The sequence below is a fragment of the Macrotis lagotis genome, chromosome 8 (assembly GCF_037893015.1).
Source record: "Macrotis lagotis isolate mMagLag1 chromosome 8, bilby.v1.9.chrom.fasta, whole genome shotgun sequence".
Classification (NCBI taxonomy): Eukaryota; Metazoa; Chordata; class Mammalia; order Peramelemorphia; family Peramelidae; genus Macrotis; species Macrotis lagotis.
In genome coordinates this window covers 106,861,425-106,933,178 of record NC_133665.1, presented here as the reverse complement: position 1 = coordinate 106,933,178, position 71,754 = coordinate 106,861,425, and the positions used below count along the sequence as shown (strand labels likewise).

Below are 71,754 nucleotides of genomic sequence, written 5' to 3'. Positions count from 1 at the left end.
ACAAGATACCTTAAGCTGGAAATTTGATCCACTCTGTCTCCCTGTAGCTTCTGTCCTTCTAGAATCCATTTAGAGGCTTGATTAATATTGATTCTGAGGGAAGCTAGAAAGAGCTCAGGGAAGTTCCTGGCTTCTCTCCAACATCTCAATTCCGCCAAAAAAGTTAAGCCCCCATTTGGAGGTCTGTATTTGGTTCTGGACATTGTATTTTAGAAAAGATAGAGAAATTAGAGTATGTTTAAAAGAACATGAGCCCAAAGTTTGAAGATCTTGAGATCATGCCATCTGAAGCTATTAGAGTAAGTGGGATTGTTTATCTTTTTTTAATTTAAATTTTATTTTATTTTTCTAATGACATGCAAAGGGGCTGTTTATTCTAATGAAGATAAGTATAAAGGGAAAAAAAGAAGATGGCCTAGAGGACCCAGGATAGATTCTTGGGGAATACCCACAGTTATTGAGCTGTAGATACACAAAGGAAGCTGGGAAGTATCAGTAAGACAGGTAGAAGGAGAGTGGTGTCATAAAAACAAAGAGAATAGATTATCAAGGAGAAGGAGTTATCTGCAAGTCAATCCTATAGAGGTTAAAAAGGATGAGGACGGAGAAAAGGCCACTGGATTTGGCAATTAAGAGATTATTAGTAACTTTGGAGAGAATAGCTGAAGATGAGGTCAGGAGCCAGACTGTAGAGAATTAAAAAGAGATTGAAATGAATTGCTAATTGTAGATGGCCCTCTCCAAGAATTTTTTTTTAGGTGTTTTTTGCAAGGCAAATAGGGTTAAGTGGCTTGCCCAAGGCCACACAGCTAGGTAATTATTAAGTGTCTGAGACTGGATTTGAACCCAGGTCCTCCTGACTCCAAGGTTGGTGCTTTATCCACTATTCCACCTAGCTGCCCCCCTCTCCAAGAATTTAGGCTTGGAAAGGAGACAATATTAGGGACAATAGTAGTTAAGACTGAAAATCAAGTGTGGATTTTTTTTGCAGATGGAGGAGATATGGGCAGCCAGAAGAAAAGATTAGTGAGAGAGTGGGGGTTGTAGAAGGAATAATTTTCTGGAGAAGATGAGATGGAAAGGGTTCACTTGTTCATAAAGAAGGAGGTAAAGGACCGCCTATTCAAGTGTGTATGAAGGAGATAGTTTTTTTTTGGCAAGGCAATGGGGTTAAGTGGCTTGCACAAGGCCACACAACTAGGTAATTGTTGTCTGAGGCTGGATTTGAACTCAGGCACTCCTGACTCCAGGGCTATTACTCTATCCACTGTACCACCTAGCTGCCCCCCAAGTGTGGTATGAATAAAGGAGAAGCTAATGACAGAAGGCATCCGAGTAATACAAGATGAGGAACAGGGGAAAAGAGGGAATTTATGGTGAATACCCTCAGTTTTTTCAGTGAAATATGCATCAAAATTCTCAAATAAAAAGGTGAGTGGGTAGAACCATAGAAGGTTTAAATAGTGATGGAAAAGGTTTGGAAAAGCTGCAGTGGTGACTGGGATAGTGAATTAATTAGGGATGTGTTAAAAGATTGCCTTGTTAATGAAGGCCTAGTTAAGATTATGGATCATAAATGTGTAGTGGACTCAATCAACACAGTTTCATGATTTTATCTAACTTCTTTTAGTATCACATGATTAAATGGATGTTTGGAGCAAACCTAGGCTAGGACTTGGCACAATTCATAATAAAATAATAGGGCAAAGGACTTGAAAGAGGGTAGTATAGAATTGAATTACAATGTAGAAATATAGAAGCATCCTTAACCTGCTTGGACTCTGTTGGTTCAGGCCTTGCAATGTCCCATAACCCTGCAGAGGATTTTTGTAAGTTGGGACTGTTACATCTTCCATAAAAGAATAAAACGAGTAAAACTCTAGGAGCCCTCCTAGAGCTGAAGAAATCTTCATTAGAGACCAAACACCATCTTGTGGGAAGGAAGAGGTATTGCTACCAAGTAGTCATCCTAGCCAGAGGAGAGCTTATACTGCAGCATCCTAGGATTCTGAGAGTTGGAAGGATTCCTAAGAGACCCAAGGAGTTAAGATGGGGAAGGGGAGAGAATGGATCTAGTACAGGAATGACTTACTGGGAAAGAACTGAGGGGTGAGATTGGAGGTCATGTTCCTAAGGACAAAAAAAAAAAGGAAGTTAAAGATTGTAAGGCAAAGGGAGAAATGGAATGACAACAAATTAGAATCAGATAAAGAAATACTGGAAATGGAACACTTGTTACTGGTGGGAAAAATCAAGGATATGGAATGTAGTGAGTAAAATGATCTGGAAAGTGATGGTATCAGCATGTCTATGGGAATCCCCCAGTGTAAGGGCAGGAGCTGTGGAGAAGAGAAAGACTGTGAATCAGGTACTAAACTCATTGAGGGAGGAATGAGAATATTTTGGAGTCCAGTAGCTACTAGCCACCACAATCCTGATTGATGATAAATATAGATTGAATGAATCTTATAGGAGGAGAGATGAAGTGTCCATGTGAGGCAAGTATTCCAACTCTTCCATCAGTAATTTGGAGGGTATGAGTAGAAGCGCAATCGCTGATTTAAAGGAAATTCAGGGAAGCTCTGTACATCAGAAGGAAGTCGGATCTCAGTGAATGGAAGAAGATGGAAGGAATGATAAATGAAAAGGTTTAAGATGCAAAAGGGGGGACATTGAAGAGATCACAGTAGATGTCCATTCTTGCCTCTCTATGGGTCACCATTAGACAGAACTATGAGGACATATGTAACTTATATGGGCAACATCATACACTCTGCTCTTCCCCCAATGTTGAGTGGAATCCTTTGGACTCTACTGGAGATCTTCAGGTAGAGGCTGAGCAACCATTTTCTTTGAAGGCTGCAGAAATTCTTCTCTGTTAAGGGCAGACTGGACCAAATGGTCTCTCAGGGGCCCTTCCAGCTCTCAGAATGCTGGGATTCTGCTGTGCAACTCTCCTCTCTCTAGGATGACTACTTGGTAGCAGTTTCTCTTTATTTCCATAAGATGGTGTTGGTTCTCTAACAACTGAATCAGGGCAGAATTTATTACCATTCCAGTTGCACTTCTCCAGACCCAGGAGGGCTTCTAGAGATTTCCTCTTATTGTTCTTTTATGGAAGGTTATCTTAAAAAATCCTCTGCAGGAGTTTGTGGGGCATGACAAGATTTGGACCCACAGAATCCAAGAAGGCTAAGGATGCTTCTACATTCCCTATCTTAGTCCAGGATTGATTAAGATTTCTTCTGTCTCCAATTCAACTGACTGGTTCTATTATTGATGAAGCAAAGCAAAGAGGTACTATCCTTTGTGCTGATGAACTTTCTGATGATGGTGGTGGTGATGATGATGATAAAATAAAAAGAATAAGAATAAACAACTAAGTCACTCTATTATACATACACAAATTAAAATAAAAGACATATAAAGATGCATTCAGAGAAAGAATTGATAAATAAAATTATGTATATAACAATTCTACATATATGTATTTATGTACTTATATTTCTCTCTATATATGTGTACCTATTTGTGTCTATTGATAGCCATCTTTAGGGTGGGGCAGGGGAAGGAAGAAAAGAAGAAAAAAGGAATATTACATATTTAAGAGGAATACCAAGTTTTACAAAATAGATTTATAGTTTCATGTGCAACGATCTTTTTTTTTTATCATATTAGGTTTGGAAATGTTTGATTTATTCCATAAATTAAAATTAAATAAATTAAAAAAAACTTCAAAAAACTGCATCAGCATTTATATAGCTGTTTAAAATTTTCAAAGCACTTAACAAATTTTATCTCATTTCATCTGTACCTTACTCTCTGGGAGGTAGGTGTTACAGTCATTCCCGTTTTACAGATGGAGAAACTGAGGATAAATGTTTTACCCAGAGTCACATAGCTAGTGAATGTTGGAGGTCAGATCTGATCTGAACTCAGGTCTTTCTAATTAAAATTTCATCATTCTATATCATTCTATTTACTGTACTCTCTAGAACTTCCCCAAGTTTCCTTTCCCCAAGCCCTGGAGAATTGGACCAAAAGGGAGTAATCATTAAAGTGTGTGTGTGTGTGTGTGTGTGTGTGTGTGTGTGTGTGTGTGTGTAAAACCCTAATTTTCAATTGCAAATATGTGAAGTGGAGTGAGCTATGAGATTTTAACCAGAACATGTGGGTTCCTGTACAATTTGGTCATTTCCTTACTCTGATGTAATTTTCTTTTTTTTTCAATTTTCTAATTATTTTTTTTTTTAGATTTTTTACAAGGCAATGGGGTTAAGTGGCTTGCCCACGACCAGACAGCTAGGTAATTATTAAGTGTCTGAGGATGGATTTGAACTCAGGTACTCCTGACTCCATGGCCAGTGCTCTATACACTATGCCACCTAGCCACCCCCTTGCTTTTTTTTCTTTAGAAAGATTTTATTATTTTTGAGTTTTACAATTTTTCCTCCCATTCTTGCTTCCCTCCCCCCACCCCCCACAGAAGGCATTCTATTAGTCTTTACATTGTTTCCATGGTTTACATTGATCTCAGTTGAATGTGATGAGGGAGAAATCATATCCTTAAGGAAGAAAAATAAAGTATAAGAGATAGCAAAATTACATAATAAGATAACGATTTTTTCTAAATTAAAAGTAATAGTCTTTGGTTTTTGTTCAAACTCCACAATTCTTTCTCTAGATACAGATGGTATTCTCCATCACAGATACCCCAAAATTGTCCCTGATTGTAGCACTGAAGAATGATCAAGTCTATTAAGGCTGATCGTCACCCCCATGTTGCTGTGAGGGTCTACAATGCTTTTCTGGTTCTGCTCATCTGATGTAATTTTCTCAACCACAAAGGGTGTTGACCTAGATTATCTCTAAGGCCCCTTATAGGTAAAAATCTTATCATGTTCTCTCTCTTGCCTCTAAAATTCTGTGATTCTATTACCCATAAAGCAAATTTCAAACTTATTTGCTTGGTATTCAAAGTCTACCATAATCTATCAAATGCTTCTTGCCTTGTCTCGTGTGACCTGCTCCTTGCCTCACACACACATGACCCAGGCAAAAGGTGTAACGGTCACCTTAATTACCTTACTTCCTGCCTCCTTTCACCTAGTCCTTTTGTAGGAAAGGGAGACGACTAAGGATTCCTCCTGTCCTCCTGCTCTGGGAACATGAACTTATCTCTTCTGTGAATGTCCCAAGAATGGAAAAAAATGGGTTTAAAATGGTAAATGCAAAGGATGAAATGCAGAATGACAACAAATGACAGGAATGATCTTTGATATCTCTGGTTTAAAAAATGAAGTGAAATTTAAGGGAAGAAATCACAGTGAGATAGGAGAGGGTAAGGGATTGAAGAGGGAAATAGTGATGATCTGAGGGAAGTCAGGGATTGGGAAGAAGAAGAAATTATCTTAGAGGACAAACTGGGGCAGGAAGAACTGAAGGTCAGAGGTAAGAGAGAGTAAGAGTTTGAGAGAAGAGCATAAGGGTCTGAGAGATGAGTGAATAAGGTCTGGTGGAGGAGACAGAATGGGGAACTGAAGGAGGAGGGTTTAAGTGAGTACAGAAGGAAAGTTTGAAGTAAGAAGACATAAGCTGGAAAAACCAAATATCTGAGCAGGAGAGAACAGAAGTGTGAGAGCCAGGGGAGATCCAAGAGAAAATGTTATTGAGGATGTTATCAAAAGGGATTGAAGTGGGAGAATGAGAAAATCAAAGTATAAATGAAGAGAGAGAATGCGAGTCTAAGGGGAGATGAAAGGCATTAAAAGGGAGGAAGGAGCTAGATTTGAGAGAGTAGAGTGTGATTTTGAAGAAGGCAGGCCTCAGGGAGAAAGGGTCGAGGGAAGAATGAATATGAATCTGAGTGAAGAAAAAAGGAGGAAGAGAGAGAGAAGAGAGAGCAGCCTGAGAGAGGCCAGAATAAAAGTCTGAGGCAGGAAGATTCAAGGGAAGTTGAAAACAGGATCTATAACAGCAACATGGGGGTGATGTTCAACCCTGAAGGACACACTCATCCCATCAATGCAACAATCGGGAACAATTTTGGGCTTTCTGCAGAGGAGAGTGCCATCTGTATCCAGATAAGGAGCTGTGGAGTTTGATTTAGGAAAAAAAAAACCAGATATCTTATTGTCTGATCTTGTTACCTCTTAGACTTCTTGTCTCTTCTTTAAGGATATTTCTCTCTCCTCACACTCAGTTTGGATCAATGTACAACATGGAAACAAACTAAAGACTGACAGATTGCTTTCCGTGGGGGGGGGTGGGGGGAGGGAAGTAAGATTGGGGGAAAATTGTAAAACTCAAATAATATCTTTAATAAAAATAAATTTAAAAAAGAAAATAGGATCTAAGTCAGTAAAAAAAGCATTTATTAAGCACTTATTGTATATTAGGCACTGAATTACACACACACACACACACACACACACACACACACCCAAAGACAGTCTCTCAGGGAGCTCACAATTTAATGGATGATATTTAGGTCATAAGAAATGTTCAGGGGCGGCTAGGTGGTGTAGTGGATTAAAGCACTGGCCTTGGAGTCAGGAGTACCTGGGTTCAAATCTGACCTCAGACACTTAATAATTACCTAGCTGTGTGGCCTTGGGCAAGCCCCTTAACCCCGTTTGCCTTGCAAAAAAAAAAAAAAAAGAAAGAAAGAAATGTTCATCATGGAGAGATCTGTTATCTTTCCAGATCAAGTACATGACAGATGACCTTCTATGGCCCATCATCCCTGTGACTCACTTCTGCTGATTCACATGGGCACAAGTTATAATACCAGTTGTCAAGAAAGATTATGAAACCTTGAGCAAAAGACTGAGGGACACAGGGGCACAGATTGTGCTTTTTTTTATTATTGCCAATTGAAAGCAAGGGCTTCAGGAAAGAAGGAATATTTGGGAAGTAGACTCATCTTAAGAAGGGTCTTCTGGATGAGTCAGTGTGTCGATTTGTATTTGTACTGCTTGATTGTGTTGCTCCAAGGGAGAGCTTTTTTTTTTTTTTGGTGGGCTTCACTATCACTGAAAGAGTGATAGTGATTTTCCAACATAGAAGAAAAGAAAAGAGCATTAATGAAATATGTTTTAGGTGCTCTTAATAGAATAGAAAAATGTACAGTGGGAGACATGTAAGACAGCTTTGGAACTTATAAGTTAAATAATACTTATGTATATTTATTATATATTTATGTTAAATGCATGATATATTAAAACCCAACTATAAATGATGATGATGATAATGATTTAACAATAACTAGCCTTTACATAGAACTTTATTAGGTTTGTAGAGTGCTTTATAAATAATATCTTAATTTATCCTTATGACAACCCTGGGAAGGAGGTGCTATTATTATTATTTTCAAATTTTACGTAATTTTTTTACAAATTTTACAAATGAGGAAATTGAAGCAGAGAAGTTATGTGATTCTTGCCTCCAAGCCTGGCACTCATAATCATCAGATGATCAAAGAGGTTTTTGTTTTCAAATATTCTCTTTTTTTCTTCTTAGCCAGGTGGTAGCAAAGTTAGTAATGCTAGACCTGGAGTCACAAAGACCTGGGTTCCAAATTTATCTCAGACACTTAGTAGCTTTGTGAGGCTGGTTAAGGCATTGAACCTTGGTTAAGTGACCACAGCTGGTCCCCTTCTCAGGCACTGTCTTCTCACATCTTCTTACCTTATTTTTGTCTTTTGTATTTTCCAGCCTTGAAAGCTGGTTTCTTACCACTGTTGTTTGTTGTTGAGTCATTTTCATTCTTTTTTTTTCTTTAGGTTTTTTTTTTTTGCAAGGCAAATGGGGTTAAGTGGTTTCCCCAAGGCCACACAGCAATTACTAAGTGTCTGAGACTGGATTTGAACTCAGGTACTCCTGACTCCAGGGCCAGTGCTTTATCCACTGCGCCACCTAGTCACCCCCTAGCCACCCCCTAGTCATTTTTATTCTTGCTGATTCTTTGTGATCCCTTTTGGGGTTTTCTTGACAAAAGACACTGGAGTGGTTTGTCATCTCCTTCTTTTAGCTCATTTTACAGATAAGGAAACTGAGGCAAACATACTGAAGTGACTTACCAAGGATCACACAGGTCAGATTTGAACTCAGATCTTCCTGACTCCAGGCTCAGTCCTCTGTCCCCTATATTACCTTACCACTAGCCTCTGGGACCTTCAAGGGCTTAGCTAGGAACCTGAGGTTTGCCCTACCTTCTTTCTTTCCATCCCACATATAAGTTGGTTCTTACCTGTGCCTGAGTCATAATAGCTGGGGATGAATGGCACTTAGGCAGGTGGGGAGTGACCTCTGTTCTCTGGCTTCATCCTACCACCCTGAGGACTCTGGGGATGGACTTCTCTCTTCTCCACAACTGCACCAGAAGGTAGGATTGACAATGCCTGTACAATGTCACCTTTCCTTCCTCTTTGTATAAGGAGAAGTTTCAGTAAGTTATGACCCTGCTGGAGGCTGCTTCTGGCTAGTCTTGACTTTCCTGGTGAGACCATGACCATCCCCTATTTACTCTCTTTATTCCACCCCATAACTATGCAGCCCCAGGATAGCCTTTGACCTCACTAGGGAACCCATGGCTACCTCAAACTCTTTCTTTTGCTTCCAAATCTCCCCTGTAGGCTCTCCAGTTTGCTGTCATGGCCAGAGTACAGGATTCAGAACAAGTCAGGCAATCTGCTCTAGTATGGTCTGTCACTGAATATTTTTGAATCTCAGTTTACCAATCTGTATATCAAAATGTCTCTAAATTAGTAGCTAAATCTTAAAGAATGGCCAGAGGCTCAGGGAAATGATTGGTTCATGGTGACCAAGTTCTGAGCTCTATCCACTACAGAATTATCTTCTTGTAAAATAGTGATAATAACCCTTGAATTCCCTAGTTTAAGAGTGTTAGGAAGAAAGCACTCTGAAAACCTTTGTTGTATAGTTGATTTCAATTGTGTCTGATTCTCCATGATCCCAGTTTGGTGTTTTCTTGGCATAAATATTGGAGTGATTTGCCATTTCCTTCTCCAGTTCATTTTACAGATGAAGAAACTAAGGCAAGATCAAGTGACTTGCCCAGGGTCATACAATTAGTAAGTGTTTGAGGCCAGATTTGATGTCAGGAATATCGAGCTTTCCTGACTTCAAGCCCGGTGCTCTATCCATGGTACCATCTAGCCACCCCATTGAAAACCTTCTAACCCTATAGAAATATGAATCAATGGTAATATATTTTGTCCTGTTTGCCCTGCTAGAATTCTTATTACCTCTTCAGATCTCTGAAACTCTGGGTTCAAGTCATCCCCCTCACCTCTGTTAGTGCCACCTGCAGGTTGTCTCCCTTCAAGGTTCAGCTGTTCTAATATCTCCTCTTTCAGGAAGCCTTCCAGGACTGTTTCTTCTTGTAGATAAGAACATTCCTCCTTTGGATCTTCCATAGAAATTTGAAATTCATTGTTCATTAGGTTTTTTTGAAGTCATCTGAGCTTTATGGGGACTGGATTTATGTCTCATCTAAACTTTTTTTTTGTTTTTTGTTTTTTAGATTTTTCAAGGCAATGGGGTTAAGTGGCTTGCCCAAGGCCACATGGCTAGGTAATTATTGTTTGAGGTTGGATTTGAACCCAGGTACTCCTGACCCCAAGGCCGGTGCTCTATTCACTGTGCCACATAGCTGCACCCTTCACCTAAACTTTTTAACTGTATATACTCCCCTATTCCCTCCCTTTTTCTTTTCCCTGTCCTGCCCCAGTGCAGAGCTCTGCACACTAGGTTATAATTAGTAAATTGAATTGAACTTGATGTCTCCCTTCTGACCATGCCCTGACCCTATGCTTATTATTCTTAACTTTGTGTGTTATTTAACTTATTCATGTGAGTTTCAGCTCTTTCCCCATATTGACCCTGCTGTATCTCACCAAAGTTGATGACCTTCCTGGGCACAGGCCTCAGGTCTCTTCAGATTGTAAATTGCTTAAAGTGATGGTCTAGGTGAGATGTATTCTCCCCCCCAAATAGCCTGGTCCAGGAGAAAGAACCCTGGATTAGTTATCAGAAGACCTAAATTTTATCCTGGCTTTGCCTCTTACAACTTTGAAAAAGTCATAAAAAAATCCCTTTGGGCCTCAGTTTCCTCATCTGTAAAATGAAGGCCTTTGACTAAATGACTATAGACTCAGTGATTTAGGATGGCAAGTCCAACCCCCTCATTTTAGGGAAGTCTAGAGAGAAAGGTTAAGTATCTCTCCCAAGGTAGATCAGGTAAGGTAGAAGGACTAGGTCCACTGACTCTAAATCCTGGACATTTTGCACAATGGTCTCCATCTCATGATCTTACAAATACTAGAATCATTCAAACTCCAGGAAAGCAGGGTCTGATAATTAGCACTCAAGGTGTTACTTCTCTAGTTTATGGGCAAGCTGAAAAAAAGACATAAAATTGAACACCAGAGGGCATAATGGACCCATTCCAAGACCCAAGCTGGCACTGGTCACTTAAGCAGGTACAAGCTCTGACTGATTCACCAGGGAATGGCAGGAAGAGGGATGATCATGTGCTAAAGAACTAGAGAGATCTCAGACTCAATCTTATAACTGAATCTCTCTAGCTTTGAGTACCCAGCTTTTGATAGACCCTAGAGCTTGTGTAGAATCCTAATGGCTCTCTGGGAAAAATTGCCCTGAATTTGTTTCTTTCTAGAAAGGTTCTAATCTAGGAGTTCTAAACCTGAGACCTACAAACCTGTATTTAAAAATATTTTGATGACATGTCAGTACAGTCAGCCTTCTTTGTAACTTTATTATTATCTATAAGGCATTCTGAGATGGGGATAATAGACTGTCAGACAATCAAGAGTCCATACTCATAAAAGATATAGAATCTCTGATCTAATCCAGCATCTTCATTTTATAAGAGGGGAAATAGGTTGAGAGAGTCCCCTTCTTCTGGGACTTGTCCCAGTGAATAATTGTTTAGTTATAGGTAGAGGATGTCACAAAGAATAAGTGTGAAGGCTGAAAGACAATTGGCATGGAGAGAACATGGGGAGACAGAAAGTCTAATTTTGAGTTGTAATTCTTGTATGAATTTGATGTATGACAGGGAAAGTCACTTCCATTTCTCTAGGTCACAGTTTCCTTGTTTGTAAAATGAAGTACTTAGACAACAAGATCTAATATTACACCCCTTTCCAGCATTGGTATTACATATTTTTAGGGCTTTTAGCTTTCATATTGTGTTTCTAAGATTTCCTCTAGATTGGACATATTTATTTTAAGGTCACTTCTAGCTCTGATGTTCTGAAGTTTGGATGTAATAGAATATGGTGACTTTGGAGTCAGAGGGCTTGACCTGAATCTCAGTCTTGATATTTCATACCAATGAGGCCTTGGGCAAATTATTGAAATTCTTGGCCTTCCATAAAACAAGGGAGCTGAACAGGAATGAATCCTATTTATCTCTTAAAATCAAGTTTATTTTTGCTATTGCTTTATCTGAGATATGGTATTTGTAAGAGCATGAGATGGAGGCCATTGTGCTTTTTTTTTTTTTAACTTCAGCTGACACTGAATAGATTTTGTTCCAGAATCTTATTGGAACTCTACTGTGAATCTTTATGTGTCAAATATGTTTCTTATAACAATACATTATTGGATTCTGCTTTCTAGTTCATTTTACTCTCCCTTTTTGTTTTACAGGTGAATTCATACCATTCACATTCATGATTACAGAAACATTGTGTATGTTCCTTCATCCTATTGTCTTATACTCCTCCCTCTTTCTTTCCAGCTTTGCTTTATAAAGAAGAGGTTAGTGAGAGAGGATGTTCTTAGCAATCACTATTCTAGTTTTGATGCATTCTATTTCTATTCCCAAACCTTCTTCTCTTTCCTTTTTCAAAGCCCAGTCTCAATTTTTACCCTTCTTTCTTTTCCTTTAATCTCCTCTTTGCAATCTATTTTCTAAGGTTAAATTTTTTTTTGTTAAAACTAACCTGTTCCTGAATCTTTCCTCTCTTCTATTCTTTCTTCTCTCCTCTCCCATTTTCCTCTTGAGTGAAATGTATTTCTGCACTCAACTGTGTAAGTATGCTTTCTTCTTTTGACCTATTCAAATGAAAGTGAGGTCCAAGTGTCACTCATCACCACCCCTCTTTCCTTATTTGTATAATCTTCTACTTGAATATCTGATTATGTGAGATAATTTTCCCTACCCTTCCTTTCCCTTTTCTTTTTCCAGCTAATGAATTCCTTTCTCCCTCCCTTTGCTTTCTTTAAAAAAATCATTGAAGTATAACAAAACTACTTCCCGGTCCTCTGTCTTATTTAACTCACTCTATGAACCCTAATTATGGGTTCTGAGGAGACATTTGTATCCTATAGTCTCTACCTGTTAGAGTGTAAATACTTCATTCTTATTTAGTCCCTCATTCATATTTATTTTTCTTTGAGTATTATCTTTATTATATTTCTGTGCTTGTACTTCAAAGTTTCTATTCAGTTCTGTTTCTTTAATCAGAATTCTTGGAAATTTTATATTTCATTAAAGGTTCATTATCCTTCCCCATCTCACTCAGAACAACTGAGAATTATAAGCAGTTTTCCTGAGCAAATTATTCTAGATTGAAAAAGTCTTTTGTCTTTTGTAATATCACGTTCCGAGCTCTCTGCTTCTTTATATTGGTGACTACTAAATCTTGTGTGATCCTAACTGTGGTTTCTTAATATTTTTTTTTAGGTTTTTGCAAGGCAAATGGGGTTAAGTGGCTTGCCCAAGGCCACACAGCTAGGTAATTATTAGGTGTCTGAGGGTGGATTTGAACTCAGGTACTCTTGACTCCAGGGTTGATACTCTATTCACTGCGCCACCTAGCTGCCCCTTGGTTTGGTTTTAATAGTTCTTATAGGGTGCACAGCGTTTTCAGAAAAGACTAATACTTTTGTTGTGAGACATTGCCAAAACTTTTTCAGGGGTGCTAATCTCTCTTTTGTGTTCACCCAACTTTCATCTGTGACTCCAAGAAGCTCTAGTTTGCACAGAAGCCATACTGCAATAAAACTGTCTCCACATATGAGCTGAGCCAAGTTAAGGGTAAATGTTCCTATTGGTGAAGTAGGGGGATGTTTACCCCAAGCAGGTGATTTCCCCTGCCGAGTTCATCCACTGTATCCCCGGTCATCACCAGTTGTCCTGGTTTTTGTCTTGCCCCTGGACTTTGATAACTTAGGAAGAGAAAGTAAGGCAGATGACTGTGCAATTCTGGCTCACTTAAATCCAATTCAAGAGAAATCAAGACTTTGCCCTGTGATGTCATTGGTCTTAGAAAAGGAACACCACCACCAACTATAGTACTTATTTTTCCCATGGAGTTATTAGCTTCTGTTTGATTCATTTAAATTTTAAAGGTTGGGTAAGGTTTCACATCTCTTCTAAGAAGAAAATTCCTAAACTTTTCATTCTTTTCTCATCTTTCTTCTACATCTCATTTTTTCCAATTTTTTCTTCTAATGCTTTAATTTCATTTACAAAATCATTTTATCTTTCTTTTAAAAAAGTTTTTCCTTCATTTCCTCCAGATATTTTAGTTGAGCTTGTCCCCTATTTATGTTTTTGCGGCTTTGCTTGAAGATATTTGGAGTCATCCTTTTTTTCTGGGGATTTTGCTTGAGTATTTCTGTCTCCATAATTGTTTTTTTTTTAATGGAGGGATTTTTGATTGTTGTGATTTACTCATTCTTTCAGTCTTACTCTCCAATTTTAGCCTTTTGTTAGGGCTCTGCTCATTTCTTTACTTGGTCCTATTTTGTGTTTTCTTGAGTCCTGCTGCAGGATTCTCTGGGTATTTAGTGTTATAATTTTAAAAAAAATTTTTTTAAATTTATTTAAGGCAATGGGGTTAAGAGTGACTTACTCAAGATCATACAGCTAGGCAATTATTAAGAACTCAGGCCCTCCTGACTCCAAGGCCGATGCTGTATCCACTATGCCCTTAGTGTTATAACTTTTCAAGGATTTCAAAGACAGTTCATGCTAGCAGTCTTACCCAAGGAAAAGTCTAATTGATACTTTCCCAAGCTGAGTTTTGTAAGCTCCTGAGCTGGGTTGGGGTCTTAGCAATCTAATTGTAGTCTTATCCCTGGCTGAAGCTCCAGTAGATTGTTTCTTGAACCCACAATTATCAACTAACTGGAAGGTTCAGAGAGATATACATGCAGGTTCCCCCTTTTGTCTGAGTTTGCTACTCTGGTTAATCTACTGTTGGCTTCAGACTGGGCTAGGGACCAAATCTAAGACCTTGCCTCATTCCTAGGATCAGAGCCATGTTTTGTTCCTCACTTCTGTTCCCACTTCTTACCTAGAACATAATGTCAAACTATAATTGGTCCTTGCCCAAGTCCACCAATCCTAATATAATCACTTTCTAGGTTTGCACCAGATCTGGAATCTAGCTCTGAGGTGGCAGCAACAGAGTTGCTAGTCAACATCTGTTCCTACTCTCTTTTCAGTGTGATGCCCCTTTGAATCGATCTGTAAAGTCTTTTTTCTCTACAGAATAGTTACAGACCCTTGTTCAGCTCCATGAAGCACCATCCTGGCTAGATCCTATGCCCAATGTCTGCAGATCTTTTTTGTCTCTCTTTGCTGGTTAGTTCTGAAAAATAACTCACCTTAATTTTTTTTTCTTAGATTTCCTGATAAGGATTCAGTCCAATGTGTTTTCTGGACTTTTCTGGAGCAGTTGCAAGGAGGAGCTTGAATGCACTGTATTTTCCTGCTTCACCATTGTAACCGATTTGACTTGCTGGAATCCAGGACAACCCAAGAAGCTTTTTCAACTGTGGAAAAGTCATTACTCTTTGGAGCTTCAGTTTCCTTATCTATAAAATAGGGAGGTTGGTGTGCATGGTCTCTGAAGTCCACTTATTAAACAGCTACAGTGTTCAAGTTACAGTCTAGGCAGTTAGGCAGTGAGGATAGAGTGGTACAGACTGCAGGTATCAAATTCTAGTGGACGACAAGCCTCCTGAGACTGTCCAAATCAGATAAAATATAATTGGAAAATATCTAACAATATAAATTTAAGATAATACAACACAGATAATGATAATTTGTGGTTTTCTAAGTCAAAATGAGACTATCAGAGATCTTTTCTACTTGAGTTTGACACCAGTGGCATAGAAAACTCTCAGATAAAGAAATTCCTTCTGCCAAAGCACACAATCAATATTTGTTATATAGGACTTGAATTCAGGTCTTCCTAACTTCTAAATCAATTCTCTATCCAAGATGGCAAAGTAGATAATGAGTTCTGTCCTGGATATGTTGATCTGGAGATGCCTATGAGATGACTGAAGATGTCCAAAGGAGAGTTGGTGATGCAAATTGGGCTATGAAATTGCCTTATGTCACTTTTATTTGTTTATGCATTTCTGAGTACACTGTGTCCCCCTTGTAGAATGTAAGCGTTCTAAGGACTTCAGAATAGCAGGCACTTAACTGCTGATTGGATTGAATTGAACAGGCAAATCTTGTAGTCATCTGCATGAAGATCATAGGGGCTGGTGAATTCACAGAGAGAGGGCATAGAGAAAGAAAAGAAGAGAACTCAGGACAAAACCTTGGGCGGTGGGACATTTACAATTAGGAGATGACAAATGATGATGCAGCAAAAGACATCAAGGAGTGGTTAAAGAGGTAGGAGGAGAAACAAGGAGAGAGTGGCAGATTTCAGGCAATGGAGTGTTCGCTCACCAGTATCAAATTCTGTAATGAGATCAAGATGAATGTGGTCATCTTTCTACTCTAAGTTCTTTCCCTCTGCCTCAGATTATCCCATATATACTTGTCTATATATAGTTTGGATCTGCAGAAAGTAAGATTCCAAAATTTAGAGGTACTGGCAAAAAAGCAAGATACTGTAAACAAAACCCTACTTTGGGAGCAGGAGAAAAGCTTCATTTAGTATCTATCTTATTGTTGGGTTTTTGCTAGGAGTGACCTGTTTCCCTCTCTCTAAATTGAAGGAAATTTGTATAATAATATGTAATATGTATGGTTATATTTTATATGTGACATACACATATACACAGAAATAATAGAATTATATATTTATATGTAACATTGTAAATATATTTTTATATAATAATACATACTATCTATAGCAACTAATTGCTTTCCAAAAGGCCTGGCTTCTGGTCTGTCTATCAAACAATTGAATCATAGGATGTCTGAGTTGAAAGGACACTTTGAACATGGAACATTGAATATTAGAAGAGACCTCAAAAGTCATTGAATACAGTCTATCTATTTAGGAGCAGGAATAATCTTGTAACATAGAAATAGAATTGTCTGGCCTCTGCTTGAAGACTTTTGGTGATAGAAACCTTCTACCTCTGAGACAGTCCTTTCCTTACCTTAACCTTACTAAACAAAAATACAGTTATTTCCTAACATAGTACCACACTGAAGCCTTCCTAAGAATAAAAGATAAGTAACTGAAACCAATAAGCCAGGAGCAACTATGACTGAAGCCTTCTGTATCTGCAACCTCTCACCTCTCTACTGAAAGAATGCTTCATCATTTGTTCTCAAGGACCTGGACTGTTCTTTAAAATTCAGCAGTATTTTTGTTCTATTTGTTTTCATTTGTATTGTTACAATCTTTGTGTGTTTTCATCTCTTGGTTCTCTTCTCTTCACCCTTCATCAGTTCATAGGCAGGTTGGTCTTCGGTGCTTTTTTGAATCCTTTCTATTCACCAATTCATATAGGTCAAGAATATTTTGTATGTTGTTGTTTTGTTGGTGAGTTGTTTCAGTTGTGTCTGACTCATCCAAAATCCCTTTTGGAATATTCTTGGCAGAGATATTGGAATGGTTTGCCATTTCCTTCTCCAGTTCATTTTACAGATGAGGAAACTGAGGCAAATAGAGTTAAGTGACTTGACTAGCATCACACAGATAATAAATGTTTGAAATCAGATTTGAACCCATTGAATGGGAGCCTTCCTGGCTCCAGGTCCAGTTCTCTAGTTCTCCACTAACTACTCCTATTATATTACATTACTATAACTCATTTTGTTATTCTCCAAATCATTCCCCAATCAATAGACATCCATTTTGTTTTTGTTTTTTTTTTTGCTACCACAAAAATTCTTCCACAAATAGTTTGATAAATATTCATGAATATCTGTGTTTATATGCAAATAACTGCAAATAAATATGTATGTGTACATACATGTACACAGGTATATAGAAATATACACACATATATATAGAAATAATATATATAATAAATAATATATACATTCACATATACATATATACATATATGTATGTATAGTTTTTTGGTCTCTGAACTTTCTGAGGTATACGCCTTACTGTACAATCATTATTCAAAAGGTAAGAAACCATTCCCAAAATAGCTCCCAGTTATTTCCAGAGTAGTTAGGCCAATTCACAGTTCTACAAAAAGTACATTGATGTGCCTCTTTTCTAGCAACACTATTTCAGTCTTTTGTTGACTTGATGGGTGTGAACTGAAATCTCAAGCTTGTTTTAATTTGCATTTCTCTCCTTCATGCTTTAGAGTATGGCTTCATATGGCTGCTGATAGTAGTAATGTTTCCTCTGAAAATTGTCCATAAGATCATAGGTTTAAAGCTACTGGGTGTTGAAAGCTATTTAGTCCCATCTCATTTTGCAACTGCGGAAACTAAGTAGGAGTTTCAATTGCTTGCCTAGGGTCACAGTTTGGGTAAATGTTAGAAGATTTGGCCCAGGTCTTCCTGATATTAAGTCCAACTCTATCAATTATGTTATTCTATCTGGTTTGTTCCTATCTTTTCAAGCACTCACCTGTCAAGGAATGGCTTATTATTTTACATATTTATGTCAATTCCCTTTATACCTTGGCTATCAGTCGCTTTATGGACGATTCTTATTATTAGGAAGTTTTTCCTTTAGTTATATCAAATCTAAAATCTTAATCTACCATTTTTCTCCAAATCTTTCTCTCTCGTTCTTCTCTCTGGAACCAAAGAAAACCAAATGTAATCCTTTTTTGCGTGTGACAGTTTCTCAGATGCTTGAAGACAGAGATTAGGCCTTCCCCTTCCTTTTTAGTGAGGATAAGTTTATTGCTTTCATATAACTGACTTCATTTTGTGAAGTGTTTTGCTATTTGTTTTTCATAACTTGTTTTTCAATACTATGATAAGCACAGCTGTGGAACAGATCGGCAAACAAGTAGGCATTCACAAACGTCTAGTAAACATGTGAGACCCCCAGATAGGGCAGACAACCAGAGGGAAAATTTGGTAAACAACCATCATTAGTTTATGTCAACAGGCATCCATCAAATTAATTGGTGAACAAATTAATCACTGACAACCAATCAGAGCTAGAATGTAACCAGCTGACACCCAAAACTAAAATATAAGCACCACCTCACAATCCCCAGACCCCAAGCTTTGAGTTTGGTCACGGATGTCAGAGATTGCCTCTTGTCCTACTCCCACCCTTCAGACTCAAGTAATCTCCATGTTTGCTTTAGGGCAGGCCTAATGGAAGGAGTGAGACAAATTTCTCAGAGGAAGGCACCAACCTCTGACTGGGCAGAGAGGGAATCTTGTCACTATGTTTTAGTTTGAGACCTGCTTCCTAGGTACTTTAGGAAATCAAATTAGAGATTTGTTCCTCGTGGGGATGATGTTTGTATTATCTAATAAATATTATAGACCAATGTTTGCATGTATTTGATTAATAAAGTTTGATTGCTAGCACTGAGAGGCTTAAGTCTAATTAGTGTTTCTACTGCACAAATTAGCATGAGTAACAGTAAATTGGTTTTGGGCCTGTGTGACACCCTTCCCCTCCCTCATAAATCTCTTCTTCAGGTTGAAGAGCCTCAGGTCCTTCATCTGATGCTTGCAGGGCATTGTCTCCAGATTCCTATATTTGGGTTGCCCTCCTCCATGATTACTCTAGACTATCTAGGCTTCTCCTTTAATTTTACAGTTGAGGAAACGGAGGCTTAGAGGAGATTTGTCCAAGATCATGAAAACATAACTTGCTTCAGATCAGATCTGAGGACCTGTAAGGATCCCAGGATTCATGAGGTGGTAAGGGCAGACCACATTGGTAGCAGCAGTGCCTGGGGAATTCTGTGGCTCTCCCTTACTCTGGAATAAAATACCCTTTGCTCATTTGAAATCTGGATATCCAGAGAGGTTGTGACTTGCCTGTGGTCACACAGCATCAGAGAGGAATTTGAACCCAGGTTTTCTTGACTCTATTATACCATTCCATTTTTGTACTAAAATCCTTTACAACTGGGGCCCTGGGACCTAAATGGGGTTGGGGTAATCTGTGAAGGGATGGATTTACCTGAGTGTCACAGCTGAGAATCATGCTTGCCAGCTTCGGCCCCCCAGGGAAGGCCCTCCCACAAAAAGGGTCCTGTGGCCCTTCCTGCCAGAACTTCCTTGGGGCAAAGCCATCATCAGGGCCCTGAGAAGGCCTTTCTTTTGGGATTTCCCCAGATGGCAGCCACCCAACAAGGCTCAAACTGGATTTTTCCTGTTGCCTTTTCCTCTGGCCCCTTAACTAACTGACAGGTGCCCCAAGGTCTCTTTGTGGCGCCCGGGACCGGGGCTCTAATTAGAGCCTGGTGCCAGCTCCTGGGGTTGTCTTTGCTTCTGAGAGTGGCCCAGGGCCAGACCAAGCAGGGGAGCTGAAAGCTGGGAGCTGGAGAGTCAGGGGCCCCCAGAAATTAAATTACCCGCAGAAGCCTGCTTCTTGGAATTGTGTTTGAGACCTGTATGTGAGCATCCCTGCAATGTGTGACCCTGTTCCCCCTCACCCCCCATATCCATAGTGTGATGGATACATGGGCCTGGCTCCCAGGGCCCCGAGGACTCCTCTCCCACTCGGATCCCCTCAGCACATGAGTTTCTTGCCTCTTTGAAGAACAAGGCCTAGACACCATCCAGGCTGTAAGTGGCACTGCCCCCTCCTCAGACCTGCCAGTTTCCTGCTAGGCCTGGCTTTGCCCCCCCATCCTTGGAGTGGGTGTCAGCCCAGAGTCCACAGAGCAATCTCATTTAACCTCAGTTTTCACTGACTTTTATTGTTCTTAAGAAGGTCTGTAGTATGTCAGTGGGGGCTGGATTTTGGTGTTTCCAAGCTTGGAGTTCACTTGGATGGAGGAATGGCAATGCAACCTGTGAGAGGGCCTTTCTCGGTCCCTCTCATGACCTGCTCAGCAGGGAGCCAAGCTTGCTGAGCCTCAGGCCTTCCGGGGGCCCCGGGGAGTGGTGGCAAGGGAGCTCATTCCCACTTCCCCCTCCCAACATTTCCCACCTCCCTGTTGGGGAGGCTTCTCCATGGCCTGAGCTTCTCAGAAGCCAGAGCTTGGCTCACAAAGCTAGTCCTGAACCCAAGGGAAATGCACCTCACGTCTACTCAGCCCACTCCTCAGGGATTGGGGAGGTGGGAGGGGAGGGGGCTTCCGGCTGAAGGCTGCCAGCTCCCACCCTGAAGGCTATTCCTCTTGCCACACTGCTTCCGATGCCTTTGGAAGGGATTGGCACCAAGCATTTTCTCATCTTCCCACCTCCCTGCTTAAGTCTAGGCAGAGTATTCTCAGCCCCAGGATGGAAGAGACCCAGAATGGGAAGAGTGTGTGTGTGAGGGGGAGGGAGATGGCTTTGAGAATTCAAAACTCTCAAAGTTTCCCAGACTCTACCACCCCTACTGAGGCCTCCAGTACCTGGGCACTAGGACCTGCTCAATTCTGAGAGATGTCTTTTCTCTCTACTCATCTCTTGCCTAGTCTGCTAGGGCTGTGTGGCCCAATCTGTGTGAACCACCAAGAAATACACTCAGGGATGTGTATTGCTTGGATACCTGGCAGCCCAGACACATCCCAAAATATAAACAGAAGGCCATTCTTGGTTGGCATTTCTCAAAGCGTCTTTGTCTCACATGTCACCCCCAGGTACCTTAGCTACCCCCGTCCTCCAAGATTAACCACAGTCAATCTAGCTACAGACCCTCAGCTCAGTATTTCAACTCTCCTCCTACTTCAAATCATAAGATGCCAACCAGTCTAAATTGGGATATTGGCAAGATGGCATAGAAGGGTGACTGGTGGAGGGGTTTCTGCTAGGTCCTAATCTATCCCTGTCCCCTAGACCCAGAAGAGCCAAATGAGGACGGAAGCTTGAGCCTCTGAAACCAGCCATGGTCCTAGTTTACCTAGCCTAGGTTGAGGTACAAGAGACCACAACTGTCCTAAAATGGGGTGGGGAGCCTCTAGCCACCAGTGGAGAGAAGCATTAACTAGGGAGGGAGAAGGAGCATTCATGAGAGTGGGAAGGGGGAACCAGAGAAAGTTCTGGCAGCGTCTCCAGGTCCCACTTTCACGACTTAGGGGATAACTGTGGTGGGCCAAGCCCTCTGCCCCAAGAAGAGCACAGAGGAGCCTTCTTAGGGAGGGGTCTATGTAGTGTAGGAGGCAACCCCGAGAGGAAGAGCTTGCTCTTGCCGGCCTAAAGGGAGTACATCTCCACCAGTTTCCCCATCCCTTGATCCTCCCTTTCCTGGTTGGGAGCAGTAAATCTTTCCCATCCCATGGAATTCCCTCACCAACGGTGACATTGGGGGGGGGTACCAGGGCAGCTCAGGTGAACTTCTAGTCAGCCTCTTACCAGAGGGAATGGAAAATGTCTCCATAGGGTGTTGGTGGGAGATAATTAACCTTTTCCTCGCTCTGTCTACCAAGTGCACAGGATCTTATAAATAAGATTTTCCTCAACCCCAGTGATGAGAAGCAAAGAGGGTCAGGAAAAAAGTCTCTGGACACTAATCATCTCCCTCCTGTTTCCTGCAAATTGGTTTCTAGACCCTACATGGAAGAGGAGACATGGTGACAGGAAGGAAGATGCCTTTGTCCAGCAGATAAGAGAGGAGGCCTGGGGACCCAGGGACTCAGGAGCATGAGGAAGATTTGGCTGATTCTTCCTGAAGAGTCACTGGATCCTCGCAGAGCTCAGAGTCTATTCCCCACTAAACCCCACCTCTCCAAGGGTGCAGTCAGTAGTGGAGATAATCAGGGGATATCCTAAGAGATGTCAACCCTCCCCAGACCCCTGGAGGGAAGATGAAGGATGCCCAAGGCCTGGCCTCTGAGGCCTCTGTGCCCCTTAGGGAGGGAACCCAATGTACTAGCCTTTTCAGTTCTACCCCCCACAAGGCCTAGTCCCCACCCCCTTAAAAAATCCTCAACAGGATAATAATAATTAAAGACAAAAACACACGTCGAGTGAAAAATGTCCTCCCTTCCTCCTCCCCCACCAGCCTAGGGCTCAGGCAGCTTAGCAGTCCTGGCAGGCAATGGCCCAGGTGGGTGGGTGATGGGTGAGTCCAGGTCAGACTGGGTTCTAGTGGTTGCCACCGCTCTTGCTGTTCCCCGAGATCCAGTCAATGATGATAAAACTCAGACTCATAGTCATGAAGAGAACACCTAATCCTGCAAAGCATATGGCCTGTAGATAGAAAAAGGAAGAAGTCACTGGGGTGGGGGGAGACTTAAAGGAGTCTCTATCTCGTCTGAATCATAGCTACATGGGCCAGGGAGCTCTGCTTGAGGGCCCTGGAGCCCAGGATACTTCCATAGGGCAGTCACTTTCCCCCTTTGTTTGATTCAGGACTTCCTTGAGGAGCCCTGGAGGCTCCCAATGTCGGGGCAGGGGGTGACAATTACGCACCAATATTTTGGGGGTGGACTTCAGCGGCTCTTTGTCCTTGGGCACAATTCTGATATAGAAGATTGCCGGGAAGATGAAGATCAGACAAGGAGCAGAGGTGGCGCCTAGGAGAGAGAACAGTGAGGGGGGACTGGGATCCCAGCAGGCCAGCAGAGGAAGCAGGGACCACCTTCTGGGTGACGTTCATGAACAGGCCTATTAGAACATTTAGTAGAAACTCCTCCTCTTTAAAGATGGAGAAATCTAGCTACCAAGAGAGGAAGTGACTTGTCTAAGGTGACACAGATAAGGAAGCAGGGGCAAAGACAGTTTTCTAACCCAGATTCTCTAACTAAATTTAATCCTTTGATCAACACACTCTGCTCCAGTTTTGATCATGCTGATGTTTTAGTTATCCGCTGAATGTTTGCTTGGTTTTTTTTTTTAATTAATCTGTCCTATTTGGGTCTCTCAGAACCTCAAAGAGGATTAAAAAAAAAAGCCAACAGTTAACCTTGGAAACAAAAACAATAAACACAAAAATAATGAGTTACTTTCCCAAAGAGACAATGTTGGTATGTGCTAGTGGCCCCTAATATGGACAGTCCATTAAGTAAGCAGCCCTTCAGACTGAGAAGAAATGTGTTGATATCAGTGCCAAAGGGTTGGTAAGGCTCGGGAGGCTCTGTCCATGATCTCCCTCCTCTCAAGATGACTGGCCCAGGCTATGATTCTCACCAATGATTCCAAAGATGCCCAGGATGTTGGGGGCAAAGATGACTAAGAGGTTGATACAGGTTAGCAGGATGACAGCGATGAGTGTGTGCCGAAGCCAGCTAAACTCTTTGTCTTGGAATAGCATTTGCTGGATGGCCCTCCGGACCTAGGGGTGGGAGATTGGAGAGAGCAAACCATAATCCCTAAACACACAGACAGATTCTCCCAAGGGTGGGAGTTCCAGTCCCTTGGAGACAATTCTGTAGGGAAGTAAGATTGATAAAATGCTTTCTTCTTAGTTGTCACAGTCTATCCCCCAGAGAAAGGTCATGCAAGCATTGTTCCCATTTTACATATTAGCAGGGCCCAGTAGGATTAAGTAGAAAAAGGAAACATATTTTTCTGACTTTTACACAATTACAAAGCACATTTCCTTAGAATTATTCCATTAAATTAAATGGTGCAAGTGTTTTTATTTCCATTTTACAGATGGGAAAACTGAGGCTCAAACAGAACACCAGAACTTGAAATCAGGTTTTTTTGACTCCCAGTTTTGTGGGTTTTTTTTTTTTTTACTTTGTCACATTGACTCTGGGACTCTGCTTCCCAGGGCTGGTTTTTGTAACCTGATTCTTCATCTGAGAAGCTGGAGGGCTTCTTCACTATCTCTCTCTTTTCCTCTCAACCCCATTAAAGGGCATGAAATCATGGTGGCATATAAAGGGTGCTTGATTTGGAGTCAGATTCTCTGACTCCAAATCTGTGTCCTTGGACAAGTTATACTCTCTGAGCCTTAGTTTCCTCAGTTGTAAAATGAACTGTTTGGACTGGGTAACCTTCTAAAGTCCTATTCAGCTTTGAATCTATGATTCTATGAGGTATGATCTTGTGACCTATGAACCCTGAGCTTTCCCTGAGGGATTGGGGTCAACTCACCGGAAAAAGGACAATGGGGACTGTGAGGGTGACAGCTGTGAGCACGGCCACTCGGACACACAGGATCAGCACATCAAAGGGATCCACTTTGTTGTAAGTGTGCAAGAGCTCCGACTCCACCCGATCTGTGGGGCATAGCCACTGACATACAGCCTCATACACCCAACCCAATCTGGGACTGGTATACAGTTCCTGGTCAAGGGCCCCCCCCCCACCGCCCCCTTCTACCTGAGTCTGGAGGAAATGGCATCAACCCAGAGCCTCCTGGACCTTCCCATGACTAAGGGATGCAACCTCTAATCCCAATTCCTCCTAGACTAACCTAGTTTTTTGGGAATATAGCCCCTAACCCCTGGCTTCCTTTTCCCCCAGCCCATGAGGACCCACATTCTAATTTGACTTCTATGTCTACCCTATGTCTATTTTTCTCATACCATAGAAGGTGAGGTAGCCAAAGAGAGCTGCCAAGAAATACATCACATACATGACGGCAATGGACAAATTGGATATGTGTTGCATCTTCTGCTTAGTGGCACTGTCGGGGAACAAGAGTTGGATTAAGCTGGAGGGGACTGATCTCACACCAGAGACTGCTCTCCCCTCTCCACAAATAGACAATGCCCAGGGAAGAAGGAAGTCTATTCTTGGAGGCTGGAGTTGGGGGTGGGGTGGTGAGGAAGGAGCAAGATTAAGCAAGAGGCAAATGTCAGATAGTTCTAGAATATCAGAACTGGACAGATCCTTAGAACAATAATAATGACTGACATCACTATGTACTACTTTCATGTTTTATACATGTTGTCTCATTTAATTTTGTGATATGGTAGATCAGAAACTAGACTTAGGAGCAAAAAGACCTGAATTTAAAATTTTCCTTCAATAATTTATCCATTTGGATGGATGAGGACATTGATTCAGACCATGGAAAGTGATTCTGACCATGGTCTCACAGCTAGTAAATATTGGAAGAAAGTTTTAAACTCAGGTCTTTTTTTGCTCTAAGTCTAGCTCCTGGTCCACCATATATCTCTTCATAGAAGATCAGAGCTGGAAGGGACCTTGGATATGGAACATAAAGGGTCCAAGCTGGAAGGACGCTTATAGTTCTTCTGTCCCCAACCCCTTCAATTTATACATGAGAAAATTGAGGCCCTGAGATGAAAAATGGACTTGTTTTTCTCACATTTGGTAAGAATCTGAACTCAAATCCAGCTATCCAAATGCTCAGATCAGGACTTTCCCCACCATATTCTACTGCCTCTCAAGTAGCAATATGGTATTACAGATTTTAGACATGAGGGGACTTAGGAGGAAAAGGTTTTTGCACCATATCTTAAAGCCAATAAGTTAGCCCATGGATACAAACTGAGCTTTCTTAATTCTTAGATCAGGGTTATTTCCATTTCTTCCCATTGCCTTTCGGGAAGTATCACAGGGCTATAGATTTAGAGCTAGTAATCCATAAGTCATTCTAGTTTGCCCTCCTCATTTTAGCAATGATAAAATTTGAACCTGCCAAGAATTGAGGGACTTGTCTAAGGTCATTAGGAGATAGCAAAGCCAGGATTTGACTCTTCCATCTGACTACAAACCCAGTATTCTTCTCATTTTCTTTGATCATACTCACCCCCTGAGCTCTGTGTAGATAGGCAGCACCTCTGGGTGACAGACGAAGGCAAAGGCCATGATTGGAATGGTGTATGCTGTCTGTGGATGATAGCAGATGTTTTTGGCTCTTAGCAGCAAGGACCCACCCCACCTGATAGACCTCCCCACTCCAGTCAGGGCATAGTAAAACCTCCATTCCAAGAAGTGAAGAATCTCAGTGCTCCAAGGCCCTCCCTTTCTACCCTTGAAGGCTGGCACCCACCCACTTGACCCAACTGGCCCCAGCACACCTGCGTGTTGAGGGTGAAGTAACTGGGGGTACAACTGTCAATGTTGGAGGCCTGGATAAGGGGATCCCCACCAGAGGAATCCTTCATGATGATTTGCACATGGCTGGTATTGCCTGTCACATTGGCAGAGAATGTGGGCAGTGGGCATGGGATCTGGAACTTCTTGTAGATGACCTAGGAAAGTAAGGATGCTACTGAATACCCAAATAGGCCCTGTCAGGCCCGCTATGGTCATGGTCAGTGATGGGGATGTATGGAGGCCTACACTGTGCCCAACTGACAATGACCCTATCGTGTGATCCCAGGTGCTCAGAATTCACCCATCATGACCTAGCTTCTTCTTCTTTCCCAGAAATAAACTGGAAGAGTTATTTCTCCCCTGATAGTGGAAACTCCCACAGATTAGGACCATGTCTCCCCCCTCATAATAGGGATCCCTGAAGCTTGGGCCATGTTTGCACCTCAGAGGTGGGTACAGGGCTATGGGGCAGGGGGCCTCACTCACTGCAATCAGGAAGAACACCATGCAGCTGAGAGAGAAGCCGCTGGAATAGCCCAGGTATCCTAAGGGAAGAGGTGGGAGGATGAGAACTGAAGGCCTGTCCCCCTGTCCTCACCCCATCCCCATCCCACTCCCCTAGGACACCAGGACCACCCATTTTCCCTCCCTCCCCCTGCAGCCAATGTCTCCCCATCTGTCCCAGCCCTGGCCCTTCCTCTTACCCAGCTGCCTCATCAAAGCCAAGGGCAGGATGATGGTGACTGAGACCAGGATCACCAGGTAGTTCCCATTCATGTACCAATCCCTGGGGGGAAGGGGAAGGGGAGGGCACAGAATAGAAGGAGTCAGAACTGCCTCTGAAGGGGCTCTGTGGCTCCCAACTTCAGGGATGTCTGATGTGAAGGGGGAGACATGGTCTTGTCCTCTTTCCTTGGTTCCCACCCCAGGAGCCCTGACCTGTCTTGACTATCTTCCCCCAGCAGTCCAGAATGAGCCCCCTTGCAGAACATGGGGAGGGAGAGGTTCAAGGCTGGGCACCCTATGATGATGAGGGAGCTGGGAATAGGGACAAGGGCTAGAGAAGGGTGCAGGGGCCCTGGGAATGAGGATTTGGGAAGGAGTATTGCTCATCAAGAATCTCCTGGAATCCTGACCTGACTTCCAATTTAGTTACTTGTTTCCCCCATCCATCCCTACCCCCACCCCAAGGGCAAGTGGTGGTCTTGGGCCCTCTTGTGAACAGGGCTGGCAGGGAACAGCCACTGAGGACCCCTATCGTGTTCCTTATGTAAACATTAGACCCAGTAAGTAGCCGACAGAGATGTAGAACCTACATCATTGGGTGTAATCTGGGCTATGGGGGGTTTAACCCCAGAGGCCTTAGTTAAAAATAGCAGGAGCTTAAGAGCTAAACCCTCTCCCTGATGACCTCACCCTTTCCTGGGCCAGCAGCCCTCCTCCTCCCCCTCCCCCACCTCCCCCCATGAGGGTGGGTGAGTTGCTGTTGGACCCAGCGCCCACAAGCCTCATTGCACCCCTTCCCCTGCTCAAACCCTACAGCAAAGGGAAAAGAGTAAAGACATCTATTGCTGGGCTAAAGGCAGGACCCCCTGAAAACCCTGGAATTCTTGGATCACAGAATGTTACAATCAGAAAGAGCCTTAGATACATGCTCTCTAGCCTCCCTCATTGTACATATGGGGAAACTTGAGGCCTAGAGAGAGGAAAGGCCTTTATAAGATCACAGAATCAGTGAGCAGAAAGCTGAGCCTCCAATCCAAGTCTAAAAATGTTCAAGTCTGGATGGAACCTTGAAGTTCTCAGCCAGCTCCCGGCCTTAACATGACTTCCCCTGATGAAAGTGGGGTAGGTAGGTAAAAAGAAGCTGAGGGTCTTGGTGATTCCTTCTTGAAAGGGGAATACAGAGGAGACAGAGGTGGGGGGAGCAGGGGTAGGAATCATGAGGAGAGGAGAGAAGTACAAGGGAGAGAAGGTCAAAGGAGGAAAAAGGGCAGGGAGAGGCCACAAGTAGTATTTATAACTAGTAGCAAGACCAAATTGTGCTTCCTTAAAGTGACAGGCCCCAGGCATGGCACCTGGCTCTGAGAGCAGCCCAGACCCAGGGAGGGGGAGGGATGGGGAATTCCTGGCTCATGGCCCCAGGCCCAGGGGTGTGAGCCTAGGAGCAAATGAGCACAGCAAACCAAGGGGAGGTCCTGGCCTGGAAATAGTCTGGCCTGGCTGTCATCTCCCCACCTCTTCCTCCTTCCTTTAGACTAAAGGAACCAAGAATCTCAGACCTCCCTCAACAACCCCCTCCCTTTTGAGTTTAGGTAGAATGCCAGTCAGTATCAGACCTCTCATTGCGACTTCTTAAAGATGGGATGACAAGGCCATCTCTTCTCCCCAGTATAGACCCATCCCTCCTATAGGATAGGATGGGATGATTCCCAGAAGCCATAGGTTCTCAGGACAGGCTCATCCCTTGCCCCCCATAACCCCTGCCTCTCACCCCAAGGACCATCCCTGTTGTCCCTCCCCAAGGACCCTGGTTCCCAGGTTAGGAATAGGAATGACTCTTACGAGGTTTTCTCTGGTAGATTGAGGAAAGTCTGGATGACCAGGGGCACTTCAGATTTCACGATGTACAGGTAACTGGACATGGCTGGGGAAGGAGGTAGATGGGGTAGTTGGGGGGAGATGCCAGACATTCCCAACCCAAGTTCCCCATCTGTTTCTCAATGGCTCATGGGGATAGCAATGGGGGAGGGGTATTGAGAAGGGGGGGGAAGATGAGCCCAGTCTTGGTGGTCACAGAACCCCAAGAATAACCCTAACTTGAATGGGAGGCATCCCTAGGTGAGCACTGGGGACCCAGGGGACCATATGAGCCAGGCAAGGGAATCAAAGGAATTAGAGTTAGACAGGACTGCAGAGATGATCTAATCAAATCCTCCCATTTGACAGATGGTAAAACTGAGACTCAAAGGGATTACCCAGATTCCCACAAGGATTTGGTTCCTGTCTATTCTCTGATCCTTGGACCTCCCCTAGGAAAGTATAACTCATTGAGGTTAAGTAATTTGCCTAAAGGGTGTGAGTGAAGATGGGCATAGGGGTGGCACCTGTTCCCTCACCTCCGATGTTCTGTAGAGTGATAGCTATTGCTGCCATTAGCTTCCCTGGTGTCCCAAAGGCCCGAAGGCCCAGCTGCTCATAGGCCCGGATACCTGGGGAATGGGAAAGAGAGCTTTAGGCCACACTTCAGGAAGAGAGAGGTCTGACCCCTCCAAACTTGTCCCAGTGCTGGTACCTAGGGCCTCCCTACTCTCAGGTATTTGGTAAATTTAGGAAAGTCTTCTGGCTTTCTTTTTCTTTTCTTTGGCAAAGCAACCAAGGTTAAGTGACTTGCCCAACGTCCCACAGCTAGTGGGTATCAAATGTCTGAGGTCAGATTTTTGAACTCAGATACTTCTGACTCCAGGGCTAGTGTTCTATTCACTGAGCCACCTCACTGCCCCCAAGATTTGCTTTCTAAAGAGTTTTCTTACCTACAATCCCTGAAGACTTGAGCAGCAAGTGGATGGAATAGCTGGAGAGCAGGGCCACACAGGTGAGAAGGAATCTGGGACAGAGAAGGGATATGAGTGGGAGAGAATTGATTGCCAGGATGGGAAAGCACCCACACTAACCCTGGGAGGTGGGTGCTATGATTATACCCATTTTATAGATGAGAAAACTGAGGCAACCAGAGGTTAAGTGACTTGTCCAGTATCTGAGACTAGATTTGAACTCAGGTCTTCCTGATTCAGGGATCAGTGCTCAAATCACTGTACCACTTAAATGTTTCTAATGGAAGGATAATCCTAAACTGGAAGCCAGGAGAATTAAATCTAAGACTTCATTCTGCCTCTACCTTTGTGAATGTTTTTAGATGATGGTGATGAGGAAAATGGGAGCCTGGCATGGTGGATAGTGGTCCAGTATTGGGTTAAAGTCTTGCCTCTGACCTGCCTTGAGACCCTGGGCAAGTCTCTTATATCCTCCCAGTGCCCCAGAAAACTCTCCAAGATCATATATGATGGACCAATTGCTAACCTGTGTCAATGAAGGGAATTTCCATGCTAGGAGTTCCTCATATTGATGAAATCATATAAAAACAAAAGAAATAATCACTTGCATCTCCAGAGCACTTTTCAAACTACTAAAATAGGTTAGGCTAGGCTTGGGAGCCTTATTATTCCTCTTATACAGAGGAGGAGGTTCAAAAAAAGTAGGAGTAGTTTCCTTAGCATCATTCAGCTAGTGAATGCCCACTCTACAATCGATTCTCTTTCCTTTATACTAGGCTGCCTCTCCAAGTCCCTTTCCTGATTTGAACCTCAGTTTCTTCATCAGCAAACTAAAGACTGGATGGATGCTAAGTTCTAATATTCTGGGTTTTCTGGACTCTTCTAGCTCAGACACTCTGTGTACTGAGGCTTCCTCCAGCTCTCCCATCTAGCCTAGATGGGAGCCCGGGGTACCTGTTCAGTATAGGGTAGTTTCACTGTCCTGGGCAGGCCACCTCTGGAGTCCTGTGTTCAAATTTGAATACCACATTTTTTTGGAAAAGACAAGGTAACAGCTAGGTAGTGCAATGGATGAGTCCTGGTCCTGGGGTCAAGAGCACCTGAGTTCAAATTTAGCCTCAGACAGTTACTAGTTGTGCGACCCTGGGCAAGTCACAACCTCAAGTGTAAAAATAAATGTGAGAGTAGCCAGAGTAAAACAGGGGCAGTGAGGTGTTGAAAAGATCAGAAGGATGGAAATAAGGCTTTATTAGCACCCACTATGAGTCAGACTTTGGACTAAGTATTCTCCAAATATTTTCACATGTGATCCTCACAATAACCATGGGAAGGAGGAGTTATTATAACCCCTGTTTTACAGTTAAGGAAACTGAAGCAAATGGGGATTAAATGACTTGCCCAGGGTCATGCAGCCCCTAAGTGTGTGAGGCCACATTTGAACTTAGGTCTTCTGACTCCAAGTCCAGTATGGCATATAAGTACCAGGAACTAGGGATGTTTAGCTAAAGGGGTCATCCTAGTGTGGTAGAAAGATTTGTTCCTCTTGAGGTCACAGGGCAGAACTTGGAGCAATGGATGAAAGCTGAAGAGGGAGCACATTCAGGTTTAATGTGAAAGAAACATTCACTAATAGAGCTTTCCCAAAATGAAATGAGCTACCTCAGAAGGAGGTGGGCTTCCCCAGGAGGTAGTGGGTTTCTCCATTATTGGAGACCTGAAAACAAAAGCTGGATGGTCATTGGAGGATCCCTGGTCAGGGATTCTGTGAAGGAATCAGCAATATCCTAATTGGATAAGGGAGAGTTGGAGCTGGGATGTCAGGGTCCCTCTTTTCTTCCTAATCCTTGATAGACTGTCTTGGCCTTAAATCCCATCCATTCCTTGGCTCCCCTTGCACCTAAGAGTCTGGGGAGGTGTAGGATTCATGCCCAGCCTTGGTACCCAAGAAAGCTCTCTACTTCTTCTTCCCTTTGTTTTGGAGGATGAAAGATGGAAGAATGTGCTCCCAAAGGTCTACTTAACAATCATCTTTTTATTATACTATGTTTTAGAAATACTTGTTTTATTCCATAAAGTAAAAATAAAATAATTTTTTTTAAAAGTAGGGGAGTGAAGGAGGAAACCGAGGCAGGTTGGCCTACTTAGAACAGAACAGGATCATCTGATGGTGTGCTAGCAAAGGAACATAAGCATCAGAGAAGGAAGCAAAGGACTCACTTTTAAGCAACATGCTGGAGCCATTACTTACAATTTTTTTAAATTTCTTTAAAAATTTTTTATTTTTGTATTAAAAATTTTTTTTTATTACTATTACTTCTACTGTCTCTACTGGCTGGAAGAAAGAAGCTGAATGGAGCCTCCCCCACCCCATACATCTGGGTTGGGCCTGTGAGCAAAGAATATCAAGACTCCTTCTGTGAGAGGTTCCCCCAAGAGGCATCTGCATAGATACCTAACCAGCAATCCCGGGGTACCTTGAGGCCCATCCCTGCTAGGAAGCCCAGAAAGTCTGCATGAAAACATATTCTCTGGGGTGGCTAGGTGGTGCAGTGGATAGAGCACCAGCCTTGGAGTCAGGAGTACCTGGGTTCAAATCCAACCTCAGACACTTAATAATTACCTAGTCATATGGCCTTGGGCAAGCCACTTAATCCCATTGCCTTGAAAAATCTAAATATATATATATATATATATATATATATATATATATATATATATAGTCTGTCAGATAGATGCAAGAGGCCCACACAATGGATCTTAAGATCAAAGCTGAGAGACCATAGAGTCGGTTTAGTGCAAAGGTCCATTGGCTCTTTGTTTCATGGACCTCTTTTAAGACTAGTACTCTCAGAATAGTACTGATAGCTGCATAAAATAAAATATTGACAATTACAAAGAAACCAATTCTATTGAAACAGTTATCAAAACATTTTTAAAAATCAAATTCACAGCCTCCAGGTTAAGAATTTATGATCTAATCTAACTTCCTCAGAGAGCTATGACTTGTTCAAGTTTCCATAGGAGAGTTAGGATTTGAACCCAGATCTTTGGGGTTCGCATACATAGACACATTCAGACACACCCCCACACCAACATAGTGATGCAAAAAGATCTTCTTAGAGAAAGAGATCCATAGAGATGTCCACATATACTCCTGGCCCTGGAGGTAAGTCAGGTCACTGTGGGCCTCAGGACGTGGCCTGCTTTTCCATTACCCCATGTTTTTCCCTTCTCCGGTCCTATTTTCGTGTATTTTTATTTGAGAGTAAAGAAAAAAAAAACCCAAACCTTTTCTGGGAATAAACAGCCTAGCATGGACACAGAGACAGTGTACTGTCTTCCCCCGCCCTGCTGTCTCCCGGCCTAGGATTGGGGCCCAGCTCTGTTGGTGTGTGTGTCTGGGGCAGGGAGGGGGGGCAATGGCTGGAGCCAGCATCAGGGGTGGGGCTGAGGCTAGGGCTATAGCTACTGCTTATGTTAATATTGGATAATCCTAACCTCAGTCAGAATCCACAGTGCCACCCTGACCTCCCATCCCTTGACCATAGTCCCCTCCCTCCCTCTTGGTTCAGGCAGATTGCCCAGGCCCTGCTCCAGTCAGGGGTCCCAGAAACTAGGGTCAGACCAGGCCAGGCCAGGCCAGGCCAGGTTCCAGCAGCAGAGAGGCCTGTAGAATCTGAGAGCTGAGGCAAGGGATCAGTTGGGGGAACAGTATAGAAAACAGGGGGACACTTACAGGAAAAGCAGGATGCCAGTGTTGGCCATGGCATATGCCAGCCCAAGGATGCCACTGCCCATGATGGCATTGCTCAGGTTAAACACAGACATCCCAAATGAAGTCTTCCCTTCAAACTGCAGAAACAGGTGAGGGTAGAGGAGGGGATATTAGGAATTCTTCCTGCATCCCAAGCTAGGCAACAACTCCTGAATCAAAGTCCCATTCTCCATTTCTTCTCCCATCTAAAATCCTGAGATCATTTTCTCAAACCTTTGCTTTCCCTGAACTCCACCATCTCTCCCAGATCTCTCATCCATGATCCCATTCTCAGCCCCCATCCCTCTGCTATTTGGGATCCTAATTCCTCCCTATTTGGGATTCCTAATTCCTTCTGTGGGCCCATATCTACCTATCTGGCTACAATCCTGCCCCTGTCAGAATCTATTCTCCATAAGCCTGTCATGACCCCTGCCCCCTTCCATCTATGACTTCCCTGGTCTCCCATCCCTGGAGCTAGGCCCTACTCTATTTCCCATCCCCCCATCCTTAAGCCAAAATCCCCCAGAGCCTCCACCCCAGTTCCAAATTCTCTCATTTCCAATCCACCCCATCCCGGGCTCACATCTGTGAAGTGTGTCTCTTTGCTGGCATTTTGGGGCAGGAATCCCTCTGCTTCCCCACGGCTGGGTCTTCCACCCTCACACCTGTGGACATAAGGAGGAACAGTATCCCCATTCATTCCCCCTCTGAATCAAACAGAAAACCCCCAGTGCAGCTGGGTAGGGCATGCCTGTTGGGTATCTCTTCCTTATTCCCTGCCCATCTCTCCACCATCCCCTTCATGACAGACAGACTTACCTTTCAACTCCTACAGAAGGCAAAGCCACAGGGCATAGTCCTTCCACATGTTTCCCATTGGGCACTAGCTCCACCATCTCTGTTTGTGCGGGCACCTCTGGGGGGTTCATGGCTGAGTTGGGCACAGACGTGGGCAGCAGGGGAATAAGAAACTTTAGTCCTGGTCACGTGCCTTCAAGACAGATAAAATCTCTAAAGGGAAAGTGGGCGTATCATTATTAGAGGATACCAAGGACCATCAACTCAATTCAATTCAATAAACATGAAGGAAGCAACTATTATTTGCCAGGATGAAACACTGGTGATACAAATCCAAAGAATGAAACGATCCCTAATTGCAAGCTGCAAGGGACTTGCAAAGGGTCATGTGACCCAAATCCTTTCTTTTGCAGAGAGAACTGGTGTCCCGGGACAAGAAATGACTTGCCCAAAGTCAAATGGGCAGTAAAACTGACAACACCAGTATTCCAGCCAAGACTCCTGACCCTGAATATGGTGTTCTTGAAGCTAAATCACAACTAGCCTTGTTAAGTCTCCCTTTGGTAACCACAGTCCCCTTGTCTAACCACCTACCCCCCTTGAAGGCTGGAAGGGGAGCAGAAATGCCCATCTCTTTGTCCTAGGAATGATCACAGGGTGAGGTCTAACTCCAGTGAATAGCCTTCTTTCCCATTTTTCCCAATACCAGTACCCCTAATTCCCCCCAGTCACTATTTGACACCATCTGAAAGAGCAGTCCCTGCTCCAGGAGAGGTCCCCAGCCAAAGCCTTGACTATGACTACACTCCCTTCATTTGCCTATCATTCATTTACAGACATCTACTGTGTGTCTGACCCTGTGACTATTCTTCTTGCCCCAGGGGCAAGAATTAGACTGGTGTCTCTTGGAAGCAGAACTAGAAATGATGGATGGAAGGTGCCAGATTAGTGATCTCTACCAGATATCGGGAGAAATTTCCTTTTGTTCAACGGTGTCCCATAGTGGAGTGAGCTATTCAGGGAGGCAGAAGGCTCCCTGTCACTGGGAGTTTGAGATGTCAAAGATACACCTTGGATGAGATGCCCTTGGAAGTTCCTTCCTGTTTTGAGATTCTGTGATTCTGCAATTTGAGGAGGGAAATTCCTTTATCTTGAGAGGGTACTGGAAGTAAAATTATTGGGAACCCTGGGAGCATGGGGCCCAAATTACAGTCACCTGGGGAAAGGGAAGATCTTCCTGGATTAACCACACCCTCAGTAGACTCTTCCTAGAAGAGTGAAGGGTTCCAGAGAAATAAGTGGTTTATAGTAGGGGCTTAATAAATGTTTGCTGGATCAACTGATTGATTGATGGATCTAAGAAGAATCTATCTAAGATGATGCTTCTGCCTAGGGGTTGGCATGAGGCAGCTTCGGCATCAGTTGAAGACTAGACAAGACTTTGGGTCTGGGGTGGGGGGAGTGGGAGGTGAGGATGACCAGGAGAGAATGAGGTCCCGCCAGGAAAGGCCCGGCAAGCTGTTGGGGAGGGCACCCGGAGCCGGGCTGTACTGGCAGGAAGAACAATGGGCCCTCTGTGCAGCAGGAGCTGGGCTCTGGGAAACTGTCCTGGGCTGGCAGGAGCAAGGGCTGGCAGCTTGGTCCAGCCGAGCGTCCAGCCCCATCCCCCCCCGGGCTTCTCTGCTCCCTCTGTGAAGGGGAGGTCTCTACCTTGGGGGAAAAGGGTGACAGAGAGCATGGATGTCTGCTTCCTTTCCTGATCTCATGGGGGATGAATGATGGCCTAAAATAGAGGGCTCTGTGGGCCCTAAAGAGTCCTGGCCAAATCTGAGTTCTGATGAGGTTCATTAAATCCTATAGGTCACCACAGGGTGAGTTCCCCACCAGATCCCCCCCTTCTATTTTCTCTTCCTTAGAACTGTATGACTTTGACCTCTCTGGGTCTTGGTTTCCCTACTGCCAAATGGGGACACTGGACTTGATATCTAAGGCCCTTCCATTTATAAATCCTATGATGCTAATATTTTCATATTCTTTCTGAGAGGAACACATTTGTCTTCATCTCACCCAGTATGGCAATGAGACACCTCTACCTACCCTGGCTAGAACTTATGTCCAGTGCTGTCTCTACTCCTTATTTTACTCTTCAGACTCCAAAACAGAAGCTCTGAGAGTCTCTCCCCCAAATTCATCCTCTCCTGAGGGTCCCAGGGACAACATGCCCATCTTCCCTGACCACTAGTGCCAGGCTTTCCTGGCCTCCTGGAACAGAGGAAGGACAGCTGCCTTCCCTTGGCCTCCATTGCCTGGACAACTCTCTATACCTTTTCCCTTGCCAGCCTGGGGCCCCTCAGGGAGCTCCACCCAGACCATGCCCAGAAGGTGCCTGGGCAAGGTGCCCACCCCCTCCCCACTCTTCCAGGCAATGTCAAGCCAGGAGGCCCACTCTAGCAGGACATCCTGGACTGGCTCGGCCCCTAGAGGAAGGGAGCCCTGTCCAAAGAGAGACCAGGGCCATGGGCTGTCACCCAGGGGGCAAGCAGTGCCAGGTGCTATGAGCTCTGCCAATGTCCCCAGGCTAGGATGCAGCCTCGATGGCCCTTTGAGCTTCCCTTGGCATCACAAGGCAAGGATCCTGGATTCTAGTGACCCTTATTATTCCTCAATGAATACTCCCATTGCCTCTCTTTGAGAATCTCCTAGAGTGTAACATTTTTGAATATTGGGGTTCTAGAACACATGGACCCCAGCCCCAAATGAAAATAATAGCTTCCACTTTTATAGTGATCTAAGGTTTATAACATACTCTCCTCATGCTACAAATGGGAAAACAGACCCAGAGAGGTCAAAGTCACATACCTTATAGATAGTAGAATTGAGATTTGGAAACCAAGTCTTCCCAATTTCAAGTCCATGCTGCTCACTATCTCTTAAAAGTAGGCAATATGATGTAGGGGAAAGAGTGCTAGGCTTCCCAGTTAGGCACACAAGTCTTGGGGTCAACTCAGAGACCATTTGCTCTGCCTAGGTTCAAGCTGAGCCTAAAACAATAGATAGGTCTGTCCCATCCCATCCCCTTCCCCCCACAGAGTACATTCTTCCTCTCCCCAGGTGCCTGACTTTTTCCCTGTCCAGCCTTCTGGGGTAGGGGAGCAGCAGGGGCTGCAAGGCTCCCCATTACAAATCCCCTGGGACAATGAGGAGAGTAGATAGGCTTTGACTGCCTCTTCCTCTCTCACTTCCTGGATGTCCTCCTAGTCCTCAGACTCAGGGCAGTTTTATTGGTGGGTACCATCGATTCTGCCACAGAAGGCTCAGCTCAGAAGCTGGTAAGGGCTCTTGGGACCCACACTGGGGAACATTTGAGTAAAGAGAAGGCCTTACTTCTTTACTTTTCTATAGATCACTCCCCTACTTGGAAGATGCCTCCAGAATCCATATCCTCGGTTCCCTTCAGAATCTGCAATGAATCCACCTCCTTCCCAAAAAGTCTTTCTTAAATAAACCTACCAAACTTTATCTCCCAATTCTTATCAACTTAGACCTTGTTAGGCTTGGGTTTATCAGAATTTCTTTGAATATTACTATGTAACATTCTCAGAATCACCCGCTAGGTGAGTGCAGTTATCTGGCCCCTTCCCAAACTAGACCTGGGAGGGCAGGAAGTTTAATTCACCCTTAAACTGGAAGTTTGATTGAAGAACTATTCCATCCCCATCCCACCCTCCCCACCCCAGACTGAGAGACTACCTGAAGGCAGGGCCTAGGCCTCTTCCTCTGAGGGAGCTATTAAATGGCAGGTCAGATCAGGGCTCTGTCCACAGCCTAGATTCTCTGAAGTGCTCCCTTGGCTAAGGAGTTCCTGAGCTCCTGGCATTCCCTGGGTTTCTGAGAGAGGAATCCAGGTCCCACCAGAGCTCCTGAGCCCTTGGAAGCCCAGGCCTGGGCAGGCTGGGGCAGGTCCCTGGGTTGATCTGGGCTCCAAACAAAGCTGCTACTTCTCTGCCTTAATACCTAGCCTTAGTACATTCATTGTGGGCTCCTGACTGTGTTGTGGGGTCAGCAGTGGGGCCAGAGCCCGGAGAAGGGGGGAGACTTCTGAAGCACCAGCTCCTCAAACTCACATTCTTTGCCTAGTAGGGCTGGAAACTGGGTGACTCCAGCCCTCCCAAACCAAGTCCAAGAACCTCTACCATTTATCACCACCAAATGAACCTCTACCAAGACCCCCCCCCCCCCCACTATTCACTTGCATCAAACCCACAAGAATCCTCACAATTACCCTTGACCTTCAGCTTCTTCTTCCAATTCTGGTGCTCTTTCCTATCCTCTCCTCTCTCTTCTTTTTTTCTTCCATCTCCTCAACTCTTTTCTCTCCTCTTCTTTCTTCCATCGTCTCTCCCCCTCTCCTCCTTTCCTCTCCTCTTCATTCTTCCATCTCCTCTCCTCTTGCTCTCCTTTCTTCACTCTCTTTTCTCCTCTCCCTCTTTCTGACTCTCTTCCCTCCCCACATTAGGCCCAAGCACATCCCCTTATGAAAACCAGGGGATCCTTCCCATTCTTGACAAAGCACCTCATATCTGATTCTACTTAACCTTCTGAGAGGCCTGCACTGAGCATAGTCTTAGGCTTTAAATCAGAAGACTTAGCTTCAAATCCTCATTCTGTTTGCCTTTAGACAAGCCTTCTGAGGCCTCTCCAGGCCACACTTCACCCTGGTGCAAAAGGGTTAAAGAAATGTCTCTTCAAGATCTAAAAGTATGATTTTTATAATTTCAAAGCACTTGACCAATGTGTCCTTATTTCATCAGCTCTGCCCCCAGGTCCAGGTTGATCTTTCTCTTCATTTTAGGAGAAATGGAGAGTCAACCTCATTCAGAACCCCAACCCTTAGGGTTTTTTTTATTCTCAATTAAGATGGGGAGGGGGAAGGATTCTCTTCTTTCTCTGAGGATGGTTTAAAGGAGGTCAAGTCTGAAGATGGACAGAAGAGGCCCCAGTGAGCTCCCACATTTCTGAGGGGCCATTGACAAACTGGAAGAAGTCCCAGGACCATAGATTTAAAGCTGAAAAGGAACTTAGAGACTCCTTGTTTTTACAGATGAGAAAATAAAATCTCAGAGAAAGCAGATGACTTTCGTAAAGTCACACAGCTAGTGTTAAGATTTGATTCCAGGTCTTCCTGATGATGTGTGCTGATACCACAGGCTGTCTCCAACTACAATGTAAATAAAACACTATGTAAAGGGAGAAGATTGTTCCTAGCTGGGGGGGGTGGTATGGTGGGTAGGCAGAGCTCAAGAAAGGAGACTTCCTCCATCAGGAGGGAACTCAAAGCACTTTTATAAATCTGAGATCCTTCCCATTTTTTTGTATCTCAGACTCTTTGGGTGGACTAGGGAAGCCTATGGGCCCCTTCTCAGAGGAATGTTTTTCAATGCATAAAATAAAATAAGTAGATTACAAAGGAAACCAATTCTATTACAATTCAGCTGTCAAAATATTTTTAAAATCAAGTTCATGGACCCTAGGTTCTTAACTTGGTTTTTGACAGGGGAATGTGGATGTTTAGATTGGAAGAGAAGACATGGGGGTGGGGGTGGGGAGGGGATTTGTGTCTTCTAGGTATTTAAAGGGTTGGCATGAGGATGGGGGATCCAGCCACTTCTGTTTGGCTCCAGAGGGCAGAACCAGGGTGTTGGGGTGGGGCAGGGGAGGGAGAAGGGGTGAAAGGTAAAGAAAGGGAGATTTCACTTGAATATTGGGGGAAACCTCCTAATAATGAGAGCTATCCAGAAGGGTTGCCACAGGAAGTTGTTCTTGTTTAGTTGGTTCAGTCATGTCTGACTCTTTATGACCCCATTTGGGATTTTCCTGGCAAAGACATTGGAGTGATTTGCCATTTCCCTCTCTGGCTCATTTTACAGATGAGGAAACTGAGGCAAATAGGCTAAAAGTGACTTGACCAGGGTCACACAGCTAGGAAATATCTGAGGTTGGATTTGAGCTCAGGAAGAAAACCCGTCCTGACTCCAGGCCCAGCACTCTACCTTGTTTTTTTTTTTTCTATTTATTTACTATAATATTTACTCTATCTTATATTCTGCTACTTTGCTAAAGTTTTTAATAGTTTCAAGTAATTTTTTAGTTGATTTTCTAGGGCTCTCTAAGTCTATCATCATATCATCTGCAAAGAATGAAAGTTTTGCTTCCTCACTGCCAATTCTAATTCCTTCAATTTTTCTTCTCTTCTTGCTAAAGTTAACATTTCTAACATTATATTGAATAATAGTGGTAATAATGGGCATCCTGGTTTCACCCCTGATCTTATTGGAAATGCTCTTAGTTTATCTCCATTACATATGTTTGTTGATGGTTTTAGATAGATCCTGCCCATTATTATAAAGAAAATTCCATATATTCTTATACTCTTAAACACTCTGTTTTTACTGAAAAAGAATGCTGTATTTTGTCAAAGGGGGAGCTCTTTTTTCTAAGTCAAAGCTGAATGACTACTTGCCTGGGAATAGGACTCTTTCTTAGGAAGGTTAGACTGACTGTCATCTGAAGTTAATCCTCCCAGTGTGGTTTAGGGGAAAGAGCAATGGCTCTGAAATCAGAGAACCTGAGTAGAAATCTCACCTCTGCTGCCTACTACCTATGACATCTTGTCCAAATAACTTGCTCTCTCTGGGCACAAAATAAGGGGGATGGACTAGCTGGCTTCTGAAGTCCCTTTCAAAGTCTGAACTTTCAACTTGCTTGTGAACTTTTAAAGCTCAGTTTCAAAAACTGAATGTTAATGGCTATCACAGATCTGGAATGGAAGGAACTTCAGAGGCCAGCTAGCCCATTTTACCAATGAGGGTGTAGTTAAAGGCATACAGAAAATCAACAGAGGCAGAATTTGAATCCAGGTCTTTGGACTCCAGAGCCAGTGTTCTTCTCATAAGATTGTAGTTAGGAAAATGGAAAAACTGTTAAAGAAATGTGAACTTTTGGGGATTGGGGAAGGGGATTGACTAGATAACCACTGGTGTCCCTTCCTACCCTAGAATTCTATGAATCAAGTTGGTGAGCATGTCCTTTGGGAAAAAAATTTTCAGTGGAAGATGGTAGATGGGAAAATCAATGGGCAGGGGAAATGGAACTGACACATGCACTCACATGCATATATACACACACTCACTACACACCCCTGTTTGCTTTGCCCAAGGATGAGATAAAGTCAGAAGCAAATGTGCAGGATGATAGACAGGGGAGGTGGGGGGAGAGAGAGAGAGAGAGAGAGAGAGAGAGAGAGGTGGGGAAGGAGGGAGAGAGAGACACACACAGATAGTCAGAGAGACACAGAGAGACAGAAGAAAGAGGAGAGAGACAACAAAGAATGAGAGACACAGAAACAGAGGGAGAGAGAGAGGTGAGTCAGAGACAGAGAGACAGAGGAGAATGAGAGAGTGATAGAAAGAGACAGACAGAGATGGAAATCAAGAACAGGTGGGATGGGGAGGGCCCTAGGCTGGAGGATCTTAGTAAAAACAGGGAGTGGAAAAGAGGGAAAAAACAGGCCCAAATGGACCTTGGTGGACAGAGTCCCTACCTCTCCCCTCCTTCCTCCTCTTCTCTGCCAGTTCGCCTGCCTGGGAGCAGGTGAGAATGCGTCAGACCCACCTCAGAAGGGCTGGGGGATGAGAGTGGGGGTTGGGTGGGCTGGGGAGGGCATGGATTAGCTAATTAAAGATTGCTAAGCACACTGAAAATCCTCACACCCAAGCTCTGGTTGCATCATCCAGGGTGGGAGGGGCTGCAGGGCTCTAGGAGTCACACAGGCCAGTGAGTGTTCTGGGGAAACATACCTTGGTGTTTGGTTTTGTGTGTCTATCTCTGTGAGCCTCTGTGTCTCCAGGGCATCCCCTGGAGGGGCCATATCCATTCACATGGCTGAGAGCCCAGGCAGAGAACAGAGAAGCACAGCCTTCAGCAAGCAAGCCCTAGCCTTCTCTAAGCCCTAGGACCTTCCCCTGTTGGTTTGGTCCCATCAGAAAGGGACCAGCAGTGAGAGCTGAACCCCTGGGTCTTCTCCAAGAGCATGGGGTTCTTAACCTGAGGTCTTTAAGCTTGTTTTTAAATTTCAATAAAAATATTTCGGAATAGCTGGTTTCTTTGTAATCCTAGGGTTTTTATTTTATGCATTCAAAAGATTATTCTGAACAGGGACCCATAGGTTTCACTAGACTGCCAAAAACAGTCCCTGACCCACAAAAAGGGTAAATATCCTGTTCTAGAGAAACCCAGATCCACCCTAGTAATATCTGCTGCCAGCCCTCCCAGGCTAGCTCCATTTCCCACTGGGGAATCCTTCCAGCAGCGGGGATGGGGTGCTCCGGGTCATCCATAGGTCCACTTGCTTGATTCACTTTTAACCAATGATAATTGTAAGACAGAAAGTGGGGTCAAGGGTCAGTTTGGTGGCTGGCCCCCACTAACCCATAGCCCTTGGGTGTCAAGTACTAAACAGTTTGTTGCCATAATTAGGCCTCAGTCTGTATCCAGAATCAATGAATAATGTAGCAAGGGTCCCTAAATAGGATAGGAAAGTAAGCTAGATGACCTTCTAACTCTGAGATTCTACAATCCTAAAACTCTTTTTAGCCTTCTCTCCTTTCCTGCTCAGACATGTCTCCTCAGCATAACCCAAAAAACCAGGCTTATTTCCTATCACCTGTCTTTCCTCCATTTGTCTGCCCTTCCAAATCTTCCCTATTTTTCAAAGCCTAGCTCATGGATGAAGTCTCTCTCTTGAATTCAAAGCTTCCTTATTCCTGTCTTCAGAAGTTGCCCTACAGCAGAACTTTATAACATTCAGAGCTAGAATGGACCTTCGAAATATTTTTGTCTGAGTCCATCACTAGTGTTTATTAGGTGGCTAATATGTGCCAGGCCCCTGACTAAAGGTGATTCATTGAAGAAGAAAATGGTAAACCACTCCAATATCTTTCCCAAGAAAACCCCACAGACAATATGAAGGTACTAAAAGCTAAGACGTCAGAAGATGTTTGCAAGTCAGGAGGACCTGGTATACTGTGATCCAATGAGTCACAAAGGGTTATATGCAAATGAACAACATGCTAAACACTGGGGATACAAATAAAGGTGAAAAGCAAACAGTTCCTGTCCTCAAGGAGCTTACAGTTTATTCCGGAAATTGAATCCCAGAGCAGAAGGGACTTTCTCAAGTTCTCACAGGTATGAATAAATGGTAGAGTTGAAATCTAATCCAGACCCAGTTATCCCCAAATCTCATCCATCCCAAAGTCTTGTGGAGGCACACAATCAAGCTGAGCTGTTTGCCCCTATTTAGAAGAAACATAGTAGACTTCTCATCAGCTACAATGACATTAGGCCTTTTCCTTTAAAAAAAAAAGTTTAATCCTGAGGAGGGTGTATATAAAGCAAATAGATGATGATTTTATTGATAGATCAACATATCAACTGATAATTTGAGGGAATAATACATTCAAAGAAGTAGACTTCCTCAAAGTTAGTCATTAGTCATTTATTAAGTTGACTCTCTAGGCTAAGGGAAACTGCAGGTGAAATATCTTTCTTTTTTTTTTTTTTAGGTTTTTGCAAGGCAAATGGGGTTAAGTAGCTTGCCCAAGGCCACACAGCTAGGTAATTATTAAGAAGTGTCTGAGACCGGATTTGAACCCAGGTACTCCTGACTCCAAGGCCGGTGCTTTATCCACTACGCCACCTAGCCACCCCTATGCAGGTGAAATATCTTGAAGGCGACATGGTGCCTTAGGTCTTTTCCTTTTGAGATCTATGGTAGCTACATACAGATTGCCATCTGGGCAGACAGGCCCAGTTTTTCTGCTTTGAGCTTACTGAATCACAGCAGTCCATGCTAGGGGCCAGGAAGAAGCCAGCCTGGGTCACTCATAGATAATCCACTAAGGTAGATACATAAGAACGGACTATGTTTGGTAAGACTTCAAGCTGCTGTTTATTCACACATCTGTTCTCTTTAGATACTTTCTTCTGAGACTGGGATTCCTTGCCAGTTCAGACATTTATCTCGAGTCTTGTTCTTACGTTAGACACCTAAATTTGGAGGCTGCTCTCTAGGCCTGAACTGAAAGATGCACCATTAGATAGTTTTTCCTTGAGTGCAACAGGCCTCTCACCTGGTGGGGTGAAGGTCTAGGGAGACTTTACTTTGTCAGGGAAGAAGCAAATCCACTACCACAGATAAAGATGCCCCATCTCTGAGAAAGGTTTCTCAAGGTTTGGGGAGGGAGAGGCCTTAACTTACTCAAGGTCTTTTTGTATATGGTCTTTTTTTAGTAGTATATGAAGTACAGCTGTCCTGGGAATGGGAGACCCAGAAGAAGGAGGGGAAGCTAAAGCCAGGATTGGGAGGTGGAAAGAGAGGTCTGCTCAGACTCTAGGTCTGCTCCTAGGTCTCTCCTCTATTCTGCCCTCTCTTCTCCTCATCCAAACTCTGCTCCTCATTCAATGAACAAGGTATTAAGCATCTGTTGTGGACAGAGAACTAGGCTCTGGGGCAGGGAAGGTATAAAGTTCAGATAAGACATAGTTCCTGTTCTCATGGAGTTAATTTCAAATAGGGAAGAAAGACTGTAGGGTGAAGAGAAAGGCCTTTGGAGTTAGAAAACTTGGGCTTGAGTTCCCCTAACTTTTGCTAGATTTGTGACCATGGCAATGTAATATCACCTCTTCCAGCTGTTTCCTCATTTATTTGTTGAGTTCATTCATGTCTGATTCTTTGTGACTTCCAGTTGCAGTTTTCTAGACAAAGATACAGAAGAAGTTAGCCATTTCCTTCTCTGGCTTATTTTACAGATGAGGAAACTGAGGGAAACAGGATTCAAATGATGTGCCCAGGATCACACAGCTGGTTAAGTATCTGAGGCTGGATTTGAACTCATGAAGATGAGTCATCCTGACTCCAGGCCTGGAGATCTATGCACTAGTTATTCTTCCTTATCTATAAAATGGGTATAATGATAATTGATCACCTCATAGGGTGGTTGTGAGGAAGAGTTTACAAACCTTCACATGTTATATATAATGTGAGATGTCATTGTGAGGGCGGTAATACAAATAAATCCTTAACTATAATTTATGACAGTGCACATGCCTCAGTTTCCTCATATGGAAAATAAGGTAGTTGGACTGGATGGCCTGCAAAGTCTCTTCCAAGCCCCAAGGTCTCTGACCCTGTGATTATTCTCCATGAGGATTAGAGAGGCAGGAACAAAAGGGACTTACCCTTGGCTAGGGGATTGAGGAGGGCTTCCTGGAGGAAGGGTCATTTGAATTGGGTCTTACAGGACAGGTAGGAATTCAGCAGATAAAAAAGGGAATAAAGGAGAGAACGAAGGCCCCAGATATTTTCAAGAGGAAGAAGACAAGTTTAATAGCATCACAGATCATAGATTTACAGTTAGAAAGGACCTCAGGAGTCATAGCATGTAATCTCTTCCTTTTGCAGAAGAAGAAACTGAGGCAGGATCAGCCACACCAAATATTCCTAGCTCACTTCCTCTATGTAGATCTATGTGCAAGGAGAGGTGAAGATGAACATGAAAAAAGAGCTCACAACATTAGGCCATTCAGGCTAAGCTTTAGGAGACAGTAAGTTTTGTGATAGGTTGAAGTTGGAGCAATTCTCATGGATTGGGGGGGTCATAGGCCATAGCTTTTGAGTTTACTGATCAGAGAGTCTAAGCCCCTTATTTTACAGATGAAGAACCATGTCCACATAGGGGAAGTGACTTATCCAACCTCATATAACTTTGTGGGATTGGAACTCAGTTCTCTAACTTTCTAATTTACTATGCTACTTGTTGAGGAAGGTTTCCTGTAGGAAATGGATTTTGAGTAAGACCTTGGATAAGTGGAGGGGAAGGTAGGCATTCCTAATAGCACCAGACTGAGGTAGAGGATGGCATGTTGGAGAAGCTGGTCAGGTCTAGCTCATGGGGCATGGGTGGGTAACAGGGAATTATTGAAGCTTCTTGAGCACAGAGTAACATGATCAGAGGATTCTACCCTTACCTTGTTTGTCGTTAGCAACAAGGCCGCTCACTTCTTTGCTGTCTCTCCCTTCTTCCCAGAAGGGCAGGAGAGGCAATGATATGGCCCAGACTAAGGGAAGGGGCCTTTAGATATCTGGGTTTTCCATTTGAACCACAAAATTAAATCTCCCCCTTCTAGTCCAGTAAGTAAGTAAGGAGAGGAAGCACTTCTTAGGGGGAGTGATCCTGATGTTCCTTCCCTCCAAAATGAGCACATATAGGCTAGGGAAGGTATAAAGTTCAGATAAGACATAGCAGAAAGAGCGGGAGATTTGGAGCCAGTAGAATGTAGACCTGGCTTGAAGCCCAGCTCTGCCACTTGCTAGTTGTATGACCCTGGGAGAGCCCCTTCCCCCATCTGGGCCTCAATTATCTCATCTATAAAAGGAGTGGATTAGACCAGATGATCTCAAAGGTCTCTTCAATTCTAAATCCTTTGATCTTGTGGGGAGAATCCAGCTAGGTGAGGGGGTGACCAGAGGGCTGTAGGGAGGCTGCTTTGAGGATAAGCTCTCCCGATCTCTTGATGCCTCTCCCTCCCTGGGCAGAAGTTCTCCCTTAAATCTGCTCAGATTAAAGGCAGTAGGAGGTTTGAGGGAAACTTTGATTGGAAAACTAGTTGTCTGCTATTAGGGCCTAGTCCCAAGGGAGACCAGAAAGCCCTTTCTCTTCTCTCTTTGATAGTCAACTGTAGAGGCAGACTGGTTCAGAAGACCCAGAGGAAGTCAAGCAGCCTGGCTTCTGCTCTGGGCTCTCTCCCTACCTCCCTGTGGGTCCTCTGAGCCTCCTACATAACCAGGGGAAGGTAATCCCTGGCCTGCCCTGCTTTCCAGGCCGTGCTGAGGATCAAGTGGGATAATGAATGTGATGGCCTTTTAGAAATGGTTGATTTGCTCTACAGATGGGAAAGGACTGACTGAAATACCTCACTCCACAAAAGCCCGGATCTCACAGCTCTGGCTGGGGAAATTGTTCCAGACCTAAGGGAAACCTTCAAGAGACTTGGATGAGGGGATGAAAATGTCCAAACTCACAGCACAGCAAAGGCCTCCTTCCCCCCCCCCCCGAAATAAAAGAATCTGAGCTCCCAGCATGGGCTCCAGAGAACCCCCACAGGGACAGGGGAAGTTATTTTGCCTAGGCCCCATGGGGAAATGAGGTATCACATGCCTGCAATTCCCCCCCCAACTTCTACAGGGAGGGGATGCCTGGCCAGGGACCCAGGCGCCCAGACCTCGGGAGAGCCCAGTTCTCAGGCAATCACCCCCTTGACCCTGGGATCCCCCGGAGGTGGGCCAAATATTTGGACAGCCGGACGCCTGGCGGAGAAGAAAGCCAGGGTTTGGGTTAGGGGTGCCCCGGAGGGTTTGTCCCCTTCATAGACCCAGATGGGGGGGGGAACAAAGGCAGGAGGTCAAAGGGGCCTGTGAGGGGGGGCAGGCCTTGGGCTGGGGTGGGGGGAAGAAGGAGGCCTTCCAGGATGAGACTGAGCCAGAAAGCTATCAAATGATCCAGGCTCAAAGAGAAAAAAACAAACAGCCGCAACTGGATAGACCCACATAGGTTCCTTTTAGATCTAAGCAGCATTCCCACCATCAACATTAATTAACCACCTAATTACAGCCTGGGCTCGGATGGGCTTCAAGACGCAGCATGGCCACAGGGGAAACATCACCCAGGAGTTGAGTCAGAAGCCCATGGGATCATAGATCTAGGATGGAAAGGTCATCCAGTTCACCCTCCTCATTTTCTAGATGAAGACCAAAGTTTGAATCCCAGCTCTGCTCTGTTCTATCAACATGACCTTGACTTTGGGAAAGTGACCTAGCCTCTCTGAGCATCCATCAGTCCCCTTATCCAGAAAATGAAGGGGCAGACCCAGAAGACTTCTCTGGCCTTTTCCAGTTCTAGGTCACATGAACAGCTCCCCCTCTGATCCCAGTCCCTTCTTTACTCTTAAAATGGGGATAATAACCCGTTCTGTCTGCTTCCTAGGCTACAACGAATGAGTCATGCCTCCCAGATTAGGGGGAGGGGGCTTGATAGTGATCGTCATCACCATAACATCTGACATTAATACGCAAACAGCAGGACAGAAACATGAAACCAGAGTTCTCAGGGATTCCAGGAGCTTTGGGGGAGCCAGGCCAGAGAGAAAAAAGAGCTGGTCCTGGTCTTTCCCTAAACTTGTGCTGGCAGCTGGTCGACCATTTATCAAGGATGCAGGGGAAGGAATTCCTCGTTAAGAATGGGTTTCACTAGTTCATACCAAAGATGTCTACCAACTTCTGTGATTTTTGGTGCTCCTTAGCCTTGACTCCTCTCCTATTACCCAGAACATAGGAATGTCAGAAGCAGACTTGACCTTAAAATATAAACCAGAGAATGTCAGAATTAGAAGGGGATTAAGGGATTCCATAATCCAAATCTTTTTATTTCAGAGAGGGAAGAGACTTGGCCAAGGTCATGCAGTGAGTCAGCAACTAAGTCAAGATGAAAAGCTCATTTTTCACCTCCCAGACCTGGATTTTCTCTGTTGCATGCTTATGGCCTCTATAGTCAGTTTTCAAAATCTCTTTATGGAGAGGGTCCTACAGCTCCACCTCAGCCCCTTCAATTCTTCTTTATCTCCAAATACAGATTTCATATGCCAGTAAGGCACAGTGAGGCCCAGCCTCACTCAAGTCATTCTCCTTTGGGATGATTTTTTTACTTCTTTCCTTTCCTGCATTTTCAAATCTCTTGACTGGATGTGGAGAAGTAACATTGGTCATTGAGAAAAATCCTGGATTTAGAGTCCAAATCCTGGTTCTGCCAAGGACACTGTGTGACCCTAAAGCAAATAACTTCCTCTCTAGGCCTCAGTTTCCTCATCTGTAAAGTAGATCACTTGGAAGGTGCTTTCACCTCTAGATTTATGATCCTCTGATATCAGACCTAATGCTATTTCTACCTTAGCAAGCTCCCATGTAGGTATGAGCCATTGGGGGCGGTGGCTCCTGTCCCTTCTGTTTGGCCTCTTTTCTTCCCCCTCGATGCTTGTATTTTCTACCCCCAAAATGTATATCTTTCAAAATAGCTGAGAAGCCTTGAGCTCCCCAAATGATTCACACCTGCTGACACTGACGTAATTTCCAGTTTTATCCCAGCTTTCCCTAAGGTTGTCACCTCTGCCTTCTGTCTCCTGTGTTTCTCCTCACCTCCCACTGTCCCTGACCTGGATTCTTGGTATGGAAGCTAAGAGACTCTGTCCAGCCTTCAATCCCTCCCTCCAAAGTCACCTCCTCTGGGAAGTCTTCGCCTCTTGTTTCCCCCCAGCCAAACCCAGCTCACCTTCATATTGAGTCCTCTTCCTGAGCTAAAACAGAACACATTTTTCCTCAATCAGAAACGGTTTTGTCTTGTTGCCTGCCGTACCATTCAGTATGTGGAGCTGACCTCTTTAGCAAATGAAGAACTCCTTGTGGATAGGGCCTGGCTCTGTCTCCTCTGTCTTCCCTAGCTTGGGAAATCCTGAAACTAGGACCTGGATCTGGACCTCTGTCTCTCCCAGACTGGGAGGGGGCCTGGATCTACTTCTCCTGTTTTCCATACTTCTTAGACAAATACAAATCTGAGCAAATGGAGGAGGGATGCAGGGGGGGCTCCAAGAGTCAATGATTAATTCATCATCATATTCAATGAACAATTTACTAAGTGTCTGCTATGTGTGAAGCATCAATTTTTCTCAACTCTCAGTCATCAAAGTTACTCCCACCCTAATTGAATATAAGAAAGTAAATGGGGACCTCTGAGAAAAGATAGAAGACTTCATAGGAATTTCAAAGCTGGAAGGTGAGTGGGAAGACACCACTGATTCATTCACCAAATGGTTATTAACCACCTACTGTATACAGAACACTTTGTTGGCTACTAGAGATAGAAAGTTTGGGTAAGAATGCTGAATTTCACTGCCTAGCAAGGGAATATGATATCACCAAAACATGTATTGCCACCATTACTTCTTAAATACATTAGAGATAGCAAACTGAAGTGGTATAGGAAATTTGGGGATGGGGGGGAACTCTTTTGGACCCAGGGTGGGGTTGCTTGGAGGCTAGAAGTAGAGAAATCTGGGTACTTGGCTCCATTAGACTGTCAGGGAAGCCCCTCTTCTATGTATCTATAACAGGGCTAGACAGGAAGCTGGGTAGTACAGTGGATAGAGCACTGGCTTTGGAGTCAGGAGGATAGTTCAAATCCAGCCCCAGACACTTGACATTAACTTTGTGACCTTGAGCAAGTCACTTAACCTTGATTGTCTCACATCCAGGGCCATCTCAGTTGTCCTGATTCTTATCTGGCCACTGGATTCAGATGATTCTAGAGGAAAAAGTGAGGCTGGTGGTGATTTAGCATAGCAACAACCTCACTCAAATCCAATTCATGTGCTTATCATACATCACCTCCCTGATGTTATGGTCTTATTCAAGAACAGAGGACAAACCTCAATCAGCCAGGCAAAGGTGGGAGTCACGATTTTGATTGCCTAGATCCTGGAGTAGATTTCTGTGGGGTTTGACAGGCTTTGGGGAACAGACAGGGAGAGGAATCTAGGGAAAAGCATCTAAGTTTTTTCCTAGACCCAGAGGTGGAAGGGTGGATATTGGGGTACTGGGGTTTGGGAGGGAGGGGTCAACATGCAGGAGTAGTTCTTGAGGAAGCACGTTACACCTTTAGACTCGGTTAGGGATAACTTGACCCTTGCCCTGCTTGGATCCTGTTCCAAACTTGGAAAAATATCAATCAACAGGGCTGGAGTGATAAACCTTTGGGGCAAACTCAGGGCTTGGATTCTGATCGCCTAGATCCTGGAATAGATTCTTGTTGTGTTTGGGAAGTTTTGGGGACCAGACAGGGAGTTGCATCTAGGAAAAAGCACTTAAGCCTTTTCCTAGGCCCAGAAGTGGGAGGATGGCTATCTGGATATGCGTATTGGGTTGGGGGTGGGGAGTCAGCGTGCAGGAGCGCTCCTCTTGAAAACAGAGCTGAGACTTTTAGGCCCAAAGAAGACTCCACTAGTCGTGGGGATGGATCCTTGACCCTCGCCCTGCTTGGATCCTGTTCCAAATCTTCAGTTAAAAGAAGAAGCCTTCATCTCCCCCACCTCTTACCCCCACCATCCCAAATCTGCTTCTGAGGGTGGGGGGTGGTTCTTCGGCACCCTGATGGGAGCCCCCTGGCCAGGACCAGGCCGAGCGCTGGGGGGCTGCGGGGGCTGCGCTCAGAGGAGGCCCGGCGCCCGGGGACCCCAGGTGTAAACAAACGCACGCAGTCCTCGCGACCAATACACGGGGAGGTGGGTCGGCCTCATGCAAATCCAGGCCCCGCCCCCGGCCCCCTCCCCGCCCCTCCCCCACGCGGAGCCGGAGCCTCGGCGCTCGCTCTGCACGCGGTGGGGCGGGCGCCCCGCGCTCCGGGAGGGAGGGCGCCCCGCGCTCCGGGCGGCCCCGCCGCGCTCCGGGCGGCCCGGCCTCCAGCACAGCCCGCGCCCCAAAACCCCGCGGCTCAGGCCCGGGGCCACGTATCCCTCCGCCTCGCGCCCTCCCCGGCGGGCCGGGCCTCCGGCCGCCCTTGGCCGCCCACAGCCGCGGGCTTCTCCCGGCCACGCGGGCGCCCTCACCCACGCGGGCACACGCACCAGGCCCACGCGGGGCCCCCGACGCGCTCACCAGGCGCAGATCCCCGCCCCGCCGGCTGCAGGCGCGCCCGGGGCTCCGGCGAGGGGCCGGGCCGGGGGTCCCGGGGGGGGGGCAGGACGCGTGGAAAGTTGGAGGAGTGGAGCCAAGGGGGGGCGGCCGAGGAACCGCCCCGAGCTCCCCCGTCCGCGCCCCCCAGACCCGGCCCGATCCGCCCCCAAAGCCGCCGCTCCAAGAGCCCCCCGGGCCGGGAAGCCCCGAGCGGGGGGCGCCCTGCTGTGTACCTGCGGCTCCCGGGGCCCCACGGGCTGGACGGGCCGGGGCTGGAAGCCGGGCTCGGGGGCTCGGAGGCTCGGGGCTGGGGTCCGGGGCTGGGGTCCGGGGCTGGGGTCCGGGGCTGGGGTCCGGGGCTCGGGGCCGGGTCCGCTCGGCGCTCCGCCGCTGGCCGCTCTGCTCCCAGGCTCCACAGGGCTGTCAGGCAGCTGGATGAAGGGCGGCCGGCCCCGCCCCTCCGGCCCCGGCCCCGCCCCCGGCCCCGCCGGCCCCGCCCCGCCGCCCCCGCCCCCGGCCCCGCCCCCGGCCCCGCCCCGCCCCCGGCTGGGCCCGCCGAGGGGCCGGGAGAAGGCCGGGGCCGCGGGAATTGTGGAGACGGGAGCTGGCCCAGCAACGCCGCCTCCCCCCAGAGAACTCAGTCGGATGCGGCGGGCCGGCGGGAGGCGTGCCCCGGAATGCCCAGGGGCCCGGGAGCTCGGCCTCGCCTGCGGGCCGGGGCCGCGGCCCTGCCCCAGCCCCGTCCGCCCAGGTGTGACCTTGGGCGGCCACTCGGCCCTTCTGGTCAGCCTCCACAAAAGTCAGGCCTCGCAGTCGTGCACTGGAAAACCTGCCCAAAGAGGCTGTCTCTTCCTCCTCTGATCCAGTTTGTCTCGGACTTTCAGGGTCTCGCCTTTCTCCTACATGAACTACCAGGGTCCTGCTCTCTCCTCCTTTCCCTCTCCTTTGCCTTGCCCTCTTCTCCTCTCCTCCTCTCCTCTCTTCTGCCTTCCTCTCTCCTCTCTCATTCTCTCCTCTGCCTTGCTCACCTCTGTCTTCCTCTGCTTTCCTCACTTCTGTCTTCCTCCTCCCCTCCCTCTCCTCTGCCCTCCTCACCTCTCCCTTCCTCTCCTTTCCTTTCTCTCTTCCTCTCCTCTCCTCTTCTCTCTCCTCCCTCACATCCTCTCTTTTCCAATCCTCTTCTCCCCCATCCTCTCCCCTCCCTTTCTCTCCTCTCCTCCCCTCTCCTTTCTTCTCTCCTCCTCCTCTCTCTCCCTCCAGAAAATGCCAAGCTACTTTCTTAAAGGAATAAGAAATTTGCACAGAATCCAAATGGATACTATGTTCACTTTTTAAAGAACTTTTTAAAAAATTTATTTAAGGCAGCTGGGGTTAAGAGTATACTTGTCTCAATTTTAGAAAACTTGTTTTTTTCCTCCTATCCTATGGTTCTCTTTCTTTTCTCTTAATCCTAATTCCTCATACACAAAAAATGACTAATATGTAAATATGTTAAACACAATTGCACACACACGTACAGCTTTTGCCAGACTGTTCCTCTTTGACAGGAGCAGGAAGGGAAGTGAGGGTGGTAGAAAAATGTGTAACATTTATATGCAAGTGGATGAATGTTAAAATTTCATAACATGTAATTGGAAAAATAAAATATTAAAAAAGAACAGATTCCTGCTATAATGCATGATGAATATACAATAGAGATGCAAATAATATGGAATTCAAAAATCCCCAAGAAATAGGAAATTTGGAAGAGTAGCAAGAGATGACCATGCTATCAGCAAGCAAAACATTTAACATTGAAATTAGAACAGAATATCAGATAAAGGAGGGACCTTAGAGATCAACCTTCACATTTTACAGAGAAGGAAACTGAGGCCTAAAGAAAAGGAGGGTGATCCAGATTACCCAGGGGAGAGCACACCGCAGAAGGACCAGACTTGCTTTTTCCATGGGGTCTCATATCACAATAGAGGCCACTTCTTCATTCTGCCCTTACCCTGGGCACAAGATGCTAGGCTAGCTCCAGTCAGAACCTTAGAACCCTAGGGTTCTAAAATATTTAAGATTCATCTGGAAACTTATGGTGGGGAGTTATGGGGGAGGGTAAACATAGGAAGAAGAGTCTGCAAGTCAACACTCTATTATTGACTAAACGAATGAATGAATGAATAGGATTTAGTAAATACTTATGTGTTAAGCACTGTGCTTAAGAGAATGCAAATAGAAAAATGGATAGTCGTTGCTCTCAAAGAGAGAGATAACACAAAAAGGGAAGGCTTGTATGACAAATGGGAAAATCTGGTGGTCTTTAGGGTGCATCAGTAGGTTGGATTGTGACTTTGGACAGGTCATCTGGTTTCTCTGGACCCCATTTGCCTCAGTTTCCTCATCTGAAAAATGGGAATAATTACTGCCTTCTTCACAGAGTTTTGAAAGGATTCAGTGAGAATGGATGGGACAGCTCTGTGAAGAATGTAAAATGCTGTAATGTGCTAGGTATCATTACTGAAATGATACATAAATCAGAAGGTAGGAACATTTTGTTATTTGGTTGTTTGCAGTTGTATTCGAATCTCTATGACTCCATTTAGGGTTTTCTTGGCAAAAATACTGGAATTGGTTTGCTGTTGTCCTCTTCTGTTCATTTTATAGGTGAAGAAACTGAGGCAAATGGGGTGAAGTGACTTTTCCAGGGTCACTCAGCTAGTGTCTGAGGTCAGATTTGAACTTAGAAAGATGAATCTAACTCCTTACCTAAGATCTGTGCACTATGGTGCCATCTAGTTACCCTGATGCATTTTAGGGACCATATCTACCTTTCAGACTAGGAGCACCCTGGGGTTGGGGATGTTCATTCAGTTCATTCCCCCTCTTCTCTAGTTTGATAACTGTAGCTCCCTCTTTCTCTGAGGCATCTTAGCCTCAGTTCATGCATCTTGGAGACCAGGAGATGGACCTTGATTGAATTAACTTCCTCTTGTTTTGTTTCCATCCCCTGGAGCTCTCTTCCATCTCCATCACCATTCACTCTAGCCTGAGGCTTACCATCTGCTCACAGTCAGCTGTAGAAGATTTAGGAGACCAAGAGTCAGGAAGGACTTTGGCTCAGAATTCCTTCTTCCATTGACTCACAGCATGATTTTAGAAAAGAAAGACATTTGATGTCATCTTTGCTTCTAGAACTGAGAGCTGCCATAGAGATGGTTGAACCCAGGTACTACTGACTCCAGGGCCAGGGTGCTTTATCCACTGTGCCACCTAGCTACCCCCGATAGCTAGGGAATCTTCGTAAGAGTTAAAGAGGGAAAGTGTGATATGAGGAGCCGATAGTGAGGAGAGAAGCCTGGATAATTCTAATCTGAAAGGTTATTTTAATTTGAGTTCTTTTTCAATTAAGTTTTCTTTTAGGTAACTTTTTTTCCTCAACTCTCTATTGGAAAAAGCTCATTGGATCCTGGGGACTCTCTCCCCTTCTATTTCCCAGAAAACAAAAGCTCTCAACTCAGTCCTGAAATACGGACAGGATAGCAAATATTTGAAGAAGAAGTTGGCATGTGAATTTATAATCAGGAGACCGGGATTCCAGGTTAGACTATAACATTTTCTGGTTGTATGACTACCAGTTGGTAAATCATTTTCCTTCTTGGAGCTTCTTTTTTTTTTAATCTGCCAAATGGAAATAATCATACTTATATAAATACCTATCTCACAAGGAGGTGGTGAGGAAAGCACTTTGGAAACATTAAAAAAAAACAGAAATGGGAGTTATTATGCAGAAGAGAATTTGTTCTAATTAATTGACCATGAGTCAATCAATCCATCAATGAAGCATCAATTAGATGCTACTAAAACATTGCTACTGTTTGCTAAATTCTGGGGATGAAAAGACAAAAGAGGAAACAGCAGTTCCCCTCAAGAAATTTATATTCTAGGGGCAAATGATATTTTTATATATACTTAAAGAAATATGAAATACATAAAAGTAATTTTTAGGTGGTCCCTTCTTAATGGAAGTGGCCCTTGGACTGAGCTAACCTCCAAGGGCAGGAAGTTCCAAAGAGGTTGATTTCAGCTCAAGAGAGGGGAGATAACATTCTAAGAATGAGAACTATCCCCAAAGTGAAATAGGTTGCCTAGGAGGTCTACAAGTGGGAATTAGATGACCACTTATGGAAGATGTTGTCATGGAGAATTCCATTTAGGTCCAAGTTGGATCAGATTCCCTCAGAGATCCCTTCTAGATCTGAGCTTCTGAAAGATTTTAAGGGACTGTATGGGTGTTGACTCTTGTTTGGAATCCTGTACTTCCACTTCTCTGTTCCTTTAGCCAAGGTACCTAGAGAATGGTTTGCCTCTCTTCCCAGGCCCCTTCCTTATGATTCCAAACATCAGGAAATACAAAATTGATTTCTATTGGTTTAAGAAGATGTTACTTGATTAGGACCTATTGTCTTGGGGGGAGATGAGGTTGAGATAGGGGAAAGATTTTTCAGTCTGATTTTGGTCTTCCTCTGACAGATGATACCATATGTTTGAGTTCTTTGAATTGACTGGGAAATGGTGTGACTTGGGAAAAGTCTATCTTCTTTCTGGGCCCTTAATCCCTTAAGGTCTATATCTTAAGGTCTAATCTCTTAGGTCTATAAAATGAAAAGACTGGACATGATGGTCTTTAAGGCCTTGAACATATGGGTATGTGGGGGGGGGCAGAGGAGAGGCACAGGAAGGACAGGGAAGTCCATGATGAAACCCTTCCTGTGGATGGAATAATTTCTGCCCCAATATTGCTATAATAGAAAGCAGTACTAGGTGGGGGAGGCTGAGCTGAGGCCCAAGGTCCCTGTGTGGAGGCAGCTGTTGTTGGCCTCTGCTGTGATGTTGTTGTTGAACCCTCGGGCTGAGGGCCAAATCAAACCTCCCACATCACACACCACACAGTGCCCTGGCCACCACCTGCAGAGCCTCCCAGTTCCAAATGCCAAAGGTCAGGTACCACAGTTGGTCTCCAGTTGACTGACTGGGACCTGGTAGAAACATCCTGTACCCTCCCCCAATCTGAGGGAGGGTTCCTGGGATAATAATGAGGGTGTGACCATTGTGATCTTGACTATATTGGGGTTGAGGAGTAAGGGGAGCCTCTATTTATTGTTCTTCCCAGTGAGAATTGATTAAAAGTTTCAAGTTACTACAGTTGTTCATTTAACAGGGAAATTAGGTCCCTGGGACCTAACATTATAGGAAGACCTGGGTCAAATCTTCCCTTAGATACATTATCTATGAGATCTTGAGCAAGTCACTTAACTTTCTGTGCCTCAGTTTCTTCAACAGTAAAATGGAGCAGAAGGTTGGACTCAATGGCATCTAAGATGATTTCCAATTCCAAATCTATGATCTACTATGTGTCCCTTGAACTGTGTGACTTTTTCTGGATCTCAATTCCTCATTCAAAAATGAAGGGGTTGTATATGATAACCTCAATGGTCCCTCCCAGCTCAATATTTATGATCCTCTCATTTGTAAACCACTTAGAAAATGGGAATCAAGAAAGAGTTCATGAATGAAAACAACAACCTATTTCAAGGATTTGGATTTTTATCATTGTTGGTATCTATCACATTTGATGGTGAGTTGTAGGTCTTAGTAAATAGTTTTCCCAAATTGCCCCAGTCAACTTAGTGATGCTTTTGTCAGTCATCTGTTAGGCTAGCCCTTAGATGACAGATATATATATATATATATATATATATATATATTATTTCTGATGTATGGCCAAGATGAAAAATCTTTCTGCCTGAGGAGGAATCACCAAAGCTTGTCTTAAAAATAAAACATTAGTTTCCACTTATTTTGGAGAAATGACGTCCCAAAGAGAAAGCATAGTGTGATCTTTAACCAAAGTATATGGTTGGAGGCAGCAGGACGGGCATCAGAAGTGCTTCTGTATGGGTTGCCAGCCTGGACTAAGCAGTTTATCACCAAGGGTCTCTCTTCCATTGGACAGACTCAACTCTGATTGAGTGAGTGAGTGAGTGAATGAATGAATGAATCACCTTCATAGAACCTGGGTGAATTTCCCATGTTCTGATCTGCATTCTGAGGAGGCCTTTCCCCCCAAGTAAGGAAATTGAATAAACCATGCCATATCTGTGGTAAATGGAAATGAGTTCTCAACAGGTAACAAGCTAAGTATTGACAAAAATCTTGTCCTGACAGGAGGATCTCTTCCTGATGGTGTCAGAAGAAATGAAAGATCTTGGGAAAAGGGAAGCTGGGGGGGCAGCTAGGTGCATAGTGGATAGAGCACCGGTCCTGGAGTCAGACATTAGGAGGGCTTCTGGTATTGGTCAAGAAGGATCATTTCCTAGAGTGTCAAAAGGTACCTGACTTTCTTCAGGAATCAAGAAGAGGAATTTTCTATGAAGGCATAGCCCTCAAGAACCCAAGGTCTGAAAAGCTTCTGCAAAAATAAAATCAATGCACTTAGGGTAAGATGAAAAGACACCAAATTGGGGGTGGGGATCATATCAGATTTCTTAGATAATGGTCTTGTATTCAAGGTAAATAGATAATGAATATAAGATGAAATATTTAAGATGAAAGACCATTCCCCAATAGTTAGGTGATTTAAGGTTCTCTACTAGCAGATCTCAAAAGAAGAATTATATTAAAACTATATGAAGGAATGTTCCAAAAGAATAATATTAATAAGAGACAAAACAACCCTGAGGTGTTTCCTTAGACCCTGAAAATTGACAAAACTTGTAATTTTTGAGCATACTGCACAATGACTCAAATGGGAGAATAGAGAGATAAAGTGATTTGTCCTTGATAGTCCTTGATTTGTCCTCTGATAGTCTCAGAGCTTCTAAGCACCAGAGCCCAAGTATCCATGCTCTGGTACCATCTCTACCCATCCCCCTATCTCTGAGGTCTTGCTATCTGCAGGAAGGTGTTTTTTATTCTAGAATTCTTTTAAAACCAAGCTGAAGTGAGATAAATTCCAGCTTTAGCTCACATAGCACAAGAAGGGTTTTTTTTTGGGGGGGGTTGTATACACATTGCTCCCCCACCCCCAACACACTCCTCTAGATTTAGCAGCAAAGCTCTTCTCCCTATGGGGAGGGGTATTGGCCTGTTTAGTTCCTAGCCCTTCCCTGCCCTAGGAGTTACCCTCATGCTGAGCTCTATATTAGATGTAGAGCCCTAACTGGGTCTTGGACTGACCCTTGGTACTAGAGTAAGCTGGATGAAGGCAGACAGAAAGGTTCTGTCCTAAATTCTCTTCTCATTATAACCTTTAAAGCTTTCCTACTGACTAGAGTTGTTTAAAAGTGATTTGAGCTGCCTAAAGAGGTAGTCAGTTTCCCAAAATTGATGGTTTTGAATTGAAGGCTAGATGACCATATATTGGGAATGTTGTAGAGGGAGCTTCTGTTAGGACACAGGTTGCCTTCTCGGGTCCCTTCAATTTCTTATACTCTGTGTTTTTGTTTCCTATTTTCCACTTATAAGACTCAAACCTAGTTTATTTCTGCTATTTTCCTCCTCTGCTCCTATTCATGAGACATTGAATGCTGATGGAAAAAGAAATCAAAATTGTGCTACAAACTTATGCCTGTTAACTTTTCTAGCTCCTCTTTGTTGAAGTAATTCTTTTAATCATCTCTGATGAATACCTCCACATTCTCTCCTAAAGCCCCTTTCCATTTTTCCCAGTCTCATTTCATCTTTTAGCAGATAACCTTGTCTCCTACTTCTCTAAATACATTGAAGCCAGTGGATCGTGAACTTCCTATCTCCCCTCCTCCATTCCTATAATCCCCTTTATGTCTTCTTCTGTCCTCTCTTCCTTTGCTCTGGTGTCAGAGGGTCAGGTGGCACTTCTCCTTGACCAAACTAATCATCTCACTTGTGCTCCCAATATCCTTCAGGAGATTACCTCATCTATCATTCCTTCATTTTCAATTTCAATTTCTTCTTGGTTCTTCCCAACTGCATCACATCCTCATTCTTAAAAGTAGCATCTATTGACTTTGTGAATCCATCTAAGCTATCCTCCTGGAACCTGGCTTTGGTCCCTTACCATATGAGTGGAGTAGTCTTTTTTGGTTACCTGGATCTTTAAAGCAGGTGAGACTAAGCTACACTCTTCTGGAAGAATAGCTAGGTGATTTAAGGAGATCTACCTGATGTATAGTTCATGGACACCAAGAAAGAGGATAGGGACTCAGTCTTCCTCTGCTTACCTCCCTTGTTTCCCAATTGCAAGAAATGAGTTCCTATCCTGATGTTTGTCCTCATCAGTTTCAAGTGCTGGTCCTGGGACCAGAGTTTGCCTATGGTGACTTTGGAGGATTTCAGATGGGGAAATGCTATAGCTAGTCTGCCATGGGAGCCCTGAAAAGTCAGGGAGACTGGAACTTGAGGCACAAAGGGATATTTTTGGATTTGGAACTGGGACTGTGCTGTATAGAAAATGAGCTAAGTTATCTCCTCCCCTTCTCCAGAGTCCGAAGTGGTACAAGAGGGGAGATCCCCTATGTTTTGGGGAGCATATTTGTTTGTTTGTGATTATACTGTTTGAAAGTACACATGTCTCTTTGTTAAAGCATGGTTGTATTATTCTCCTCTATATCTTCTGCTCAAGTCTAAGAGGGAATCATATGCCTGTACTGCCCTTATTTCATCACTAGTTGGTTAACCCTCAATTCTTCCAGTCTGCTGAATTGACTTTTTCAAAGGTTAACCTCTTAATTGCTAAATTTCAGTTGATGTCCTTTGTGACCTTTCTGTAGTATTTGACATTAGCCCCCCTATTTCTTGTGGATATTCCTTCCTAGTAGAGCACTGCTCTCTCCTGGTTCTGTACTTTCTTGGCCTTGGTCAATCCATCAATAAACATGTGTTTTAAGTTCTGATCTGGTGTCAATCACTGATACATGGGCATTATAACAGGGGAAACAATATACAAAAATATATCACCCTGGTTCATCGACTCCATAAAGATGATGTCCCCAGGCCTCTGTTTTGGTCTTTTTTTTCCTGGGGCATTCAAACTCAACTTATGAATTATGGCAAGCAAATAATCAATATTTTCCTTTTTATTATATATTTTTCCTAATTACATATAAAGATAGTTTTCAATATTCATTTTTATAAAATTTTCAGCCTCCCACTCTTCCTTCTCCCCTCTCCAAGATATTGAGTAATCTGATTATAGTTTATACATGCATAATCATGTTACACATATTTCCGTAAGGCTATATTAATCACTGGCCTTCTTTTCTTCTCAATGTCATTTCTTAGTCATTTCATTTACTTTACTTTACTTGTTTTGACTCATCTCAAGGAAGATTTCTCCTAAATCTATGTATAAAGGATGAACTTGTGTTTTGAATTCTAATACCATCTCAACAACTAGATTTAAAATTGAGACATCTTCAGCTGAATATCTTGCCAGCACCTCAAGTTCAACATATCAAAAACTGTACTTGTCATCTGCCCTGCCCAAATCTGCCCCTCCTCTCAATTTCCCTGACTGTTAATTGGCATCACTACCTTCCCAATCATTCACTTAATTTCCAAAGTTTGGAATCCTCCTTAACTAACATCTTACTAGACATCCCCATTCCCATATCAAATCAATTACCAAATCTTTTCAGTTCTTCTTCCTCAACATCTTTTAAGTCTGTCTTCTTTCCTCCATTCACACTTCCACCATCCTTTTTCAGGAACTTATCACTTCTCCCTTGGACTGCTGTAACAGTTTCTTAACTGGTCTCCTAGCCTTCATTATTTTGCAAGTCATTCTAGAAATAGCTGCTAAAACAATACTGTTAAGGCATGGGTCTGACCATGTGATTCTCTTGCTTTGTGACCTTCAGTGGCTCCCAAAGTGTCTAGGGGATAAACTATAAATTCTTTATCCTAGAATTAAAGACATTCCACAATCTGATTGCAATTTCTATTTCAAGTTTATTTCACTCAAACCCATGTTCCACAGGAGGTGGCCTCTGAGCTGAGCCTTGAAGGAAGCTAAGGATTTTAAGAGACTGAGAGAACAGATAAGTCACATCAATTTTGAATACATCAATAATGATAATAATAATAATATCATCTGAATTTAGCCCATATAAGATTTTGTGAAGAGGAGAAATATGATCAGATATGCTTGAAATGGAAAAATTTGGGAGATTCTATGGAGGTGGAAATGACAAGATTCATCATCTGATTGGGTTAGGGAGTTAAGGGAAAGGAAGAATCAAAGATGATTCTGAAGTTTCTAACCTAAGTAAATGAAAGAACAGTGACTTCTCCCCTGTGCCTACCAAAACCCGGAAATTCTGGAGGAAGAGCAGGTTTGAAGAGTGAGACAATGAACTCCATTTTGGATAAGCAGAGATTGTTGGCAGGACCTCCAGGTAGTTTGTAATGTAGGACAGGAGTTTCCAGAGAACAATTAGCATCATATACATATTTTTGGGAGACATTCATAGAGATGATAATTGAACCAAGTGAAACAGATGAGATCACAAAGAAAGCAAATAGGAAACAAAAAGAAGAGACATTAGGGGAGAGATGAGGAGAGATGAGAGAGGAGGAGGAGAGAGAGATAAAAAGAGACAGAACAGAGGAGGTGGATATTAGGGGAGAGGAGAGGAAAGAAGAAAAGAGGGAAAAGAAGAGGAAGAGGAAGGAAGAGAGAGAGAAGTAGAGGAAGAGGAAAAGAGGGGAAAGAAGAGATGATGAAGAGGAGAGAAGAGGAAAGGAGAGATATGGGACAGGAGAAAAGAGAAGGGGAGAGGAAAGGAAAAGGCCTTGTTGGATAACTGTCATTAGAGGACAGGAAATGGAGAATGATCTAGCAATGAAGACTGGGAAACAATTCTCAGACAGATGGAGACAACCAAGAGAGGAAAGTATCATAAATGCTAAGATTGGAAAGAGCATCTGGTAGAAGTAAATGTTTGATAATGTCAAAAGCCACATAGAAACCACAAGTAGGATGTATATGATCATAAAAAGGTCATTAATTATACTGTCTGGGTCACCTTGGAGAGAGCAGTTTCAGTTGAATTGTATGGGTGGAAGTCAGGTTGAAAGAGTTTGAGAAGAGAATAGGAGTTTGAAGAAGTGGAGGCAATAATGAGAACGTGAGAGAATGGTAAGGTCGAGGTGAAGTTTTTTAAGGACAGGGAAGACCTAAGCTTTACTGCATTTGTAAGAACAGCTCTTTTTGGATCCCATGTTCTTACAAATAATTTCCCTTGAGATTACACCTCTTAAACATCTCTGTGTGAACTCCATAGTATGCCAGCTCTACCAGTGTGAACTCTGATTGGCCTGGTATACTTTCAGCAAACTTAATTTAAAATCATTGACTATCTACTTTTTTTCCTTAGAGGAGAGGTAGGGTGGTATAATAATTAGGGAACTGGACTCGGAAGTGAAAAAGAAATGGATTCAAATCTTATTTACTCTTACTGACTACGTAATCCTGAGCAAGACACCTAATCACTCTGTACCTCAATTGCTTGATTTATAAAATGAAAGGGTTGGGCTTATTGACCCCCTAAACTCTGAGATTCTAAGATTTTATTTTTTTTATTTTTTAATTTAATTTAATTAATTTATTTTTTTATTAAGGATATTATTTGAGTTTTACAATTTTCTCCCAATCTTGCTTCCCTACCCCTACCCCCACCCCACAGATAGCACTCCGTCAGTCTTTACTTTGTTTCCATGTTGTACCTTGATCCAAATTGGGTGTGATGAGAGAGAAATCATATCCTTAAAGAGAACAGAATTCTCAGAGGTAACCAGATCAGACAATAATATATCTGTTTTTTTTTTTATTCTAAGATTTTATAAAATGACTTGCCTACAGTCATAAGGTTAGTATCAGAGCTGGAATCTGAACTCAGGCTTCTGACACCAAGAAGCCTTCCCTGATTCTCCCAAGCTAGATGATCCTAATTCCTCTTCTGAACTGTTTTAGCATTCCTTTTGAAGCAGGATGGTGGAGTGAGTGGATAAGGTACTGGACTTGAAGTCCACAAGATTTGGGTGCAAATTCTGTATTTAGCATAATTCTTGGCAAATCATTGAAGCCCCTGCTTATCCAATCATTAAACACCCTTAAAATGAAGAGGTCAGACTCAAAGGGCTCTAGGCTCATTTCCCGATCTGAATCTATGATCCAATGAAGATAAAATGCTGGAGGACCCTATGAGGCAGATTCCATAAAGAGAGATGGGAAACATAGAATCCCATGGATTGAGATTTTGTAGGAAAAGTCAGAGATGGGGAATTCTCAGTAATGAAATTCTGAGGAATAAGAACAGGAAATGTCAGAAGAGACGATTAGATACACAGCAATGATTTTTCAAAAGACATGTTTAGAGCAGCAATTCTTAAACTTTTTTATCTCAAGATTCCTTTACACTCTTAAAAATCTATTGATGTTTAGCTATTAAAATTTTATAAACATTTATTAACTCATTTAAAAGAATAAAATTAAATTCATTGCAAGCTAATATAAACAAAATTATTAAGAAAATAAACATATTTTGAAAAGAATTGTGAGAATGGCATTGTTTAACAAAATTTTTACAAATCTCTTTTAAGTCTCACTTAATAAGGAGAACATTGTATACATTAACAGCAACACTGTGAGATAATCAACTATGTTGGACACAGTTCCTCTCAGCAGTTCAGTGATCAAAGATAATCCTGAGAGACCTGCTAAGGACATCCACAACTGTGAAGTTTGAATGCAGAACGAAGCATTCTATGTTCACCTTTTAAAAACTTTTTTACACTTTTTTATTTCTTTCTCAGGCTTTCCCCCCTTAGTTCTAATTCTAATTTCACAACATAACTAATATGGAAATATGTTGAACTTGATTGTACATGTAAATCTATATCAGATTGTTCATTGCCATGGGGAGGAGAGAGAGAAGTGAGGGTGCAGAAAATGTGGAATTCGGAAGTTTGCAAAAGAATGAATGTTGAAAACTATCTTTAAATGTAATTGGAAGGGGCAGCTAGGTGGCCCAGTGGATAGAGCACTGGCCCTGGAGTCAGGAGTACCTGAGTTCAGTTCAAATCTGGCCCCAGACACTTAATAATTACCTAGCTGTGTGGCCTTGGACAAGCCACTTAACCCCATTTGCCTTGCAAAAACCTAAGAAAAATGTAATTGGAAAACAAAAATTAAATTAAAAAATTAAAAACAAAGTTTAACTTAATAAGAGATATTTAGATTTTCATATCCACTCCTTCATTCAATCTGTTGGGATTGGTTATTTTGAAGGAAAAAAAGATATTTGAAGGAAAAAAAAAATCCCTGACTTTTCCTTATTTATTTATTTTCCGGTTATGCTCAAAGATAGTTTTTCCTTTTTGCAAACTTCTGAGTTTTATATTTTTCCACTGAAATGTGATGAAGTTGACTTTTCCTATAGAATTTTAACTATGATTATTTTGAAGTCCCTGAAGAAAATTATCCCTCACATAGATATGTAGTTAGAAAAGGGAGTTTCTTAATAAGCAAATTAGTTTTGGTATTACTATGAAAATACTCCTTGGACTATTTCATAATAAATACAATTACAAATGAATGAATAAATAATAGGGATCCTCAGGGCCATGTTTTGGAAACCACTGTTAGTAGAAGAGATGGAAGCAAAGGCACAGGACAGAGGATGAATATAAAGGAATGCAAGAAGACTGTCAGTAGTATTAAAGCTCAGAATGAACTTGGGGTGACTAGTAAGAAAAGCTAAGGACAAGCTAACCTTTGGAGAAGATGAAGACCAAAGAAAGGAGAGGACCTCAGTTTCAGGGCAGGTGGAATGGTGATAACTGCTGGCCAAAAGAAGGTAGAAGAGATGAATTTTTATTAACCTCTCTTTTACTCAAGAATAATGACCTTTGGATTAGAAAGATGGATAGAAATGGTTCAGAGGGATTTAAAACCTACTAAAAGTGAGAAGAAAGTGGTATAGCTACCCTGGATAAATTCAAGTTACCTAGTCCATGTGTACCACACTCTTTCATGAATTATTGCTGAGCCACTTTTGGGAATTTTTAAAAAATAGTCAAGCATTTTTAATTTCCTCTCAGTCTCCTCTCTTAGGAAAAAAGGGAAAGGAAACCATTATAAAACAAAACAAAACAAAACCCAAATATAGTCAAGAAAAACAAATTCCCATGTTGACTGTGTCCAAAAGTGTTTGTCTTCTGTCTACATATTGATCCATCACCTCTCTGTAGGAAGGTTGTGGTATTATTTATCCCTGATCCTTTGGAATCATTATCATCGATCACAGTTCTTAAATCTTTCTAAGGTGACTGTTTCAGTGATATTTGTTTATTTGTTTAAAACATTCCTATTGAATCATGCAGTTATCATGTGTGAAAAAGCAAGTTTCTCTGATGAAAGCCTCATTTCTCAAATACATAGAGATTTTGAGTCAAATTTATAAAAATAAGAAACATTCCCCAATTGATAAGAGGCAGTTTTTAGTTTTTTTTTTGCAAGGCAATAGGGTTAAGTGACTTGCCCAAGGTCACACAGCTAGGCAATTATTAAGTGTCTGAGGCTGGATTTGAACTCAGGTCCTCCTGACTCCAGGGCTGGTTCTCTATCCACTTTTCCACCTAGCTGCCCCCCAGAAGGCAGTTTTTAGATGAAATAATCAAAGCTATAGTCCCATTAAAAATTCTCTAAATCACTATTAATTAGAGAAATACAAATTAAAACAAGTCATCTATCAGCTTGTCTAATGTCACAGAAAAGAGAAGTGACAAATATTGGAAGGAATTTAGGAAAATGGAGACATTAATACATTGTCAGTGAAGTTGTGAACTGATACAATCATTCTGCAGAATAATTTGGAATTATGCCCCAAAAGCCATAAAAACCATGCATACCCTTTGACCCAGTAATCACTATTAGGTTTGTATCTAAAACTATATGTACATGAATATTCATAGCAGTTCTTTTTGTGGTTGCAAAGAATTAGAAATTGAGGGAAAGCTCATCAACTGGGGAATGGCTGAACATTTTATTTATTTATTATTTCAACTACATGAAATGGTAGCTTTCAGCAATCATTTTTCTGTAAGTTTTTTGAGTTTAACATTTTTATCATTCCCTCCCCCCTCCCCCCAAGAAAGCAATCTAACATAGGCTCTATATGTATAAACATACTAAATATAGATCCATGTTAGTTATGTTATGTGAGAAGAATCAAATCATAATGGAGAAAATAAATAGAAAGACAACTTTTAAAAACTTAAGATGGTAAGGTTTGGTCTGCCTTTAAACTCCACAGGTCCTTCTTTGGTGTTTTCCATCACAAGACTTTTAGAATTATCCTTAATTACTGTACTGCTGAAGTGAGAAGTCTATCTAAGTTGATTATCACTTAATATTGCTTTTGGTATGTATAATGCCCTTCTGGTTCTTTTCACTTCACTGAGCACCAGTTCTTTCTTTCTTTCTTTCTTTCTTTTTCTTTCTTTCTTTCTTTCTTTCTTTCTTTCTTTCTTTCTTTCTTTCTTTCTTTCTTTCTTTCTTTCTTTCTTTCTTTCTTCCTTCCTTCCTTCCTTCCTTCCTTCCTTCCTTCCTTCCTTCCTTCCTTCCTTCCTTTCTTTTTTGGTTTTGCAAGGCAATGGGATTAAATGACTTTCCCAAGATAAGGTAATTACTAAGTATCTGAGGCTGGATTTGAACTCAGGTCCTCCTGACTCCAGGGCTGGTGCTCTATCCATGTACCTAGTTGTTCTCTCAGCATCAGTTCTTGCAAGTCTTTCCAGGCTATTCTGAAGTCCCATCCCTTGTGATTTCTTATAGAACAATAGTGTCCATCACACATATCAGGTATGATTTGTTCAGCCATTCCCCAATTGATGGGCATCCCCTCAATTTCCAATTCTTTGTCATCATGAAAAGGACTGCTATAAATATTTTTGTACATGTGGGGTTATTTTTGTCCTTTCTTATGATCTCTTTAGGATATAGACCTAGTAGTGGCGTTGCTGGATCAAAGGGTATGCACATTTTTATTGCCCTTTGGGCATAATTCCAAATTGCTTTCCAGAAAGGTTGAATCAGTTCACAACTCTACCAACAATGCATCGGTGTCCTAGTTTTTCTACATCCCCTTCAACATCGATCATTTTCTTTCTTTTTTTTTTGGTCATTATTGACCAATCTGAGAGGTGAGAGGTGGTACTTCAGAGTTGTTTAAATTTGCATTTCTCTGATCAATAATGATTTAGAGAATTTTTTCATATGACTATAGTTAGCTTTAATTTCTTCATCTGAGAACTGCCTATTTATATCCTTTGACCATTTGTCAATTGGGAAATGACTTGTATTCTTAAAATTTTGACTCGGTTCTCTACATATGCAAAGCAACTTTTGGGGCTTAGTTCAAATTTGCTTTCCAGAATGGCTGGAAAAATTCACAGCTCCAACAATGGTACACAAAGGTACTCATTTTCCTGAAGCCCTCTAACATACACCATGTTCCTTTTCTATGTTTTCATCAACTTTGCCAATCTGAAGGATGTGAAGGAGAACTTGAGTGTTGATTTAATTAGTGATTTGTAGCATTATTTATTTATTAAATTTTATTTGATTGCTAGTTTATTTTATTTTCCCAATTACATATAATGACATTTTTTCAACATTCATCCACTTGCATATTTATAAGTTACACAATTTTCTTCCACTCTCCGCTCCCTCCCTCATGGTGAACAGTCTGGTGAACATTGTACATGTACATTTGTGTTTAACATGTGTATATATTAATCATTTTGTGTATGAGAAATTAGGACTAAGGGATTTTTTTCTTTTTTTTAGGTTTTTGCAAGACAAATGGGGTTAAGTGGCTTGCTCAAGGCCACACAGCTAGGTAATTATTAAGTGTCTGAGGTCAGATTTGAACTCAGGTACTCCTGATTCCATAGGCCAGTGCCCTATCTACTGAGCCACCTAGCTGCCCCAAATTAGGACTAAGGGGAAAGAAAGACAACCATGGGATAGGAAGGGAAAAAAAGAGAAATTTTTAAAAAGTGAATGTAGTGTTCATTCAGATTCTGTGGGGGTAGTGGTCTGGATTTGGATGGTATTGTCCATAACAGGTCTCCTAGGATTGTCCTAACTCTCAGAATTGCTGAGAGGAACTGCATTCATCATAGTTGATCAAGTCACAATGTTGTTAATGTGTATAATGTACTCTTAGTTCTGCTCCCTTTATAGAACATTTTTTTTATTTGACTATAGATAGCTTAGATTCCCCCCCTTAAAAACTGCCTATTAAATATCCTTGCACCATTTTTATTAATTGGGGAACAACTCTAAATCTTATAAATTGAAGCAGTTTCTTATACATCTTGGATATGAGACCTTTATCAGAAAAATTTGTGGCAAAGATTTTTTTTCCTCCACTTAAAATATTTCCCTTCTAATCTTAGCTGCCCTGAATTTATTTGTGCAATTTATTGTGATTTTTATGTATACAAAATTTTATCTTCTGTGATCCTCTTTATCCTTTGTTTGGTCATGAACTCTTCCTCTCCCCTTAAGTCTGAAAGGTAATTTCTTCTTCACTCCTTTTATTTGTGTATAATGTGACCTTTTCTATCTAGGTCACGTATCCATTTGGAGCTTTTCTTGCTATTGGGTGTGTTTCGATGAGACTGGAAGGCAGTGTTTCTATAGGACTGGAAAAAAAGTAAATGTCCTGATTTTTTAAAAATAGGAAGAAGATAGAATTTTCAATGACCTTGACTCTAATTCCTGGGAGAATTCTGGAAGAGATTATTGAAGAGATGTGTAGTGAATATTAGAAAGGGAAGCTGTGAACCCAAATAAACCAGGATGGTTTCATCAGAAAAGATAACATCAGATGAACCCTACTTTCTCTGTTGTCGTTTCTTGAATTGACAGATGGGGGGAATGTTATAGATAAAGTTTACTATGATTTTTCCCAAGTATTTTATTAGTATCTCAAGATGGAAAGATGGAGATTAGATGAGAGTATGATTAGGTGAATGCTAAACTAATTGAATACTGTTATTCCATATCAACTTGAAAGAAGGTCTTCAGTGGACTGCATAAGGAATCAGTCTTACTCTTGAGCCATTTTAATTTCTTTCCAATAACTTTTATGAAGGTCTAAATGTTATTCTTTAAAAATTTTCATATAGGATCTAATGAGGCTCAAACAAAAAAGTAAATATGAAATACTTTGTAAAACTTAAAGAGTTATATGATGATGATGATGATGCCTCCTTCTTTTTCTTGTTCTTTCACTGGGTCTCTATTTTTTAAAAATTTTTAGTATTTTAGATTTTTGCAAGGCAATGGGATTAAGTGGCTTGCCTAAGGCCACACAGCTAGGTAATTATTAAATGTCTGAGGCTGGATTTGAACTCAGGTACTCCTGACTCCAGGGCCAGGGCTCTATCCACTGCGCCACCTAGCCACCCATACTGGGTCTCTATTAATGACTTCATTCTCTGAGCCTTCTACTGCATTCCTTATGAGTGAGGAATCAACATTGACATCTAGGTTGAGAGCTTAGGTGACTGGGAAGATAGTGATACCTTTAATGGTAATCTGCAAGTTAGGAAAAGGGGAGGGTTTGGGGGGCAGGAGGATAATGAGTTCAGTTTTGGATATGTTGAGTTTAAGAAGCAAATGAAGGGGACATCCAGTTCAAAATGTTCAGTAGTCAGCTGGAGATGTAAGACTGGAAGTTAGGACTGGCTAAGTAGATCAGAGAATCATCAACATAAATTTGATCATTAGCCCATAGTGCTCATGAGATATACAAAGCAAAATAGTATAGAAGTAGAAGAAAAGAAGGCCTAAATTAGAGCCCTGAGGAACATCTACAACTAGTGATTACAACCTAGATGAATATCCATCAAAGGAAAGTAAGAAAGAGCAGGTAGAAGAGAACTAACATTCAATGTCATGAATAAAGGACTCCAGTAATAAATCCAAAAAGTATTCACTATGCTCTTGTTGAATTTATATTAAGAATACAAGGATGTTTCAACAGGAAGAAAACTATGCATATAATTAATCATATTAAATATAATACAATTGTACTAAAAAGACAGAAAAACCCATATTTATATTGAAAAATAATAAAACTCCATGTACAGCAGGCATAAAACCTTTCTTTAATATAAAAAATACATACAACCAAAAGATAGCATTATATACAAAGGAGAAACACTAAAAACTTCCAATAAATACAAGAGCAAAGCAAGGGTTCCCTTTCCACTGTTATTTGACTTAGTTCTAGAAGTGCTAATGTTGGCAATAAGCTAAGAGTAAGAAATTAAAGGCATAGAATTGGATAAAGTTTGGGTAAATTGCCCAGTGTCATAGAACTAGTAAATTAGGATTCAAGTTCAGATATTCTTGACTCCCAGACCAGCAGTCCCTTCACTATGACACCTG

At 43.1% G+C, this 71,754-nt stretch overlaps 1 protein-coding gene across 2 annotated transcripts; it reads right to left on the bottom strand.

Moving 5' to 3' along the window:
- Positions 1-18,023: 18,023 nt before the first annotated feature.
- On the bottom strand, positions 18,024-52,575 carry SLC38A3 (solute carrier family 38 member 3). Of its 2 annotated transcripts, none has more exons than XM_074198002.1 (16): positions 52,499-52,575; positions 34,451-34,640; positions 34,215-34,296; positions 33,611-33,726; positions 29,854-29,927; positions 29,440-29,532; positions 28,886-28,967; positions 27,025-27,107; positions 26,807-26,865; positions 26,302-26,475; positions 26,031-26,110; positions 24,838-24,938; positions 24,404-24,528; positions 23,489-23,633; positions 22,772-22,875; positions 18,024-22,549 (listed from the first exon to the last, which is right to left on the bottom strand). In XM_074198002.1, exons 2-16 carry the CDS (start codon positions 34,558-34,560, stop codon positions 22,445-22,447), a joined length of 1,533 nt encoding a protein of 510 aa, XP_074054103.1. In that variant the 5' UTR covers positions 34,561-34,640; positions 52,499-52,575; the 3' UTR covers positions 18,024-22,444. The 2 variants fall into 2 exon arrangements, with proteins under 2 accessions (XP_074054103.1, XP_074054104.1); XM_074198003.1 differs by lacking the exon at positions 52,499-52,575 and adding an exon at positions 35,389-35,845.
- Between the last annotated feature and the right edge of the window lie 19,179 nt (positions 52,576-71,754).

Excerpts from the sequence above, each read along its gene's own strand:
- SLC38A3 (XM_074198002.1), bottom strand. The coding sequence starts at position 34,560 with ATGAACCCCCCAGAGGTGCCCGCACAAACAGAGATGGTGGAGCTAGTG. Across the intron at positions 26,111-26,301 it reads ACTTCACCCTCAACACGCAG|ACAGCATACACCATTCCAAT; the intron begins GTGTGCTGGGGC and ends TATCATCCACAG. Across the intron at positions 22,550-22,771 it reads AGTCCACCCCCAAAATATTG|GCCATATGCTTTGCAGGATT; the intron begins GTGCGTAATTGT and ends TTCTATCTACAG.